The 51,075-nt window shown below is 60.3% G+C and overlaps 1 protein-coding gene across 2 annotated transcripts; it reads right to left on the bottom strand.

Annotated features, from left to right (window-relative positions):
- Window positions 1–13,593: 13,593 nt before the first annotated feature.
- On the bottom strand, window positions 13,594–44,860 carry NFAM1 (NFAT activating protein with ITAM motif 1). 2 transcript variants are annotated; one of them, XM_045835007.1, is made up of 6 exons: window positions 44,679–44,860; window positions 30,518–30,847; window positions 29,182–29,294; window positions 25,835–25,960; window positions 15,448–15,534; window positions 13,594–14,085 (listed from the first exon to the last, which is right to left on the bottom strand). In XM_045835007.1, the coding sequence occupies exons 1-6, from the start codon at window positions 44,776–44,778 to the stop codon at window positions 14,026–14,028; spliced, it is 816 nt and encodes a 271-aa protein (XP_045690963.1). In that variant the 5' UTR covers window positions 44,779–44,860; the 3' UTR covers window positions 13,594–14,025. The 2 variants fall into 2 exon arrangements, with proteins under 2 accessions (XP_045690963.1, XP_045690964.1); XM_045835008.1 differs by lacking the exon at window positions 44,679–44,860 and adding an exon at window positions 35,358–35,485.
- Between the last annotated feature and the right edge of the window lie 6,215 nt (window positions 44,861–51,075).

Below are 51,075 nucleotides of genomic sequence, written 5' to 3'. Positions count from 1 at the left end.
CTGACCTGGCTGAGCAGCTACTGTCTTTCAGGGGGAAATCCTATTCCTTCTTTATTTGTTTTTGCCTACCTTCTACCCAGAAGAGATTTAGGCCTTGTCCTCCGGCATTTACAATCAATGGGGGAGGGGAGGAGAAAAACGCTGGTCCAATAACAACATAGAAAATGTGCATGGCGGGAGCAGGCTATGACCGAGAGCCCATCAAAGGGAAGCATCAGATCTGGGGGGGTGGGGGGATCCAGAGAAAGTTTCCTGGGGCCCAAAGGGTGAGAAGGCATTAATCCCTCTGACTCACTGTCACCTCTACAGAGAAGCCCTCCCCGATGCCCACCCACCGCTGCCTCCCATTCCCAGATCCCATTCCCTTCCCGATCCGTTCATCATCCCTGCCCTGTTCCGGAAGTCGCACGAGGGCAGAGACTGGGTCTGTCTCGTTCACCATTAAAGTTGCAGTGCCTGGGACATAGGAGATGTGTAATGACTACTTGCTGATCCAAAAAAATGAACACGTGCAAAGGACCTGCGGTAGGAGGGTCACAGAGACTAGGAGAGTGTGGGCGTAAGAACGGGCAAAAGACAAGGAGAGTACTGGGGGATGGGACTGAGCCACCCCCAACCACCGGGGACATGTAAGTATCTCCTCCCGCCTCGAAGCTCCCTTCTGCCCTTCCCCTGCATGAGAGACCGAGGCTGGGTGTCTTTCTCCTACAGGAGCAGAGTGTCCTACAGATACCACTTGTCATGTCATGTAGATCTGCCCCCAGCACAGCACACCTGGGGACCAGGTAGGTGGGCAGTAGAATCACCTGCCCAATAGTCTCCCTCTCCATCACTGCCTTCCCTCCTCCATTCGTCCCCTTGCCTGGCACTGTGGGACCACCTGGAGCCACGAGAGGCAGTGGGAGGCAGACCCAGGGGTCACAACCCAGGGCCTCCCTACGCCCCACCCCCAGGTCCCGTCTGCACCGCCCCCCCCCACCCCACTACCACATGTGGCACCCTTTCTCCCTACTGAGGCTCGGACCAGACCCGGTGTGCCATCCCCTCAGCGGATGACCAGCGTGTGGTGTGTCGGGACACCAAGCTGGCATCTGTGCCTCCGATTCCCCACAGGGGACGGGGAGAATTCCGCAGATCGGAGCTGGCAGGGCGGGTGCTGGGTGCACCCGTCTGGAAGGCTCAGAGTCAGTCTCCTCGGGTTTTCCTCTCGGTCTCGGTTCTCCAGCAGCCGAGGCCGGGGTTTGGGACTCCTCCCCGCCGTCCCGCGCCACCCGCCGGGGGAGGAGGCTGAGACGCCACGCTGCGGTGCGGCGGGTCCCGGCGCGCCCCCAGTGCGCCCCCTGTGCGGCGCCTCGAGCTGCGCCCGGACCCTGCCCCGCGCCGCGGGGCTGCGCGCGCTCCAGCAAACTTTCCGCGTCTGCCGCCCGCCCGCCCGCCCGCCCGCCCGCCCGCCCGCGCCCACACCTGCCCGCCCGCGCTCCAGCGCCCGCGCGGGTCCGCACAGCCTCGCCGGCCCCCGGGGCGCGGGTCTCCGCCCCCTCCCCCGCCGCGGACTGCCAACGTCCGCCGCAGGGGTCAGTCTGGGCTCCCTCGGGGTCCCCGGATCCCCTGCCTCCTCCGGACCGCCCGCGCTCGTCCACGCCGCCTGGCCGCCCCCGGGCCCCGGAGGACGCCCGGCTCGGGGCCGCGTGCACACCGCCTCAGAGATGCCTCAGCACCGAAGCGCGTCCGCACCGCTCGAGGCTCACGAGAGCCTCCAGAGCGCGGACCCGGGCGCGGACCCCGCGACAGCCGCTCGGTGTGCGCGGAGAGGGGGTGGCCGGTCCTCTCGCGGCGCCCCTGGCCGGGGCGAAGCCGGCCGGGGCTGCTTACCTTGCCCGCTCCCTCACGCTCCGGTCCCGGCGGTGCGGTCCCTTTCATACATTTTGCAATATTGTCGATGGAGAAAGAAAATGTTATAAATCCTCTCTCGGCCACGTGGCTGTCCCCCAACCTCCCCCTTTTCCTCTTTTTTCGGCCGTTAGGACAATACTCGGCCCCAGCGGCCGGCCGCCGGTCCGGGGGCACCAGGCAGGCGCGGCTGGCCGAGGCGGGGCGTGCTCCGGGGCGGGGCCGAGGGCGGGGTCGGGCGGGGCGCTCGCGCTCCGGCCGCCCTCCCGCGGGAGGCCGCGGCCCGCGACGAGCGCTCCTGTTCCGGCTCCTGATTGGTCGGCTGACCGGCGATGCTGACGCCTGATTGGCTGAGTGGAAGAGGGGGCTCGGGCAGTGGGGGCGGAGGGTGACGGGTTTCATTCTTTGCCTTTTCTTTCTTGTCCCCGCCGTTGCTCTTTTGGGCCCTCCTGACATCTGCAGACTTTTCCTCTTTGCTTCCGTGCATCCCATATAACACTTAACCATCCCAGTGTAACTGTTTATTTTTTTCCTTTTCTACCAAGTAGGTAGCACCTTGAGATTGGGATACCGGGTTTGCGCTGCTTATCCCTGTATCCTTAGGGTCTGGCACACAGTAGGTGCTCAAGACGTGTTTGCTGATTGAATTAATGGAAAATGTACGTGCAGGTTTCTCAGAGTTATCTTTACAGCTAACATCCCTAGAAGATGGTATTCTTCTTCAAGAGTGGGGAGACCGAGATGCAGAGAAGGCTGTCGCCTGGGAGTGAACGGTGAAACTGAAAACGGGACGTGCTTGCGTCACTGGGCTTCAGATCTCCGCTCCACAGCGATGCCCTGTGGAGTGTCAGAGCCTCAGTCACCCACATATCAAAAGAGAGTGTTGGATTAGAGCAAAGGAAGTGTTAGAAGATGAGTTATGTCAATGAACGTACTATACTTAGCTCTGTGCCCGGGTACAGTATGTTAGGAATGAGACAGCCCTAGCCTCCATGTTAAAATACTGGAACCCTGGGCCCTGTCCCTTCCTAGGACCCCCTCCTCTCTAAACCCCTGGGGGGGTTAGAAGCCCTCTGCTCAAACCAGGCTGCCTTGCCGACCTCTGGGGGTGTGGGGGCGTGTGGGAGGGGCCGCAGAAGCTACCATTAAGCAAACCGACTTGAGCAGGTATGCTATTCTGGAGGGAGGGCAACCCCAGGGAACCCCTCTGGCGGATCCTTTCAACCGTGAGGTAGTCTCTGATAAGGGATAGGGGAGAGGGCTTCTTCTGACAAAGGAGGGTGCAGGAGTTGTTCCTAAAGTCGGGGGTGGGGCGGGTTAACCGACTGCAAAAATGTCATCCCAGATCCTGGGCGGCCAGATTCGGGCATGCAGAAGAGATAAGCTGGTGGCACAGTGCGTTTTCCCTGCGTATCTGTTGTCACGTGACCTCTTATAAAGACACCAGTCACCGGATGTAGGGCCTACCCTAATTTAATAGGACCTCATCTTGATTACATTTACAAAAACCCCGTTTCTCAATCAGGTTACATTCGCAGATACGGATGGTTAGGACGCCAACATATGTCTTTGGGGAACACGCTATAACCCACCACAAAGCTCAGTCAGGGAAGAACGTTCGGGTCAGAGCAGAACAACCGGAGCAGAGGCCGGGAGGCTGCCCCGAGTAGATCACCCTCCTCGTACCTGGCAGCTGCCTAAACCACCAGGAGGGAGCTGGCCCTCTGTACATCAGTCCTTCTCGGGTCTCCCCTTCTGGCAGATCCAGCCCGATCTGGGGCTCTGAGGAGAGCCTAGCCTGCCTGCCCCTCCTCCCTCCCCCCTTCCCCGCCTGGTCCCCACCCCCACCCAAATTCTGCATGCAAGATGGACAAGGACAATAAAAGCTGTTTCACAAGCAGGTGGTGATTAATCGCCAAGTTAATTAAAGAGGCAGTAATTACACTCAGATTTCAGAGAAAGGAGAGATGTCTCAGGCAGGGGTGGGGTGGTCAGCCTAAGTCTCCCTGAAGAGGTGGGGCCGGAAGACAGAAAGGATTCGAAAAAGGCAAGGAATAAAAAAAAAAAAGCCAACAAGTAACATATTTTTAAAAAGTGGGTGCTTCAACCGTAGCAATAATGTTTTATTTGTCAGAATCGGGCGGTGAGTTTAGATGTTTCTGCTTGTCTCTGTACTTTCCATGTCTTTGAAATATTTATTAGCAAAAAAAATGGCAAGAGGAAGGTTAAGTATTTCCAAACTCCAGTTCGGGATTTTATAAATGGCCTCAAATACCTCAAAATATGCCTCGCTTTACACAATGGAGAGGACCTTCAGAACTGTTTGTTCGTCAGATCCCGTTTGCCCACCCAGTGCATTCTGACATCAGCGACGCTCTGTCTTCATTTCTGATTGATTTTCGCTGGCAGAGGCACAGAATTCTTTGCTTTAAGTGTCAGGCTTTCTCTGTCAAGTAGTTAATGATCTATAAAGCACTTAAAACATACTGGAGGAGATGCTATTTGGAGGCACCCTGTGGTGTACCCTCTCCCATTGTCAGTAATCACCACTCATTTATTTGCTCTTATTGGTTTGGAATTTGCTATCAGATTTCCCTAAAGTGCAGCCCACCAGGAAAGACTCAGTTCCATATGGGTCCAGATGGGTGCTGGGGTTGGGAGCTCTGCTTACCCCTCAATACACCTTCTCTAACTTCCTCATGCATCCTGCAGTTGTGGGCACGATGACCTTCCCATCTGCCTGCAGCCTCAACCTGTCTCCTGAGTCCTGACCCATTCTCTTGTCTCTGGGACACCTCCCCCTGGTTGCCACCTGGATTTCTCCTTACTTTGCAGCTCCACTTCCGTGCTTCTGGTTGTGTTTGCTGAAATCAGCCTCTGTCCATTGGGTGGGGGCACGGACACCCCTTCACCCTCATGCCTTAAGGCCAGCAAGCCAGCAGGTCTTGCTGTCCTCCCTCTGAAATGGCTCTAAAGTCTGGTCCCCTGCCCCAACCTCCACCTCCTTGGCATCAGTCTCAGCCCCTGGAGCTTTTGTCTATCTCAGCAGCCTCCAAATTGGAACAGGCCACCCTCCCCGAGCCACTCCCTCGAGTTGTCTCCTGCAGAACAGTGTAAGGGCTTTTGCTCCCGCTCCCCAACCTCCGTGTGCTCCTCAGACTTCAGCTGGGTGTCCAAGGCCCCTTCACAGCCTGGGGCTGGTGACACCTCTGCAAGCGCCTCACCTTTCCTGCCGTCTCACTCCGTCTGTCTTCGGGCCTTTGTTCATAATATGTTCTACCTGGAAGGCCCCTACTTCCAGGAAACCTTCCCTGGATTGCTCAGGCAGAGTTACTGCCCCTTTGGTGCTCCCAAGGACCTCCCCACAAGGCATGTTCCCTGGACTCCTGTGTCTGCCTGCCTAGTCACTCATCCAGGGACATTTCTTGACTGTCCACTGGGAGAGGAGCTGGATTCAGCTCCTCTCTAGACATCAGCACTGGATTCAGACAGGCCCAGGTTCAAAACTGGCTTTGTCCCTCATTAGCTGAGTGACCTTGGGCACTCACTACCTCTGTCTAAGCCTCACTTTCCTCCTCCGCCATGCCCCAGGGCTGGGATCTGCCTCAGCTGGAGAGTGACACTAGCCTGGCAAGGTCGGTGCTGAGGATGAGAGAAGAGGCCCAAGGTCGGGCGAGCGCAGAGGCCGAGGCGGTGGCAGCCTCCAAGGTCAGGGCTGTGGGAGGCATCCACACAGAGCCCAGAGCGGGCCGAGCCACGGACCACGGGGGCAGAGGGCTTCTCAAGGGCAGACCGACCTGGGAGGCTGCATAGACTGTTCCAAGAGCGAAAGCATGTTTGTTTTCTAGGGTTTCTGTAACCAATGACCACAGACCTGGTGGCTTAAAACAGCTCATATTTGCTCTCTTACAGCTCTGGAAGCCAGAATTCCAACATCAGTCTCGCTGGGTGGAAACCGAAGTGTCAGCAGGGCCACACTCCATCCAGAGGCTGTTGTGCTGTCCGTTCCAGCTCCCAGAGCTGCATTCCTTGGCTCACAGTCTCTCCCTCCGCGTTCAAAGCCAGCAGCGTATCATCTTCAAATCTTTCTCTGACTCCAGGTCACAGTGCCTTCTGCCTTGTGTTATCTCCCTCCTCCATTAAGGACACTGGCAACAGTAACAATCCAGGATAATCTCCTCATCTCAAGATCCTTAATCACACTGGCAAAGCCTTTCACCGGTTCCAGGGATTAGGCTGTGGCCGTCTTGCCGAGGGCGGGGGTCATTATTCAGCCGACCGCAGAAGGCAACTCGCTGATCCTGAGCTCTGACGTCACTTCTGGGGCGTGAATCTCAGCCGCACCGTCTGCCAGCTGCACGACCTTGGGCACCTTGCTGTATCTCTCTGATCCTCAGTTTCCTCATCTGTGAAATGGGAACAGTGTCCAGTTGCAGATAAGAACTCAGCAAGCATTTAACTATTAGGCAGAGGGAGCTGCAGGTGCCCGAGCCTGGAGGCTGAGCGAGGCCCCAGGAAGGCTTTTCTGTAGGAGGGAAGGAGGAAGGGCAGGAAAGGGGACAGGGCAGGGCGAGCTGGGGCCGAAGGGTAGAGGGCGGAGCTGGACCGGGTCCCGGGGAAGTGTGTGCGTGTGCGTGTGCTCTGACCTGGGAGTAATGAACAGGGGCACAGAAAGTGTTTAAACAGGACAGTTTTTGTTTTCTCTTATTGAAATGTAATTCACATATCATAAAATTCACCCTTTTAACGTGCGCGGTTCAGCGGTTTTTAGCATATTCATAAGGCTGTGCACCATTTAGCACTGCCGAACTCCAGAGCATTTTCATCAGGAAACCCCATACCCGTCAGCAGGTGCTGCTCCTCCCGGCAGGCGGGCAGCTCCGGGACCCAGCGTCCTCCCGCTCTCCATGGTCTCCAGCTCCAGACTGGAACCCAGAAAGAAACAGCAGAGTCACCCAGCACTGAGACGTGGGGCAGGAGCGCCACAGAGGGGCCCGGGACCCAGTGTCAGCCTCTCCGCCCCTCCCAGCTCCTCACTCCCTGAGAGGAAGCAGGGGGTGGGGTGGGGCGAGGATGCCGAGGGGCGGAAGCTCCAGCTCGCTATACACACCACAGTTACCATTGTCTTATCTGGACCGAATCACTTGGCTCCAGAGTCTTCCTCTCCCCGCCCCACCCCGCCCCGGGACCTGCGCAGACTTGTCCTAACAGATGTGAGGTCGGCAGCTCTCCTGGCTCCACCCTCCCCACACAGGGCACCTCAGGGCTCCCTGCAAAGGAGGCAGTGCCTGTACCGGCTGCTGGAGGAAGGTGGGGAGCATTTGAGGTTCCTACTGGGTGTCAGAGAGGAATAGGAAAGCTTTTAAAGGCCCCCGCAGCTCTGAGCCTCCCCCACCGATCCAGCCGCTCTCGGGGTGGCTGTGTCTTGGCTGGGACATGAGGGACCCGCAGGGGACTTCTCCATTGCTCCCTGCACTGCCCACTGGGCTTAGCTCTGCCGGTTGCTTGGAGAGTCCCAGGCCCCGCACGGCCGGGGCTGCCTGGCCTAGCCTAGAGGCAGCTGAGACAGGAGGGGAGGCCATCTGGTGAGGCAAGGGACAGCAGTCAGGACATCGCCGAGCCGGCTGAGGCATCCCCTGGCAGTGACAGGGGCTTCTGGGATCAATTAGCAGAACCACCCTAACAGGGCTCCAGGCCCCTGACGCCGGCTCCACGGGCACGTGTCATCGATCGCAGCCTCCGACAGCCTCGCTCCGCAGGCAGGAGGAGGTGAGGCGAGGGCTGCCGCTGGCCTTTCTCCAGCGCCCGGGCCGCCCACAGCCCCCAGCCCCCGCACAGGGCCGGCCCCTTCCCGGCAGGTGGGAGGGGCTGGTCTTCCAGAACCTGTGCCGTCATCCCTCGCCTCTCCAGGTGCTGTGGGGGCAGCAACGCGTCTGTCTCCCTTTTCACATGTATAAAATGGGTCACGTACTAATTAGAGATCACTTCCTGGAAATTGGGGGAAAAAAAAAATCATGCTCTCTCTCTCTCTCTCTCTCTCTCATCAAGCGCTGGCACCAAATCGCCAGCCGAAGAAAAGATTTCACCTATTCTTTAAACAAATGGCTCCAGAGCCCCTGTGATGAGTCAGGCGGAAAATGAGACAAGCTCCCCACCTCCACCTCACCCCCACGCTCTGGAAGCCCAGAGCCTGCCGGAGAGATGAATTGACTCCATGAAAGGAGGTCAGAGCAATGAATGAACTATTTAGTGGAGAGGGGGTTTTAGGGAAGGCTTCCTGGAAGAGGTGGCATTTGAACAGAATGCCTGTTCAGGTTCAGAGGTAAGGAGTTTGGCCCTTGGGGAAACGGCAGTCACAGACAGGAGCACGGATGGGCCTTAGGGTGACTGTGGGTCACAGGAGCTGGCCAGAAACGAGGCTGGTGGACTCCACGAGGACAGGACCATCTGTCTCTCATCCTGGCCCCAGTAAAAGTGCTGGCACGTAGCTGGAACTAAGAGGCTGCAAGACCCCTGAGTGCAGGAATGAAGGACAAGACCCCCATCCTGTGGACGGAGGAAGGGTGTGAGACAGGGGTCCAACCTCCTTCTTTGTATGAGGATGGCCCTGTCTCCCACCGCGACTTGCTGAAAAGACTTTCCCCCTGTTGAAATACCTTGGCCCCTTTGTTGAAATGATTTGACCGTAAATGTAAGGTGCTGTGGGGTTTGGAGAGCGGAGTGAGTCAGATGTGCGCTATCAAAAGACCAATCTGGCGGCAGAGACCCAGAAGGGCTGGAAGAGGGAGGGGTTGCGGGGAGATTAAATGGGTGGGCTCAAAGGAGGAAGGAGTGGGGACTGGGGAGGAAACCAGGTCAGCTTGGGACCCACGGAGGGGCCCGGGGTACAGGGCTGTGCCCTGAGCCGAGGCAATGAGGTCAGCCAGAACGGTCCCCCGGCCTGTGGCACTCACTGGGGCATCGGGGCGGGTGGGCAAAGGGGTTGACAGAGAAAAAGCCTTTGCTCCTCAGTCCCCGAAGTGCCACAAAGTGGTAAAAATTAAACCCTCTCCAGACACAGCCATTGCAAGTAGGTTTTCAGGTAGCGAGAGGATTGTAAGCGGGGAACAATGCCCATTACAGCAGCATTATCCCAGATTATAAAGCTTCCAAGAGCAGGCTCACACCTCCAGGCGTGCTGTGCCTGAGATTTCCCGGGGACGCTTGGGATCCAGACGTCTAGGCTGCCTGATGCGAGGCCCCGCCGTGGGTGTGGGGGGTGCCAGGCACCAGTCTGGACCCACCATCCCTACTGCCTTGTCTCTGTTTGCCCGAAGAGAGAGACTCCTGTCGGGGGGTGGGGGGCAGCAGCGGGGGGCAGCAGGCCACCCCAGACTCCCGCAGCTCTGACAAACAGGGTGTGAGCGATGGGAGGCCGACGGGCCATCTCTGAAGGAAACCTGTCCCTTCGTGGGCTTCCTCAGCCTAAGACTCTTTCTGTCCCCCTCCCCACAGCAGAGCCCCCCTCCCCTGACCTACGGAGGCAACAGGACCACACACAAACACAGTCGTAGCCAGCCCAGCGATGCCCCTTCCGGGCCATAGGACCTTTAGCCAGGTAGTTAGCTTCTCTGGACCATGGTTTCTGCTTTGGTTAAATGGGGAGGCAAGCCCCTCGTTTCAGGATTAAAGGAGATACTGCAGGTAAATGGCCCGAGGGCTGGAACCAGTACAACCGCCGCGTGTGCGGACTCAGCAGTGCCGGGGGGAGTAGTTCATGTCCACACCCTGACCGGTTTGCAGGTATGTCCAAGATGTCCCCTGCGGCCCTTTCGGCGGTGTGGGACAATGGCGAGCGACAGAAAGGCCACTCTAGAAGCCTGATTACAGGAGGGTCCGCTGGCCCTGCGGAGTCCTTTGCCGTGGGCGAGGCTGGCAGCTGGGAGTGGCTGTCCCAGGCAGACCCCCACCACGGGGGGCCGATGAACAAAGCAAGCGCAGGTAACACCTGCAGGAGGGTGCCGTTTAAGATTTTCAGAACCCCACACAAAGACTACGTATCTTACACGTTCGTATGTACGCATATAGGTATGCAGATGCATAAAAACAGCCCGGAAGAAAACACTCAAAGGACTCAGGGGTCAGCCCTGGGGCAAGGGGTCAGGATGGAGGATTCCAGGTGGCAAGAGCACCTCACCCATGTAGATAGACATTAAAAAATACGTCCACAGCCGGGTGCACAGAGCGGGGCCTGACCCAGCTCGGAGGCCGTGGTGGGAACTGCAGGGCAGAGGGGCCTGGGAAGGGAGGGGTCTCCGTGCCTCATGCCATTGTCCCCAGTTCTTGGAGTCTGGACTCAGAAATGACAAGGGACATCCCCTGGCATCCAAGAGGGACACAGAGAGACGCCACTCCATCAGCCCGGCTGGGCTGAGGCCATGGCCCACCTCTGCTGGCGGAGCGTTCTGCCAAGAAAAGTATTGAACTACATAAAAATCCATCCTGGAAACCCCAGAGGCATCCTTAGAATGGAGCGTGGCCTTTAAATTAGAATGGTAAAAAAAAAAAAAAAAAAGGAAAATACAGGGCAAATTTGCCTGTAACTTGATTTCAGGTTAGTGAGGGCTGGTGGCCAAAAGCCGTGGCTGTGCCTGGCAGGGCACCCCCGCCCCAGCCAAGGTCCCGTGACGGTAGCTGTGAAGGTGGGGTTCCCCGTGCCACGGACACGTGTTCCCATGGAAACTCTGCTTTGCAGAATCCTCTGGAAATTGTCACACAGGAGGGGCCGCCGCTTCCCACACCCACTTTGCAGTTCAGTTTGCAGGGCTGGTTTTCTCCAGCAAGGGCTGAGAGGAGCAAGAGCCGGGGGGGGGGTGGGGGTTGGAGCCTGCACCCATGGGCAGGGGTAGGTGGGCCATTTCGGAGCTGCTGCCTTGCAGAGGCCAGGGCGTCAGGGGCACTTGAAATGTTTCACATGCCCCAAGGCTCTGCAGAGGGCGGCAGGGTTTGACCTAGGAGGAGAGACGGTGGGAAATTCGGGTCAGAGCAAGGGCAGGCCAGGCCTGGGGGCAGGGTCCAGACGGGAGGGAGCAGCACCCGAGGTCTGGCCCTCAGGGCAGCCTGGGGCTACCCCTAGCCTTCCAGGTCCTGCGTGCGCCCTCAGGATGGCTGCTGTCATCTGCCCTTAGGCTCCCCTTCTCCTGAGTGTCACCTGTCCCCCACAGGTCCCCTTCCCTAGGGCACTGTCCCAGCTGCTCTCTTTCTCCAGCACCCCCTGAGGCCACACACACACACACCTCCTGCTTGCCTCCCCTCCCCCCAAGCTGCTCCCCGCAGGGGCAGCCGCAGAGCCTGGGTCCCCACCCACCAGGAGGCCTGCCCCTCATTTAGCAGACCCTCCACACTGCGTCCTGGCAGCCTGCTTTCCCTGAAGGATTAGCGGGGAAGGGACAGTGCCCCAGGCACAGCTGCTGAGCCTCTGCCAGTGGGGAGCCCCCCTGCACCCCATCCTCTCTGAGCAACACTGAGCAGTCTTGATTGTCACTGAAACTCAGGCCCAAGTGGACATGGCTGCTGAGAGGGGGAACCGGGGAGGCCAGCAGCCACCCAGCCCCCAAACGGCCCCCAAGCGTGGTCCCCCTCTCCCTCTCCTCCACCCACTCAGTTACCCGAAAGCCTGCCGGGCTGCCTGCAAGGAGCTCTCTGTCCTCTCCTCCCCACTCACTGCCTGCCACCTGCAGCCCTGTGGGAACCTGCCACCCCTCACCCCTGCCTCCGCCCACCTCCACAGGCTCTCGGTCCTGGGGGCGGCGGGTAACAGCACTCGGTCTTCTTGGCTCCACGGCTGAAGTCCTAGAACAATCGTGCCCCACCCACCCTGGGTCAAAGCCCCTCCCAGGGTCCCACCCTCCCCCCTCCTCCTCCTCCTCCTCCTTTTCTTCCTCCTCCTCCTCCTCCCTGCCTTTCTTCTAGCTCACAGCAAAACCTCCTGGCTACACAGCCTTGCCCTGAACTGGGCTCCGCCACCACGCTGGCAATGTCTGCGTCCACAAGTGGGTGACCAGTCAGTCCCTGAGGACCCCATAAGCCCCAGGGAGGACTTGAGTGGGATTTTGTTCCGAGTGAAGTGGGGAGTGTGGGAGGTTTTGGGTTTTGAGTGCAGGGAGGGACAGGACCCAGTGGAGAAGGGAGTGTGGGGGCAGGGAAGCCGTGCTGGGGCCTGGGCCAGGGCTGGAGGGTGTGGTAATCCCGCCAGGCCCCCCTTCTCCACTCCCGGGGCCAGCTGGAGAAGGCCGATTCCCAGCCGGAGGGTCTGGGGTCCCGGCCCGGCCAAGTGGGCTCCTCCTGGGCTCGCTGGCTCTGGGTTTCTTGCGGAGGCTGCTGCTCCCTGAGCCGTAGTCTCCCCTCTCCAACCCCCCACCCCCGCCCTGGCCGCTGACTCAGGCTGCTGGAGTCGGAAACCTGGACAGTCCTGCTCAAGGCAGCTTCGCCTCCCTAAACAGGCACGCAGTTCATTCAACTCCAGCCTCCTGGGGCGCAGGGGCCTCTCCACTGAACCCTGTCATCTGGCTCGGAGCCCTCCTTGCTGGGTGCCTGCAGGCCAGGCCCAGACCCAGGCTGGGAGGCTGGGGACTCCCCTGTGGGCCCGGGGAGGCCCAGCATCACCCTATTTGAGGGGCAGGGCTTCTCCCGAAAATCAGTCTACGTCCCCCCTCCACCCCAGCTTTTCTCTCCCCGAGGTGAGGGCCTGTGCTGTGCGGAGCCAGCGGCCGGCCCAGTGCTGTTAGGGGCCAGGCTGGGGCTGCACTTTGGGCCCCTGCCCTTCCCACGCACATTTGGGGTTTGTGTGCGCGGGCTCCTCAGGGACCTCTGGGCAGCAGGGGGTGGGGAGGGAGGCCCGACTTGCCCAGTTTACAAATGAGAAAACAATGGAAGGCCAAGGGAGATGCGGGGTGGAGCCCCATAGCCTGGGCGACCTGGACTCTTAGCTCCTGGCTTCCTGTGAGGTGGGTTACCACCCGCAGCGAGGGGCCGCTGCAGGTGAAACGAGGGGTGCAGTGAACCCTCAGAATAGCGACGTGACACAGGGCCAGGCCGGAGGGGCCTGAGCTTCTGCGATATGAAGGGACCCCTCCGCCTACCCAGCGGAGGCCTCAGGCACCAAGCCACGTAGCTAGACCTTGATGGAAGCAGGTGGTCCTCGATCCCCAGGGGACCTGGGCCGGGCATAGCTCCAGTAAAGACGGAGGAGGAGGCTCAAGTCGAGATGGGCCAGAAAGAGGGGCCTGGGGGGGACCAAGGCCTGGGGTAGAAGGAGAAGCAGCTGAGGCCCAAGGGTGGAGAAGGCTTGAGAAACGGGGGTGACGAAGCAGTCGGTGCAGTGCACGCAGGCAGACGGGAGACAACCTCGGGGTTTCCCGAGGTGGGGGGCAGGGAGCTTTAGGTTGCGCAGCTCCTGGTTGGCCAGCGCCTCTCCCTCCCCCGTTCAGAAGGGTCTGGATCCCCTTCCTCACCAGCGGGCACTGGATCTTCGCTGCTCCAGCCCCCCAGGCCCCCAGCCTCTCAGCTACCTCCTCCGCCTCCCGCTCCGTCCCCAAGGCCAGCACGGCCTCTGCAGGACTGTCCTCACCCACGCCCCATACTTCCAGTTCCAGCACCTCCCCTTCACCTTATGCGGCCGCCTGGTGCCTTTGGCCTAGTGCAGCAGGGGCAGGGAGGGCGGGGGACGTTTGCAGAGTTGCTCCTTTATTCATCCGCTTTGCGTGCACACAGCACAGACGAGGGTCCCTCGCCAGGGCCCTCCCGAGGAGCTCCCAGGGGCCCAGTGGGCCGCGGTGCAGGCCGGTGCCAGGAGAGCCTGAGGGTGTCGAGGGGGCGAGGAGGGCTCTGGGAACAGGCAGCGTCCGTGAGAGCCCTTGAGACTGAGGAAGGGCCCTCCTCGCAGAGGGAACAAGCTGGACCAAGGCCTAGAGATGGCGAACACTCGGTGGGCCTGCCTGGGCCGGGGGCGGGCCGAGGCAGGAAGGGCCTGGGGTGTGGGGGAGAGTGAAGGGGTGCTCCAGGGCCTCACTCCCGGTCCAGACCAAGTCCTTGGGAGGGAGGGGCTGCGCCCGAGCCCCTGATCCAGGGCGAGACCTACGGGCAGGTGGAGCCGTCCTAGAGGTTTTCATAGACCAGGTTAAATTCATCGTCGTTCTCGAACCTATGTGGATTTTCCTGGGGGAAACAGAGAAATTACAAGTAACAGGGAAAAGAACAAACTTGCACTAATCCCATTTTCGTCAGAGGCAAACAAACTGATGGCCTCCTGCGCACCTGTGACAGGGACGCCAGCCCCTGCCCCCAAGCCCCCCTGGCCAGCCCGTTCTCTCTCTCGGCCCCACCACGCCCCTGCTCGCTGCCCCACGGGCCTCGCCTTTCCCGCGCCTCCCTGCACGCACGCTCTTTCTTCTGTCTGGGTGGTCCTTCGACCCCACTTCTTCCCCCAAAACTTCCTACTCACCTGCGGGGCTTGCTCAGCATCCCCAGCAATCCCCCTCTCGGGCCCCCTGCTCTGTGCTTCCCCAGAGCCTACCTCTCAGACAGGCCACAAGTGTGTCCGTGTACTTGTTGAGTCGGTGACCCTGTTCCTGCAGCCCCGAGGCTACTGGAGGGCAGGGGCGTGTCTTACCATCCCGGCCAGCACCCCGGGGCCCAGCACAGGGTGGGCACTGCCTGGGATGGCCCGGGCACATGGGTGTCCTGGGATGGCCCGGGCACATGGGTGTCCCGGGATGGGGAAGGCCTGCCTCCTGTCAGGGCCCAGCTCAGGGCAGAGTATGGAAAGGGCTCTGAGAATAGGAGATTCACCCCACAGCGCCAGCCTGGGCCCCCGGGGCGGGGGAGGCCAGGCACCAGCCCCCTCACTTCCCGATGGCTCTTCTAGGGTACCCATGAGCTCCTGTATCCGCTTAACAGCCCGTTGTGCTTTATGGGGTCCAGCTCTCAGATGTTACTTGACTTGGAACTCGTTTGAATTCAGGGGCACTTGGTTTTGCAGCCAAGTGTCATGCATCCACTTTACAGATGAGCAAACAGAGGTTTAAAAGAGAATCGCGATGAAGTGAAATGCCGTGGCCGCCAGCACAGTGATAAGGGAGCCCTGACCAGGCCGGCCCGGGCCGGCACCAGCCCGGACTCCAGCTCCCGACCTGAGCTGACATCGGCCTGGGGGCAGCTGGAAGCCTCACACCCCCGGCCTGATTGGCCACTGCAGACACCATGTGGGTGCCTGGTGGGTCCCACCGCAACATTCGATCCTCATGGTAAACCCATATGAGCTGCCGGGCTCCTCCATTCACAGACAGGAGACTCGGGCACAGAGGGCAGCTGCTTGGCCAGGGCTACCCAGCGGCTAAAGGGCAGAGCGCAGGTTCCCATCCTCTAGTGCTGTCGCCGCTAGGCCGGCAGTCTCAGGACAGTGCTCCGAGCCTCAGCTGGTGCTCACGCCTGTGGTCTGGTTTGCCCCCTTGCACAGACGAGGAGAGGGTCTGATGGAGTTAAGGGGGAGCCGGGCTGGCTGCCCTGTGCCCTGCATACCTGTGAGACCAGGCTCCTGCTGGAGGGTGTTCTGCTGGCCCCGGGCTGCATGCAGGCGTAGATTTCAGTCTCCCGGCGCTGCAGGGCCTGCAAGAGATGGCGTGAGGGTCAGAGCGGGGTGGACAGAGGGGCAGGGCCTGGCCCTGGCAGCCTGCGGGAGCTCAGAAGATGGGCAGACCCTGCGGGCCATGGTCTGCGAGGGGACGCCACGCCACGTCTGGTCACACTGCCGCACCTGTTGTACCTGCCATTCCCTCTCTTGGAGCCACCTCACCCCTTCGCGCTGGCACAGGGTGACTGCTCTCTGTGCCCCCTGCCACCTCCCTCCCACCCCCTCAAGGCTCCAGCCCGCAGACCCCAGCCGTGGTACCGTGGCAGTCGCCGCAATGGCACGCCCTCCGCCATCCAGCCTTACTCCCCTCGCTCAAACCCCCATCCCTCTGAGGGTCCCACCCACCCGTCCACACCTCGAGATCTCCCTTGACGCCCCCACTCCAGCTGGCACTCACAGGTGACCTGGGCACCCAGGGGGGTCACCCTTCTCTCCCATCCAGCTGTACCTGGTTTGTCCCTTGGTCTCTGAACGCATGGTTGTGCATGGCACACTTCGAGAACACCGCTACATGGCCCGTGATGAGGGACCCCTCCCTCACCTGGGCGTGTGTTTCGGGGCCATACCCATTCTTGGCCCAACTGTGAGCAGCCTGGCCAGAGCGCCTCAGGGTGGTGGAAAGACCCGGGGCTTTGAAATCGGACAAGACTAAGTTCAACTCCTGGCTCTGCCCCTCAGTTTCCTCATCTGTAAAATGGGAATAATCCTATCTATCCTGCAGGCTCGATGCATGATTCAATGAGATATTGTGCGTGACGGGCCCAGCACAGGGTCTGGAAAATAGCAGGTGCTTCACAACTGCAGAGTCATCGTCAGGGAAATGGTCATGAAAGAGGCCGGACACCTCCCTCCCCCTTCTGTGGTCACAGCCTGGGCCCCGTGTGGGACCGTCAGGGATGCTGTCGGGGACTGTCAGAGCAGAGCCACCAACAGCCTAAGCGAGAGGCAGGAACTTTTCCTTCCCACGTGTGCATGTCATAGGGATGCCAGCTGGTTGCCAAGGAGGTGGTTTCCCTGGCAACAGGCAAGCAGGGGTTGCCGAGGCAGGCTGGAGAGACAGGTGGTGCTCTGAGGCGAGGAGGGGGGGACGCCGAGGGGAGGAGGGAGGCGCCGAGAGGCAGCGGGGCATGAAAACCCGTGTAATAAACCATTTGGCTCTGGGGAGTCCCTCACTTCAAGGGCATCACTCACAGTGAGAGCAAGGTGGCCCTGGGGACCAGTTCGAGGGGCCTCGGAGTCGGACAGAGGGTGGGTGGGTCTCGGCAGAGGGGCTTCCAAGCTGCCCCCTGGTAGGGAAGGGTGCAGGGCTGCCCCGAGGAGCAGCCCCAGTTCTGGTGGAAGGCAGCTGCCCAGGCCTGCTCCGACCCATCGGGTTGTCACGCTTGCCCAAAGCGCCGGCCATCGCCCACAAGCCTGGCGCACAGAAGCCCTGTGCCCCTACCCTCTGTCCACCCAGGCCCGGGTCTCCACGGATCTGACCGCCCCTCCAGCCGGACACTTCTGGTCACAGAGAGGAAGGAGGAACAGCCGCCTGCCGACACCCCTGCAGCAGAGCGGGTCCCGGCTCCTGCGGGCGGCTGCCTCTCCCTAGTGTCCGGCTCACGTGGGCTGCCTGCCGCACATTACTCCGGAGAGCCCCAGAGATGTCTCGGGTCCCACCGCCCCTCTGTGGGGGAGCCGAGACTGGAACCCAGGCCTTTTGCCCCCAGCTCCTTGTGTTCCCATGAGGCCAGGGGCTTTCTGAGCCAGACAAAGGCGCCCTGCCCCAGGACCCCGCGGGCCGCTGGCCCACACCGGCAGGTGGTCGTGCCCAGGGCAGGAGCAGCTGCAGGGGCTGAGGGCGGGGAGGCCTACAGAGGTGCTGTCAATTAGCAGCTGAGCAGCGAAGCCTCTGACAGGTCCTGACCTGCTGGCGGCATTTGCATTCAGGGTGAGACCCGCATCACCAGGCTGTGAAACACAGGGCAACCTCAGAGGCTCTGAACCAGGCCCTGCCGGCATTTCTAGGTGGTGAGGAGGCTGGCCTCCTTCGGGGTGGGCCTGCTGGGATTGGCCCGCCCAGGCCTCTGCAGGGGCGGGGCTGGGCCGGAGCTGAGCGGGGCCTGGGGCTGTGCCTTGAGGGGGCTGGACTAGACTGCACAGTGGCGATCCTGGGGTGCGCTGCACTGCGCAGGGCTGTGCTGTCCTGTTAGGGAGATCGGGCCATGGAGGGGGCGGGGAGGTTGCAGTTTTAAAAAGGGAGGTCAGGAAGCCCCTCACTGCAAAGGGGCCATCTGAGCAGAGAGCTGGGGACTGAGGGAGCGGCCCCAGGGACAGTCACAGAAAGGACACGCTAGAGCAGAGGGCACAGCCAACATTGAGGCCCTGTGGCGGGGGGCCATGCCTGGGACGTTTGGGGAGCAGCAGGGAGGCCAGTGTGACTGGAGCAAGTGAGTGACGGGGAATGACAGTGGGGGGACATGTGAACAGAGCTCTGGGAGGCCACGGTCAGGGCTGTGACGCTGACTCTGAGCCGGACAGGAACCTCTGAAGGGTGAGGAGACAGGCGACCGTGTTGCTCAGACCCGCCCCTCCCCGGATCAGCACTGACCGGAGGCCCCCGGGCCGCTGGGCTCTGAAACCCGCCGCTACTTGCAACGGAGGCCACGCGCCCGACGGGCTGCTCCCGGCAGGTGGTGAGCACTAAGGACACCTGCCCTGGGGGACCCAGGGCTCCTGTACCTTGGAGCTCCCAGTGGCCTCCCGAACCCTCCCGAGGCAGCAGGGTGCTCACTGCTTCCTCTGTGCCTCCCTCCCCCGCCCCCTCACTCAGGACCAGCCCTGCATCGGCCCCATGGCTCCCCTGGCCTGCCCCAGTCTCTGTCCCAGGTGGTTTCTCTGCTGGAACTACCGCGCACGTAACCCCAGCGGCTGTCTGCTCCTCGGGGGACCCAGACACGCCCGGGGCTCGGCTCGGAGCAGAGCGGCCGCGATCCGTCTGCGGTTGGACGGATCCCTCCGCTGCTGCGGGGTCGGGGACACACTGGGAGGCAGGGAGCGTAACAGGCCGGCTGGTTCGACACTAACTGCAAGACGCCAGGCAACAAATGGTGGGGGCCCCCTGGGGGGGTGAGAGGGGTCAGGTTCCAGATGTGCTTGGAAACAAGATGTGCTGATGGACCAGACACGAGCAACAACTTCCATGTTGTTAGCCTGAGCGACCGGAAGCGCGGAGCAATCATTCACCGCGCGGAGGGGACCGTGGGGGGAGGCGCTCCGGCGGGTGGTAAAGAATCGGTTTGGCCGGAGAGAGAAGCAGACGGAACACCCAAATGGAGTCGACTCCAGTGATCAGAGATGTCTGGGCTGGAGACACAAATCTGGGGGGCTGCTGGAGCCTGGATGGTCTCAAAACCTTGAGGCTGAACGAGAGCACCCAGGGAAGGGGGTGAGGGTCAAAAAGAAAGGGTCCCAGAACCGGACCCCAGTGTTTACAGGCCAGGGGTCCAGGGGTCCCTAAGGAGGAGACTGACGAGGTACGTTTGTGAGTCGGGGGGGGGGGTGGGCATCCGGACAGAGTGGAATGTTCCAGAAGCAAGTGAAGAAAGTGTGTCAAGGAGGAGGGAGCTCTCAGTGGAGTCCGACACCGCTTACGCTTCAGGGCCAGTGACCGGCCGGGAGCTGCCCGGTGGGCGTCGCGGTGCGGAGGTCGGTGCCGCCCTCGAGAAGGGAAGAGCGGCCGAAAGCCGGCAGCGGGCCAGGAAGGAGAGGCAGAAACCGCGCCGACAGTTCTAAGACGTTCTGGAGAAAGTGCAGAGTTGCTGGAGGGGCATGTGGCTCAAACAAGGAATTTGAGGTGGAAGAAACCATAGCATGTCCGCAAGCTGTAAGTGTAGTATTATATCATTAGCCCTATTGTACAGGTGATGGAGCCAAGGTTCGGAAAGTTTCAGTGGCAGAACTCGTGAGCAGAACAACCGGGTTTGAACCCCAGACTGTCTGGCCCACTCCAAATCCATGCTGTTTTGTAGGTAAATTAAAGTGTTTTTTTCTTTTATTGATTCTAGAGAGAGAGGAAGGGAGGGAGAAAGAAAGGGAGCAAAACATCAATGTGAGAGAGAAGCATCGATCAGTTGCCTCTTACATGCACCCAGACTGGGGACCGAACCCGCAACCCAGGCCTGTGCCCTGATGGGGAACCGAACCAGTGACCTTTTGGTTTATAGGATCATGCCCAACCCACTGAGCCACATCAGCCAGAGATAATAGGTAAACTGAAATAAAAAAAAAAGTCAGAGAACTATAGCGTTTTATCCCCATGTCTTAATATATCCTAAGCATTTCCCTGCATGAATAAAAAGCAAAATTTGACGTAATTAAAAGGAGAATACACAAATCTACCATTACATGGGCAGATTTTAACTCACTTCTCTTAACATTTGTTAGATAAAAAAACAAATAAGGGCATGGGGTGTTTTAACAACATCAATCGGGCCTAATCGACATAAGCGAACACTCACGCTGCCACGCACGGTGCACAAAGCCAGTTCTTCCCACCGGCACGCAGAGCGTGAGCTCATCCATCAAGCAAATCTCCGAAGACTTCAGAGGGTTAAAAGCATACAGACTATATTCTCTGATCACAGAGGAATTAGTGAGAAATAAAAAAACAGGATAATAACTAGAAAATAATTAAACATTTGAAAATTAAGCAAAGCACTTTCAAATAACCCATGGGGTTAGGAGGAAATCTCAATGAAAAATTTAAGCTGAAAGATAATTAAAAATACAACATGTCAAAACTTGTGGGATACAGCTAAAGCCATACATAAAGGGAAGTTCATAGCTTTAACTGCATAAATTAAAAAAGGAGAAAGATTGAAAATCAATAATCTAAGTATCCATCCATAGAGAGTAGCGGAAAGAATATTCAAAAATCTTTCCCTAGAGGTTGGGGACAAGACAAAGATGCCTGCTGTCCTCACTCCTATTCCCCATCATATCAGAGGTCTTGGGCACAGCAATAAAGCAAGAAAAAATAAAATAAAAGGTATGAGAATTAGAAAGAAAGAAATAAAACTTCCATTTTCATAGATGACATAGCTGTGTTCATACATAATCCAAAGGAATTTATAGAGAAACTATTAGAATTAATGGATGAATTCAGCCCGGTCACTCTATATATAGAAAGTCAATATACAAAAATCAATCTTGACTTCCAGTCAAGATGGCGGCGTAGGAAGACATGGCTCCCCTCCCTCCTCGCACAACCCCAACAAAGTTACAACTAATATAGAACCACCATTGCTCAGAACCGACAGAAATCAAGTTGAATGGAAGTCTCGCAACTACGAAATGAAAGAAACCACATCCCTCCAGACGGGTAGGAGAAGAGCAGACACAGAATAGGCTGGTCCATTACCCACGTGTGGTGGCTAAAAACTCAGAAGGGGTATCTCAAGAGCAAGGAGTCCCAGACCCACACTGGGCCTTCCAACCCAGGGTTCCAGTGCCAGGGAAATTAGTCCCCACAACTTCTGGCTGCAAAAACCATTGAGGATTAAGTCAGTGGAAGAAATTTCTGGAACCCCAAGCAGTTCCTCTTAAAGAACCCACACACGGACTCACCTACTCAGACTCACTCCCTCTGGGCTCTGGTGCCAGGGTGGCAGCTTGGGAGGCCCCAGTGGCGTGCAGGCAGAGGCTGAGGTCTCTGGCATCAAGAGGAACAGAGGCCATTGTCCCTTTTCTGGGTCCTCCTCCCACAGATACAGCAGACTGGTACTGCATCTAAGATTGCGTCAACCTGGCTAACACTGTTTCATACACCTTGGAGATCCCCAGAGACTCTGCCCTACCCAACTTACTGGCCCACCCAAGGTGCTTTTCTATATGAATGGTTGGTCTCGACTCATGCCGCACAACTTCCTAAGTCCTTTCACACAAGCAGCAGCCGGCCTCAGTGAGCCCCAGGACCAGAACTAGCAGCCTAGATTCACAGCTTGGCTTCATCTCAGAAATCTCCAAGCCTAACACAAGTAGCAGCCATCTCAGATTGCGTTATAGCTCAAGCAGAGTGGCTCTGGGCAAAACACAGGTGGGGACTGACCTTGGCCTGCATCACCGGGAAACCCCAAGGCCAGTGCACCCAGTGGACAGCAACAGACCACATCAGAGCCCCACCACCTGCCCCTGCACAGCTGATCCTCCACGGAGGGTAGAGGTTGGTGGTCAGTGGTCTCAGCCAGTCCTTGCAACTGACTGGCCTGGGTAAATCCCTTCCATTGATTTGTCAAAAGCAACCAAGGCTCAACTACAAGAGGAAGATCTGCACAGCCCACACAAAGGGTACACCTCGGGTACCCAGCTTGGGTGATCAGGGAGGCTGTGCCACTGGACCCTACTATGTTAGGCCACACTATCAAGATATGGAGTCAAAGCAGCTCTACCTGACACATAGAAACAACCACAGGGAGGCTGCCAAAATGTGGAGACAAAGAAACATGGCCCAAATGAAAGAACAGATCAAAACTCCAGAAAAAGAGCCACATGAAGTGGAGATAAGCAATCTAGCAGATGCAGAGTTCAAAACACTGGTTATAAGGATGCTCAGGGGACTTAGGGAGGACCTCAGCAGCATAAAAGAATCAGTCAGAAATGAAGGACACACTAATTGAAATAAAGAACAATTTACAAGGAAACAACAGTAGAGTGGATGAAGCCAAGAATCAAATCAATGATACGGAACCCAAGGAAGCAAAAAACAACCACTCGAAACAACAAGAAGAAAAGAATGTCCCCCCAAAATGAAGATAGTGTCAGCAGCCTGTGGGGCAACTTTAAGCAATCCCACATTTGCTTCATAGGGGTGCCAGAGGGAGAAGTGGAAGAGCAAGAAGTTAGAAATCTATTTGAAAAACTAATGAAAGAAAACTTCCCTAATTTGGTGAAGGAAATAGACATGCAAGTCCAGGAGAGCCCCCACCAAGGTGGACTGAAAGAGGCCCACCCCAAGACACATCATAATTAAAATGCCAAAGGTTAAAGATAAAGAGGTGGGAGGGAGGGTGTTGACAGGTGAGGTGATTAAGAAGTACAAACTGACAGTCACTGAATAGCCATGGGGATGTAAAGTACAGCATAGGAAAGGGAGTAGCCAAAGAACTTATATGCATGACCTGTGAACATGAACAATGGTGGGGGGATTGCTTGAGGGAGTGGAGGGTGCTGGGTGGAAGGGAGCAAAAATCAGGACAACTGGAATGGCATAATCAATAAAATTTTAAGAAGTCTGCCCTGGTTGGTGTGGCTCAGTGGACTGAGTGCTGGCCTGCAAACCAAAGGGTCGCCAGTTTGATTCCCAGTCAGGGCACATGCCTGGGTTTTGGGCCAGGTCCCCTGTAGGGCATGCATACACATGAGACAACCACACATTAATGTTTCTCTCTCTCTCTTTCTGCCTCCCTTCTTCTCTCTACAAATAAATAAATAAATCTTTAAAAAATTAAAAATAAAAATCTTTTAAAAAATCAATCAGTCCTGACTGGTGTGGCTCAGTGGACTGAGTGCTGGCCAGGAGCTGATGGGTCTCTGGTTCCATTCCCAGTCAGTGCACATGCCTGGGTTGCAGGCCAGGTCCCCAGTGAGGGGCACATGAGAGTCAACCACACATTGATATTTCTATCCCTCTCTTTCTCCCTCCCTTCCCCTCTGTCTGAAAGTAAATAAATAAAATAAAGTCTTTAAAAAATCAATCATATTTCTACATACCAGCAATAGACAATTGGAAAATTAAATGGAGCCCTGGCCAGTGTGGCTTAGCTGGTTGGAGCATCCTCCTATAAACCGAAAGGTTGTGGGTTCGATTTCTGGTCAGGGCACATGCCTACGTTGTGTGTTCAATCCCTGGTCTAGGAGCCTACAGAAGGCAAACAATCGATGTTTCTTTGTTAGAGAGAGAAACATCACACTCTCAGATTCTCTGAGGGTGAGAGAGAGAGAGACACTGATGTTTCTCTCTCTCTCTGTCTCTCTCTTTCCCTCTTCATCTCCCTGATTCCCTCTCTCCCTCCCTCCCTATCCCCTTCCTCTCTTTTTAAAAGCAAAAAAAGAAAAAATGTTCTCAGATAAGGATTTTAAAACAAAGGTTTTTTTATTTTATTTTCTAAAAATTTTTAAGCTTTCTTTTTTTAAAGTTGTTTTTTTGTTGTTTTTGTTTTTTTAGAGAGAAGGGAAGGGAGGGAGAAAGAAAGGGAGAGAAACATCAGTGTGTGGTTGCCTCTCACATGGCCCCCACTGGGGACCTGGCCTGCAGCCCAGACATGTGCTCTGACTGGGAATCGAACTGGTGACCCTTTGGTTTGCAGCCCACACTCAATCCACTGAGCTCTACCAGCCAGGGCTTTTAAAAAAGATTTTTTAAAGAAATGGAAATGAGGACAACACTTATATCCTAAAACCTTTTGAGGATTAATGAGATAATACTTAAAAGCCCTATCATGGTGTCTAGCACATAGTAGGTATTCAACAAATGGCTCCGGACAATATCACCCTGGTGGTTAATGTCATTCTCATCTGCTCAGGTCCAGTCCCAGCTGGTAGGGACCGGTCTCACGGGACAGCAAAGTCTGCGGGCTCCCTTCACATCTTCCTTCTGGTCTCCAGCCTCTCCAAGCCGCCCTGCAACCCCGGGGGGCGGGGGGCCGCTCTCCCCACGCCCCAGAGACTTCCGACTGAGCCCCCTCGGAGTCTCAACACAGGCGAGAAAGGTGTTCCATGCCAAAGTGGGTCTCTGTCATCAAAAACAAGCTTGTAGGAGAATATTTACTCATGTGCAAAGATGTTCCTGAGATAGTGTAACGTGAAAAAAATAGCTATATCACTCCAGTACAAAAAAAAGTATGTGTGAATGTATGTAGGGGTCTCTCTATGTGTTTTTGTTAAAGGCCTAGAAGGTATAGAAGTCAATGTCGCTAGTATTTATCCTGGAAGGGGATAGAATTAGGATAATGGTTATCTTTTTCTCTCTGATATATATATATGAGAGAGAGCTAATGTGTGCGTGCGTGAGTGCGTGCGTGCGTGTGTGTGTGTGTGTAGAGAGAGCAAAGTGTTTTATTTAACAGCTGACACCAGAAGTCCTCATGGGAAAACACCGTGATGAGTCTCGGGGAGGGGAGAGAGAATGTGGGGTTGCCTGGAGCCACGTGGGAGGCCGGGGCGGGTGGGAATTCCCCGGGTGGAGGGCCCGCAGACCCCGAGTGAGCTGGCATCCTTCTGTTCCATTCGGAGCTGTCAGCACGGCCCCGTGGGGACGTCCCTTGGCCTTGTCCCCATCTGCCCCCATCCCTAGAAAACAGCCACGCTCTGAATGCCCTCTGCGCGGGGTTTTGTAGAGACCGAGAGAGGGCCCAGGTCTCATGTGTGAGTCAGGGCGGAGGGGACAGGATCCCAGGGTCGGAGGCAGCCCCAGAACACACTCCTGGGGAGCCTACAGGGCTCTGCACCCCCCAGATGTGGGGCTAGGGGCCCAACCTGGCAGCTCTGGTTCTCACGGAGACCCCAGCTGGCATGGGTGGCATTTATTCCTCGCTTTCTCTGCAATGAGCAAGGTTACTCGTGTAAAATAGATGTAACTGAGCGAGGATGCTCATCGCCTTCCCAGCCGCCGGGCAGACTGGCTGCGTGCAGACTGGCTGCGTGCAGACCGGCAGGCAGCTGGGTTGGGTGGGCACACCCGGCTGGGCACGGACGGGGCTGAGCCTCTCTGCCCCAGATAATGATGGAAAACGCAAGGGCACGTGGAAAAGCGCCCCCACCTGTATCTCCTCTTGACCGATCGTAAGGACATGAAACAATGTCCGTATGTGACGAGGAGGGGGTGTGGGAAGAATTAAAAGTCGTTGACGAGCGAAGGGCTTGGGACAGCGCCTGACCTTTTCCTCTTTTTGTGATTCTTGTTGCCGCGACGGCGTGTGTGCAATAAAAACAGGAAGGATTTGGTGAGCCGGCCCACGGCACCATCTGGTTGGATGAAGGACTTGTCTTTCTTCCTGATCAACCCAGGCCTGCTATCCCTCCTTCCAGAAGTGGAGGGGGGGCCAAGGGGGGGACCCGGGGTAGTTCGCATAATCTCACTCCACTTCCCTAGAGAGCCCAGCAGGTGGGACTTCGTGTCCCCAGTTTACAGATGAGGAACTGAAGTCTCGGAGAGGTCACAGCCAGTGCACGACCAAGCCAGGGAACCAGACCTCACGTGAGGCCCGAGAGGCAGGGGCGCGAGGCCCCAGGACTCACCGTGTAGAGGGACTCGGCGGCGGCCGGAGGCTGCTCTGCTGTGGCGGTGCTTGCAGCCGGGCCCGGAGCCAGGGCTGGAGACGGGCCCTTCCGGGCTGGGCGTTTGTGTGAACGCTTCATCTGTTTCTGCGAGGGAGCAGCAAGTCAGACGTCAGGGCTGCGGACGAGGGACGCCCCAGCCTCCCTGCCTGCACTGGCCCACCGGGGGAAAGCACGGCAGGCTGTCGTGAGGCCACACAGAAAGTGACCACTCAGCACCTTTCCCCCAACCTCTCCAGGGAATGGTGCCAAACGCCTCCAAGATCTGCGTCTGACCGCTTCTCCTCCGGGAAAACCCAGCGCTGATAAAGACCCCACGAGGCACTGCCCACGGACCCAAGGCCGGACTCAGGGAGGCGGGGGCTGCAGGGCAGTGCCCGTGTGACCGGGTCACCAGCTACTGCGCAACTGCTGGGGGCGGCGCTGAGTCAGCGCCGGAGGGACCCGGTGTGCAGGCCCGCCCTGCCCTCCCTGGCTCTGCCCTCCCTGGCTCTGCGGCCTCCCGAAAGCCCCCTGCCCCTCGCAGGGCCTCCGCCGCTTCATCAGGAACCCTCCTCCGCAAAATTGTTGCAAGAATTCAGGGAAGGAAGCAAGGAAGAGCTTAGGTGGCCCTCAGCCGCACTCTCGTCGGGTCCCCTTGGTAGCCTCGTTGCGCGAAGAGATGGACACCGTCCCTGCCCTCCCGGAGCTCGGGACCCAGGGGGGAGTTGGACAAGGACCTGGAGCTTTTACTGAAGTGTGGGACACTCACTGACCCGCGGGGACAGAGCCTCCGGCACCTGGGGAGAGCATGGGCACCTCGGCTGGGAGGAAGGGGTGTTTGAGACCTGAGGGCGGAGAAGTTTGTTTGGTCAGAGAGGGAGGAGAGGCAGAGGGAGGAGCATGTGCCAACTCCCAAAGGTTCTGAGGAACTTCCAGATGGTCAGCACGGCCAGAGAGAGAGAGAGGTGGACCTGCGGGGTGGGGGGGGGGGGGCGGTCAGCACCGCTGTGCAGGGGCGCGTGAAGGGAACACGAGCAGCGGAACGTCAGGGGCTTTAGAGGGGGGCGGGGCAGAGTCACAAGCTGGGGTCGGAAAAAGCTCCGGCTGGCTGCTGCCTGCAGCACTAATGGCAGCCCCGGGAGGTGGGAAGCCGGAGGGCGCAGAGAAAGAGTGGGAGGCGGCACCGCCGGGTCCTTCCGAGGAGGAGGAGGAGGCCCGGGGAGGCCGTCCGAGCGCGCCCCCTCGGCGCAGGCACCACACTGCCAAGAGTGGAACAACAGCCTCATCTCTGGGTAGAAGCTAATTAAAAACCCTGGCTGCCTGCCAATCCCCAGCCCATTTACTCGGGATTAGCTCTCGAGAGCTACTTCACTCTCAGGCGGAAGCCGGCGCCACCCCCGGTCGCAGCAGCAGAACGGTGCTGCTCGGGCGGCTCGGGAAGGTGGAGCCTCACTGGGTGCGGGGAGGGGCTCTGAACACTCCACCTGCCTCGTCTCACGTCCCCCAATAAACCTGCAAAGCAAGTCCTCGTATTATCTCTGCTCCACACAGGAGGATGAGCAGGCTCAGAGACGGCCAGCCACTTGCCTGAGGCCACAGAGCCAGGAAGTGGCAGAGGTAGGATTTGAACCCAGGTCTGTCTGATTCACCTGACAGGACCTGGAGTCTCCGCTGTGTTCTTTTATTTGGCGGTGTAGGTCTCACAGACAGAGACAGGTACCCGCACCCACGTCACACTTTACAGTTTGCAAAGAACTGTGGGACCGGTTCTTATTTCCATTTAACCCACATCATAGCCTGAGGAGGGGGGCATGGAATTCCCACTTAAAAGATGGGGAAACTGAGGCCGGCCCACCTAGTCAATGACTGCCCTTGATCAAACCCAGATGCCCTGCTCTCAAACCTGGTGCCCCTCCCCTGACCACCTGCTTTGAAGTATCTGTCACGGGCAGAGGCCTTGGCTCCCCTCCAGACAGCTGGGGGGCTGGTGCCTCTCCCCTGGACATTGCCGAGGCTGGCGGGTGTGAGTCGTGGGCAGGGGCTGCCCTGGACTCCATGGTCAGCAGGAGCCCGGACTGGCCTCACGGCACTCCTACTGAGACTAGTGGGGCCGCCAGCGTGGTAAGCGCCATGGCGGGGTCGTGGGAGGGAGCCCCGAGTCTGCCAGGGGACGGGGCCGGACTTCCCAGAGCTTGCACCATCTCCTGAAGATGGGGGAGGGGTCTGGGAAAGTGTCCCCGGCTGCAGGAACAGCACACAGAGTAGCCCGGGGACAGGACTGTGGGACCTGTCAGGGACACGCAGAAGGACAGGCTGCCAGACAGAAAGTGGTCGGATGGACACAAAATCGGGGGCGGGGGCTGCAAGGGCAGGGCCACAAAAGGCGGGATGCCACCGTTCCGTTACTCAGAGAGCTGCCAGGGCAGGGAGTCGGTCAGACTGCGTCAGGTTCGCGTTTTCTGAGGCTCCCCCCGCTGCCGCAGGTGTGGGCGGGCTGAGAGTTGGGAGGGACAGCGAGGGGAGGGCGAGAGAGCTCCAGCAGTGGCAGGCCTTCCAGTGGGGGACGGGGAGGCTGGGCCGGGGCCAGGGTCCCAGGGAACACGGAGGGAGCCTTCCTGGAAGAATCAGGCCGGTGTGTTTTGTTACAGGTGCAGGGACACTCCGCCCCTTGGAGCCCTGTCCCTGGCCAACACCGTTCCCTTCTAATGGTGATTCTCAAATGAACACGCCAGTCCGTGTGGCCACCGCGGCCCAGGAAAGCAGCGGGGGCTCCGTGTCCTCCCCTGTGAAATGGGGGTGACGCCGTCGTCCTGCGTCCTGCTTTGGAGGGGGCCGCCTCTGGCTCCTCTCCACTCGTGCTTCCACGAGCACACACTAAGCGTCAGTCCCTGCCCCCAAGGGCTCACTCTCTGGTCGGGGGACAGCACTACACACCTAAGCAAGAGCGTGGGGAGCACAGTGAGAAAGTGGGGAGACCCAGATTCCAGGTAAGTGGTGGATGCAGCCTGGGGCCGGGGGCGGGGTGGGAGGGGCCGGTGGCCAGGGAGAAGGGGCTAGATCCTGGACAGCAAAGGCTGAAGAGCTGTGGTTCCTTGCAACTCATAGTGAGCGGTTGGTAGCTCAGGCCCAGCCACGGGTAGGGTGAGGGAGGGGCCTGGTGCAAGGAGCCACAGGGAACCCCTATCCCAGGACCCCTCTGCAGAACGCTCCAGGATGTACACCGTGCGGGACAAGCAGGCAGCCCCTCGGTCCTCGGGAGCCCGCCCAGTGGACAGTGAGGGGTGGCGGGGCAGCGCAGCTGTGCCCGCGTGTGCGTGCCTCCCTACCTTCTTCCAGAGCAGCAGAGCCGTGCACAGGATGCTCAGGACACTCAGCAGGCCGATGAGGCAAAAGAGCAGGACATTCTGGGGGGCCCTTGAGGGCTCTCGGTAGCCTGTGTCTAGGAGGAGGGCGGGGAAGGAGTGGCACCTGTGACACCCCACACTGCCAACCCGCAGGACCCTGATCCCTAGCCTCCTTTTCCCAGAATCCCCCGCACCTCCCCCAAGAACCCCCAGACTCCCACCTCTCCTGAGGTGCACACTCTCCCACTCGCCCTGGCTGAGGCCCTTCCAGTGTTTGCCGCCCAGTCCTGGCTCAGGCAAGGCCCACCTCCCAGGCCTCCCAAGTGCCCTGCCACAGTGAGCGGGCTCCACGGCAGGCTGCCTGCAGAACCCTGGGCAAGTCATTTCCTCTCCTGGGGCCCCCTCTTCTCCGCCCGTGAAACAGTGATCGTGTGGGCGGGCAGGGTGAGGCTGCAGAGGACACTTCGTTCTGGACCCGGCAGGTGCCCGGCCTGCACACACGGGGGCCCTGGGGGGGTGTGGAGGGCACAGCCCAGCCCCTCCCTGGAGCCGTCCATCCTTTCCTCCCTCCGCCCTGCTCTCCATCCATCCGGCTGGCAAAAATTTGCAGCATGCTGACCACGAGCTAGGCATGTCGCTGTCTGTTATTTATCCAGTGCACCCTGTTACCAGGTTCCAGCCTCGTGTGCAGGGCCCGATTCACCCCCACACCAGCCTGTGACAGGCAGGGTGTTGCCATGAAGACCAGGCCCAAGGCCCCACCCTGGCAAGCTACAGGACTGGGGTCCACTCCCAGGACTTGGGTCTCTGAAGCCCCGGCCCCTCCCAACAGGAGTTGGAGAGGCAGGTCAGAGAGAGAATCACGGCTCCGGGGACAAGCTGTTCTTAATTTGTTGGTGTCATCGCTCCTTTGAGAATGTGATGAAAGCTAGGAATCTGTCCCCAAAAAGATGCACATGAGCCACGGGCTCACTCACAGGCCGCCGCCATCCTGAGCGCGCATGCCCCGTTCCACACTCGCTCAACGCCCGCCTTGTGCCCACAGGACACTGAGACCAAGGGACCAAGTGATACCTCTTAGGCCGCCTGCCGGAGGAGTCCAGAGAAGATCTACACCCCAGGCCTCTGCCCTTCCCACGCTAAGGCAGGTGCCTTGGCGTACCTGCGCAGCCCAGGGTCCCCCCAGGACGCTCTGTTCTGATTTGTCAAAGCTGAAAGGTGAGGGCAGACACCCCCCTCCCCCTTTAGATCCTGTGCCCCAAACCCTGCGGCATGGGCCTCTGGGCCCTCCGCCCTGGAAGAGCCACGGAGGCCTCACCTCTGACCAGGATGAAGGTGCCGTTGCCTTTCCCAGTGAGCTTCTGCCAGCGGACGGAGCAGTAGTAGGTGCCGGTGGCCGAGGCATCGCGCAGCTTGGGGGAGATGCTGCACTGCTGGGTGAGCGTCTGGTTCTCCTTGCCCTTGGTGGGGAGGCAGCCGGTGTTCCGGTGCCAATGCTGACGGCCCTGGCGGTCCACGTGATAGTAGGAGACAGTGAAGTTTTTGAACTGGGGGGTGTACGGGTAGGTGATACGGCAGTTGAAGGAAACAGACTTGTTGGCCAGCGTGACCACGATGGGGGGGCCCGTGTGGGTCACCGACTGCCCCCCTGCAGAAGAAGGAAAAGGAGACCGTGCTCACTCTCCAGGCCCTCCGCTTTCCCAGGGGGCTGCACGGCTCTCCCCCCACCCCCAGCCCCCCGCCCCCTGCCCTCCCGCTGTGCGGGCGTTGCGCCCGGCGCTTGACACGCGTGACTCGCCATCTCCCAACACGCCAAGGCCGAGTGCGCGAGAGCTCCGCTCCGCAGAGGAGCGGGGCCTGGCGGTCAGGGAGGGCAGGCTGCTGGCTGTCAGCCTCTCAGGGGTGGGTCTGCAGCCCTGCCTGGGGCTGGAGGACCCCAGGCCCCACGCACTCCCACCAGCCTCCTTCCCACCGGCGGTCGAGAAGCCCGGCTGGCTGGATGCTGGTGCAGGCCAGAGACGGCTCAGGCTCAAAGCCGGGGAGGATGAAAGGAACGAGGAGGGAGGCAGGCGAGCGGCAGGAAGCCGCACTTCCCGGCAGCAGACTCCCGGGGGGAGGCAGGCCTGCCCGGGGCTGTCCCAGCCTGAAGGGGGAGGCGTGCCGGGCCTCGGGAGATGGAAAGCTTTGCCGGCACCTGAGCTCCGAGAAGAACTTGTCAAATTTTTATAGACTATAACGGTTAGCGGTGGCCCCAAGAGCGGTTTTCTGACAACTCAGTGGTGGTCCGCACATGGCCGTTGAGCCTTGACCATGGTGTTCGGTGACGGTCACCAAGGCCATTTTGTGGGAGCTGCCTCCTCCCCACCCCCCCACCCACCACCCGTCTTCACCAGAGGCCTCTGGGAAGACAGTTCGGAAGCCCTCAGGGCAGCAGCCTGCCCACCCGGCCAGGCCTGAGGCCCTCCTGCCACCCCCGCCCCCCCGCCACCTCCTGAGACGCTGGTCAGCTTCTGGGCTGGGTCAGCGGACGGTCCCCTGCCCCCCACAGCCAGACCTCAGCTGCACAAGCCCCTCAGCCTCAGCGGGCCTCATCCCCCCGGCACCCTCCCTCTCCAGCAGCCAAACAGCAGACAGTTCTAAATTGAGGTCGGCAGCGAGCAGCCAAGAACATGCTGGCCAGGTTGTTAATCGGGAGAAGATCGTGCTTTTGAGACGCTCGGAGGGAGCAGGGAGATTTATTTTGTGGGGGGAAAGCGAGGTGTGGGCCTCCTGCCTGTGGTGCGGGGCTGGCGCCAGGCCAGGCCGGTCCCTGCTCAGGTCTCTGCCGCTCAGCCCTGAACGGGATCCCAAGGGGAGGGAAGGCAGGCCCTCTGGAAGACGGGGGACCGGGGACTGGGACAGAGCTGGCCCTGCACACCAGTTCGTCCCTCGAAGCTCTGACAACGCTGATATTCGGACTTTCTTATTGGGCAACTAGAAAGATACCCCCTCCCCCAGAGAACTGCAGTCACTGACGGTTCCAGAGTCAACTGGCACGTCTGGGTGTCACAGCAGGTCGGCCCTGTCGTATGTCGGCTCGGGGCTCCCCTCTGGCAGGCGGGGCAGGCGGGGATGTCACAGCGCACTTTCTACCCCTGGGCTGCGCGGCAGGGCGGCGGTTGCTGTTGTGGAACGGCAAGAGCAGACCCGTCGTGCACAAGGACCTGGGACTCGGGGCTGAGGTTTGTCCCAGATGCGGCACGGCAGGCGGGGGTCCCCGGAGGGCCGTGAAGGACAAGTGGCAAGAGGGTGAAATGGACGTCGCTTGCCCTGCCCAGATGCCATCCGTCTGTCCGTCCTGCACAGACAGTGTGCTCCCTTCTGCTGTCAGCACTGCCCAGGACCCCACCTCCTCACAGGGCCAGCTTCTATGGCGTCCCCAGACCCGACTGGGGAATCACTGGGGAACCAACTTTTTTTTAATCCTCAGGAGATTAAAGTGGATCTTCAATCCACTTGAAGATTTTTTTTCTACTGCTTTTAGAGAAAGAGGAAGGGAGGAGGGAGAGGGAGAGAGAGACTGGTTACCTTCTCATACGCACCCCCAACCAGGGATTGAACCCACAACCTTGGCATGTGACCTGACCAGGAATTGAACCCACAACATTCAGATGTATGGGATGACACTCCAACCAACCGAGCCACACGGGCCAGGGCATTGCCAGCTTTTAGCTGCACCTTCCCAACTGGTTCTCACAGTGGCCCCTCGAGGCAGCCAGTGCAGACAGCAGGCAAGTGTCACCTCTAGGGGTGCGGAGGCTGGAGCTGAACCCCAATCACCAGGAAGGCGGCCATGCCGAGGCCGGCTCGGGGCCCTGCCCACCTCCGCCAGAGCCTCCCGCTCCTCCTCTCTGAGCATCTGAGAGGCCACTGCAGGCCAGGGGAGGCTGCATATGCTGTCAGCGCTGCGTGGCCACCTTCCCGTGTGTCCTGGCGGGAAGACATTCGTCCAAGTGTCTTAAAAACGTCTCCGTACTTGAGGCATCCTTCTGGAGAGTGATGGAATCTGCGAGTGCAATTAAGCTGATCTTTCCAATTCTGGGGGACGCCGTAAAGACGGATGACTGCCGCTCTGCAGTCTTCCGGGATTCATTATCTCAAGGTCAGAGGATCGGGATCATGAAACGCACGGCCCGGCTCGGGTCTGCCGGAGAGAGGACAACCCAGGCCTCGGGTGAGACTGCTGTCTCCAAAAGGTGAAGCGACGAGGCCCGTCTCTGTGGCTCGATGACAGCGGCCAATCAGGGGACGGCAGGCCGAAAACAGGGGGGGGAGGGGCCGTGGCTCCCGGCAAAAGGTGGTGGGGCTTGGGCCTGGGGAATGCAGCTAACTGCCTCCCCTGCTCCTTCTTCTTACTGAGCACCAGCACCCCGGGCCTGCACCCCGGCAGCCCAGTCCCCACCCCTGTCCTGGACCCGTGCCTCCATGAGGCCCCTTCTGGGGTGCAGGCTGCTCCAGCTGGCTGTGCAGCATCGCCCAGTTACAGCTCGGTGCTACAGACAGGTTCATGGTCGCGTGCAGCTACCGTACGTGCTCCTCCAACAAACATGCAAGGGTACTGGTGAGGTCCCGAGCCCCACCCCAGGCCAGGAGGGGCTCCCTGTCCTGGCAGTGCCCCCAGTCCGACAGGGAAGCAGAGGGAGCCTGGGGTGGGAGGGAGGGCCGGTGGGGAGGTGGGGGAGGGGTGCGCTGCTGTCCTGGGGTCTGGAGGTCATTAGTGAGCTGAAAGCAGGAACACATGCATACGGTAGGCTAGAAACGGCCCGAGGACGGGGGCAAGAGCATGCATAGAAAACATACTCAGGCTGAGCACCACCTGCCCTGTGTCAACTCAACACCACGGCGATCCCATGAGGCAATGACTGCAACCTTATTTTGCAGACAAAAAAACACAAAAAACTAAAAACCCAGGGCATCTTAGAGGCCCAAAGCTACAGAGTTCCTAAGTGGTGGAGCTGGGATTTGAACTCAGGTTGTCTGTGCTAAGGAAGAAAAGCCAGCGTCTGGGCCAGGCAGTGGAGTCAGGCACAGGGCTAAGGGTGCTCGTGGTGGCACGAAGCACGGTGGACGTCGGGTGCCGAAGAGAGCCCTGGCGGAAGTAGCACACTGGCACAGTCCGAGGCCGTCGAGTGGCTGCAGGGCGGGGAGCCCGAACGGAAAGGGGGTTGGGGGAGAGCCACAGGGCACCCTGCCTGCCCCGCAGGGCCTGCTTCTCACCACAGGCCCAGGGGGCTTCAGGGGGACCCCACAGAGCTTGAGATGTGTCCCCCAAGGGCCACTGGGGTGGCACAGTGTGTAGGCCCACCTTGTGCCCCGTGACTGCTGCACTGTGATCAATCAGTTGTTCAGGCAAAGGGACTGTCCCTGTGGGACGAGCTGGGCCAGGGCACGGTGAGCTGGCCTTGGAGTCCTTCAGGGCTCCACTCACGGGCTGCCGAGGGGGGCCCTGGCCCAGAGGGGTGGGCTGGAGGAAACTCGGATTCCTGGACTGTGGAGCAGGGGAGCCAGAGGAGCCCCATCAGCGTGCCCCAGTGAGGCCACTGCGTGGGACAAAAGGGCGCGAGGGAGTCCACTCCCGGCCCTGCGTGCACGGGGCCACCTGTCCGCAGCACCTGCCCGGCAGGCTTCCTCTGCCCCCGCCCACTCCTCCCCACCCCAGCTGGCTATGGAGCATCCGTCCCTCTTTGGCGTGAATCAACTCCTGGATGGGAGAAGTGTGAGCCCGTGGTGAGTGTGGGTGGTGCAGAGCACCCCTGATGGGTGAGGTCCCCGGGGGTGGGCCAGCCAGAGACAGGACTGGAATACAGTTGCAGCCTGCTGTCTGAGAGGGCCCGGTCCCCAGGGCCACCACCCCAGCCCAGCCCCAACTGAGAACCCGGTTACTTATCAGGCATCGCCATGTGCTCCCCTCCCAACCCCCACATAACCGCCACGCACAGATGGTCCGACGGGGCGGCACGGGCTGCTTCTCAGGAGATGGTGTCTCCCAGGGACGTCATGTCCTCCATCCCTCACTTCTCAAAGCCCCGGGGGTGGCTGGGAAGCTGGGGCCTGGCCAGAAAGGGGGACAGCGGTGCCTAGAGAAGCCCAGGCCTGAGTTTGGGTCCTGGCTTTCTCACCTAAAGCTGCGCAACCTCGGACATGTGGCTTTCCTTCTCTGAAGTTCAGCCTCTCCCCTGCAACGGGGGGCACCAACAATGCCGAGCTCATAGGGTTGCCGCAGGGTTCACGGGGGCCAAGAACGTGCACAGGCTGCCGTGGGGCCAGCCTGCTTTACCAGGCACAAGTGGAGAGCGAGGAAGTCACGGGAGTCCCGAGGCCTTCCACGGACAGGTCCACGTGCAGGGCCCGCCCAGCAGGCGTGGCCTCCAGAGCCCGCACCGCAGCAGCTTCCTCCCACTCTTGCCCCATCCTGCTGTCTGTCTGTCTGTCCGTTGCCTTGTTGGGAAAGACTTTGTCCATCACCCGATGAGCGCCTGACTCCCCCCTCACTTTTCCGGTTCTTCTTTTGAACCTGTGACCACTGGAGCTGCCGGTTGCGAGCAGACAGCTGCAGAACACACCCCGCTCCTCCCCAGCCGGAGCCTGCTGGCTGCTCCTGGGGATCCGCAAGCCACCCTGCTGACCCCGCCTGAGGAGGTCACCCACCAGAGGAGGCCCCGGAAGGAGTCGGAAATCAATTCATGAGGTCGAGACAGCAGTTGACAAACACACGCAGAGTGCTCTGTGCGGAGGAAAGGCACCGCTTGTGGCCTTCTGGTTTCAGCCACAGTCACACAGCGAGGTGCACATGGGGTCACGCTCCATGCACGTCCTTTGACTTTGAGCCACCGTGAAAAAACCCTGCAAGTCCCTGGCCCAGGGGATCCAGGCCATGTGTCCAGGCCCTGCACAGCTCGGCTCAGCCGCCCTGGGCCTCAGCTCACGGCCCCGCCACCGCCAGGCCCGCCAGGCTCCTAGGCCTTTGCCTGCGCTGCTCCTGCTGTTCAGAATGTCCCGCCCCTTCCTGTCAGGGTCCCCCTCTCTGTTTGCAGGACCTGCTCCCCTCCTCCCTGAGCCATCCCTGGGTGCACGGCTCCGCGCCCCCTCCCTGCCTCCGGCCCAGCGCAGACTCTCAGGCAGCCCTGTTAAGCCACGTGATGACAGGCGCAAACGTCCCTGGGCACACTCCCCTTTTGCAGATGGGACAACCGAGACTCAGGAAGTAAAAAGCTTTGCCCAAACAGCACAGTTGTCCATGGTAGAGACAGGATTTTGAGCTGGTCCCTTTGGGTCCTTAACCCCATATACTTAATCACTATATGCTACAATTTTAAAATCTCAAAGCAAGCAAAGGAAAAAAACTTATCCAAGGAAAGAACTGTACTCTTTCAAAGAGAGCTAAACCTTCAGAGGCCATTTTTCTAGACTTGGGTCATCTAATACGCTGACACGTCAGGCAGCTGGTAGGAGTCCGGGGACAATGGTACTCAGAACTGACCCTGCAGCATCGAGGTGGCGGCCACTGTAGCCCAGCTCACGCAGAGCCTGAGGCTCCCAGGGCAGAAGCTCAGGGGCCCAGGCCCCCTGCACAGACTGGTTCTGGGCGGGGCCTGCCGCGTATCCAAAGCCTGCTGCAAGCCTCCCTGGCTACCGCCACCACAAGGACATCCCCTCCCCAGCCCCCGCCCCGACCCAGCACAATCCCCATCCCGCCCCTCCCCGCTCACCCTGTCAGCGGCAAGGACCCCCTGGCTGCTCCTTTCCCCACCGCCCTTCGCTGGGCCAGCCCTTGGCCCCTGCTCTGCCTCTGCCCAGAACTCAACCCCTTCCTCTGCGCTGAGCGCCGGCCTGTGGGGAGAGCCTGGACGTGCTGATCAAAGGTGTCCATTCCGACCAAGGTCGATTTTAAAGGAAAACACTTTGATTCCCCAGCTAGAGAAGAAAGCAGCTCCCGCCGCCTTTATTTTAGGCCTGGAGTTCTGTCCTCCGATTTATCCCCGGCATCCTTGGGAGCCGCGCCTCTCTTTAAAGGCCCATCGGAAGGGCCGCTGGGAAGGGGCGGAGGCGGCCGCTGGTTTTCTCCCAGAGCGCCGGCCCTTCGCCTGAGCGCGGGTGCCAGCACGCCACGGAGCAACGGCGAGTCCTCCGGGACGCACGCGCCTCCAGCACGTCGGGGTGTGGCCACGTGGCTGACTAGGGAGAAGCGCGGGGGGGGCGTTGGAAGGAGACCCTCCAACAGAGCGCGAGGAGGGCGGAGCCGTTAGCGCTGGTGGGGGGGGGGGGGACACACCGGCGTCTACTGGCTGTCACATCCTCCCACGCTTCCGACTGAGTCCGGGAGCCGCACCCAGGTGTGCCTGCCTGGGGCCGTTTCCGCCCGAGCGCGCCTCCACACTCTTGACGACCTCGGGGGCGCAGCGGCCGTGCGCAGACACAGACAAAAGCGCAGAGTGTCAAATGTGTGGTCCCAGAAATGCTACAGCTTCATGGGCGTTCATTGGTATTTTTATAGCAGTCACTTCCCTCTTGGCGGGGTTGGTGAGGAAAGTTGCTCAAACTTGGGAGCTCATTCGAGGGTGTGGGCTGTGGTGGCCGCAGGGGACTCTGTTTCTCAACTTACAACCTCCTCTACCCTCACAGCAGGGTGTCAGCATGGGGGGGAGGGGAGGCCAAGGCCGATGAGTGTGGTGGGTGTTCCGCCCCCTGTCTTTGAAGGGGGGTGGGTGAAGTGGAGAGAGGGGAATAGACCCGCAGGGTGCCCCAGCCATGTCTGTGCCTCTAGAATCCCAGCAGGAAGGACCAGACTGAGTGACAGCAGGAAAGTGCTAGGACAAGTGTCACAGGTTTGATTCCCAGTCAGGGCACATGCCTGGGTTGCAGGCCATGACCCCCAGCAACCCGCACATTGATGTTTATCTCTCTCTCTCTCTCTCTCCCTTTCCTCTCTAAAAATAAATAAATAAAATCTAAAAAAAAAAGAATTAAAAAAAAAAGAGAAAGTGCTGGGACAAAGGGAGTTTCGGGGCTGCAGACGCCGGGGCAGGGGCCCCAACCAGCTGAGAGGTGACCCCCAGACTGGGCCATTGCTTGTTGTTTAAATGATAATTCTTCAGGTCCCCTCGACCATTATTAAAGCAAAACATGCTCCCTGCAGAAATCCCAGACGCCGCAGAGAAGGATCAAGGAGGCCTCGGGACTGGCCTGGCCCCTGGCGTCGCGGCGGGAACCTGTGCCCCTGCCTCTGGTCTCTCCGCCGAGCCAGGCTTCGAAGGGGCAGTAGGAGGCAGCCACGTGCCTGTGGAGGTGGCGGGGGCAGGGAGGGGGTCTAAGCACAAGACAGCTCTTGGGCGAAATTTCTAGAAGTCTTGTAACAAGGCACCGAGTGGGAAGACTCAGGAGCCTGGCGGAGCTGAAAGAAAGGGTTTGGGCGGGGAGGGCCCCCGGAGGGCCCAGCGCCCCCCTGCAGACCTGGAGGGGGGGCCCTGTGGGCTCCTCAACCGGGAAGCGACACCCTCCTGTTTCCTGCAGAAGGAAGACAAGGGAAATCCTGTAGACTCCCAACAGTCTCCCCCGCTGCCCGAAACCTCGCATTAGTGATTCGTTCTGTGGGATTCGGTCCCCCTCCCCCCTCCAGCCTCCTTTTAAAATATAAATGCTTCTGGCTGTCGATACACTCACTCCTTCCAGGGGGCACCTGCACCAGATCACTTTTATCCTGACTTTTCTTAAATCTCTGCCTCCCCAAAGATCCCGCACCCTCGGGGCACAGCACCACTCCTTGCCCTCCATCCTCCCCCCCCCGCCCCCCCCCCCACCGACTGGCGGCTCCAATTAACCGACCTCGCCTCCTGTCCAGTCTCCTCCCCGCCCCGCCCCTCCCACCGCAGCAGGAGGTCAGCAAAGACTCAGGTCACTAAGCTGGGGCTCCTACTGTTTCTGGCCTTGAACTTGACCCTGCAGACACCTTCCTCTTTGACCTTTCCTCTCTGCCCCCACCAAGGCCCACACCTTCTCTCTTGGCCTTTCTCTGGCTTTTCTTACACAGCCCAGTCCTTAAGGTCGCATACTGGTCCCTTGGCTTTGTCCGCACCCTCACCTGCCCCAGGTGAGCCCAGACGTGCCCCCCTGGTCTCTGAGCTCCTGCGCGCTCATGTTCACAGGTGAACACTGTGGGGGAGGCCGGGATGGCCTTTGGGTTTGCCAGTGGGCGAGTGGGCAGAGAAAGCAGCAGAGTTTGACCTTGACGGACTGGCAGGACAGGTGGAAGTGACCAGGTGGGCACGTGAGAGGACACCTTCCAGGCCAAGTGGGCAGCAGGAGCCTCAGGGGCAGGCAGCCATCCAGCCTGGCTCAGAAGGGGGGTGTGGGAGTGGGGGGCAGCAGCCTGCGAGGAAGGGGGGTCTTATCCACACACACAGTCACGAGAGCCCAGCTGATGGGGCCACTCCGTCGGCAGCTGTGCGGCACGGACCCCCTGGGGGGGTCCCCCTGGTATGTGCAGGTTGTCTTCGGGGCCCGTAGCTCTTTAGGGCAAGGTCTGCGAGGGCAGGGGCTGATCCGAAGGGCGTGCGCATTTTAAATGTTCATGTGTGTTGCCGGGTCCTGCAGAAATGGGCCCTTGGACGCTACGGCGAGCACCGTGGGGAGCACCCTCCTTGCCCTCGGGCTGGGACTGTGCCCACTCAGTGTCCCCTTCCCCCGGCCCTTCGGCAGCAAGCTAGGGCCTGGCCCAGAGCCTCCGAGGGGCTCCAGCTCCGCCCCCACCCCTCCACCACAGCCCACACAGTCCCGGGGAAGGACGGGTGCAGATTCCTGCCAGGCCCACCGTGCACCACCTCGTTCCCACGGTCAGGTCCCCGCCAGCCCACCCCGAGGAGTCTCAGAGGGTTCTAGACATGCTGTCCTGGGCTGCTGGCTGGAGACCCACAGAGGAGGGCACTACATACCATGACAGGGGGCCCGGGACTCAGTCAGCGGTCAGGTCACTTGGCCAAAGCCCCCTCAGCCCCACACCCAGGCCCCCCGCAGACTGTCCTCGCCAGGGGGCCGGGAGCGTCCCCTGCCGGTCTCACATCAGCCCCCTCCCCTCCCCCGCTCCAGGCTCACCCGGCCGCCCCTTGCCTTCCTCTGTCTTGGGCCCCCATCCCGGCATCCGACCCCCACAGCCGACTGCAGCGAGTTCCCGCCCAGACCCCCGAGAACAAGGAGGCGGACGGAGGCCAGGGCCGGAGGGGAGGCGTGGGAGGCGGACCCTGTTTCCAGGCCCCTGTCTCCCCAGGCCTTCCCCGCCACCCTGTCCTTCACCAGACAGGAGAGTCCGTGCCTACGGCTCAGGGGGACCGGGAGGCTCACACCCGTGCGACCCCGGGACCCCCGGGCACCTGTCCTGTGGCATCACAGTCTCCACCGTGCTCAGAGCCACCGCCGGGCTATCTGTAGCCGAGGCACTGAATTGTCCTGTTACTGCTGAAGTTTCCTGGGCACCCCCAGTGCCAGCACCACACTGGACCCTGCTGCCCTCTGGAAGCCCCCAGCTCCCCCTCCCCCGCAGGGAGGCGGACAGCCAGCCAGCCAGCCCGCAGAGCAGCAGCCGTACTGGGGACACGTGCCCTGGTGACCCCGAACCCATGCGAGCCCGCAGACCACACGCGGGCCCCGCAGCCCCGGACGGGAAGCACCTGAAACGCCGAGCAGAACCAGACAGATCGCAGCGCATTCATCCGGCGGCACTTCCCACAGCAGGCGCCGACAAACGCGTTCTGCAGCGGGCCAGACAGCAGATACTTTACGCTTCGCGGGCCATATGGTCTCCATCGCGAAGACTCGACTCCGCCGACGCAGGGCATCGGCGGCCATAGATGATCTATGAGCGAGATGCGTGGCTCTGTTCCAATAAAACTTTATTTATGGACGCGGAAATGCGAGTACTGTACAATGTTCATGTGTCATGAAACATTCCTTTTCGGGGTGTTTTTTTTCTCCCCGGCCATTAAAATAATCTAAACACCATTCATAACTTGCAGGCCATACAAAGAGGCTGCGGGCTGGACTCAGCCTGAGGGCTGTGGTTTGCGACCCCTGGCCTTTAGCAATGAAAATAAACTTCAGGCACCCCATCCGCTGGATGTAGCTTCAAAAAGACCACACAGCCATGAGTGAAAGAAGCAGGTCACAAAAGAAGAGACACAGTATCATCCTGACAACACACACAGGGGTCAAAGACAGAGAAGGCTCTGAGGGGAGTGGGGTGCGGTGGGGGGCGGGCAGGGGCTCGGAGGCACGGGAGGGAATGTCCTCTTCCCTGACCTGGCGGAGCAGCCACATGGGACTTCGTTTTATAAAGTGTACTGTTCTTTCCTGCATGTGTATTATATGCCACAACCTCAAAAGAGAGTGCAGTGACAGTAGGACCTATGGGAACAGCATTTATAACCCGCCTGGAATTACACCCCGGTGCAGGTGTGGTGTCCCACTGCTCCGTGGGGACCCGCTGCTCTGAGGTCAAACTGTCCTCTCAGGGTCTCTCGTGGGCCCCGCCTTCCCAGCCCTGATCCCTGCTGGGCCTGCCACCCACCCACCTGCTCTCTCTCCTCCCCATCTTGCTCCCTTGCCCCCCCAACACTCTTCCCTGCCCCACCTCCAGTGGTGAGGTACTTCTCTTTGCCTGCCTCCAAAACTCTGAATGGGATTAGACAAAGAGGAGAAGCAGAGGCCAGAGCTGTGAGAAGGGGGCAGGAGGCTCCTGACCACCTTTGAACATCAAAGGGGGCCACAGCACGTGAGTCCAGAGCGCAGGGGAACAGGGAGGCAACCCCCACCCGGAACTCCCGCCTCTGGTCAGGGGTCACGTTCTCCAGGCAAACCTCTCGGTTTCCAACAGGCTGAGAGTGAGAATTGGGGCCTGTTCACTGCTAGGGCCCCCCAGGGCCTGGAACAGGTACTCCTCAATGGATATTTGAGAAATGACACAGCCCAGGGTTCTGCAAAGGCCAGGAAGAGAAAGGGGACTGACATTTGCTGAGGACATGGAGGCTCAGAAAGGTTAAGTAACTTGCCTGAGCTCACACAGCAGTCCACGGAAGAAGGCAGGACTGGCACCTGGTCTGTCTGGCCCCAAAGCCCTCGGGGGTGACTGAGGCCTGGCGGAAGCAAGGCTAGAGCAGGTGTGCAGGCTCAGGTGTTTCACCCCTGGGAGAGCAGTTGCCCGTGAGACCTCAGGTGGCTGCCAGGCCCTCTGAGAAAAGCTGAGTTTGCAGAGGGCTCAGGAGAGCCGAGGAGAGCGGGCTTGAGTCCTGGTTGACAGTAGGAGGTCCCGAGATGCCCTCCAGGGTGTGCTGGAGACCACTGAAAAGGTGGGCGTGACCCCTAGGAGCCTGTGGGCTCACCCGGATGTCACTGGCTCTCACGTTTCAGCTGGCTCTGCGGGGCTGGCAGGCGCTGCCTCCCTGAGCCCTAACCATGTGCCCCAGCACCCAGGCCGGGGTGTGCTAGCGGGCAGGCTCCACTGCCGCACTCGTTCAACAGATGAGGCACTCGACGAGGCACAGCGGCATGGAGAACCCGCCCGGGTCTCCGGGGGGGCTGCAGAACAGACTCAAACCCGGGCTGATCGCCCCTGGCCTGCCCTCGCCCTTGCATCTCACTCACGGCCGTGTAGGCGGCCCAGGCAGATGGCTAAAGGTGCTAAAGGCACTAAAGGCCCGGGGAGGTGTAGGCGATGCGGGAGGGGCGGAATTCCTCCTGTGAAGCTCAGAGACCAGGAGGAGGGGTCCTAGACCCACAGAGATGGGGCTGCAGGGGCAGGACCAGGAGGAACGGGGTGCTGTCTGCTGCTCCAAGGGGTTCCCGGGGCCAGCCACAAGGATCACTTCACCTCTTGCGAAAGGGCAGAGTTTCTCTTTTCACAGCGCTTGCTGCAATACTGGGGGAAATCTGTTGTTTGTTTGCACTCAGGACGGTTACAAAACCGCCACTCACGTCAGCACCTGCGGAGCCTCTTCCAGTGTCCAGGATGTGGCGGGTCCCTTCTGGGGACGAGGGACCACATAACGAGAAGTAATGGGAACTGGGGGAAATTAAGTTCAAAATGACTAAGAGTGAGTGCAAACGCATCGTCCCCTCGGGCCATCTTTGCGCTGGCCCGTCTCTCAGGGGTGGGAGGGGGTGCGAGGTGACCGGATTCAAGGACAGATGCCACCAGGGGCCCAGGTTTCCAGGCCTGCTGTAGGTACCACGCACTTGGCTCTTGCCTGGTGGGGGTGGGGAGGAAGGGGGGAGATTTTTCCTTGAGGAACCGTTCTTTGCAAAGAAAGCCGAGAGGAGCCCCAGGGCCCACTGCCAGTAGTCCTAGCTCTGGGCTCAGGCTGACCCGGGTCTGAACCTGACCTCTACACAGCCGAGAAGCCTCAGACACTGCTACCTGGCCTCCACAAGCCTCCATTTCCTGTCCCTCAATGGTCCTGGTGGGAAAAGCACCCCACGGGTGCCTCAAGGGGCGCTGGGTGTGCGTGAAGCCGGGGCGAGTGTGACGCTGCTCCAAGATTCATGACAATAACAGCTGTTACTGTTCGCGGCACAAACGAGAGGCGGAGGGTGGAGCGGAGCGGGGCGGCTCCTGGAAGCCTCATCCGCGTCTGGGTGAAGAGCGGGGGCTGCCTGAGCCTGCACCACGGGGGTTGGGGGGCCGGGGGGGCCTGGTAGGTGCTGCCCAGGAAGAGACTGAGCAGAGGGACCCAGTGCAGGCAGCCCTGGGGGTCCCCTGGCCTGGATAAACTCACCCCAAGGCCACCCGCCCCGGGCCCTGGCTTGACTCTGGGCCTCCAGCTTCCAAGGAGCCTGGGACCAGGAAGGTGGCACAGCGCTGGTCCCCCAAAAGGCCTAGCTCCCATCGTAAAATAACCGCGTAGCCTCTGGTTGTCCTCCAGGAAGTGGGTGGTGCCGTCCTTCCTGGGAACAGTGACAATTCTGTGCTCCAGGCGACAGTGCTTCTGGCGGCCAGCGGCTGGCCCCCCTCCTCCCCCCGGCTAGCCCCGGCAACAACACCGAGGCGGCTCTGCCACTCGGCAGGTTCAACACCTTGCTTCTACCTTAGATTCCTTGGGGGTGAGCTGTCCCTTCCCCATTGACCCCTGCCCTGACCCCGGTGCCCCCTGGCCGCAGCAGTGCCCACCCACCTGGTTTAAGGGCCGGGAGGTCAGGCAGTGCTGGGAGGGAGGTGCACAACACAGCATCGAAGGGGGAACACCACCCCCGCCTCTCCCAAAGCCACCTTGGCGAGGCATTAGCTCAACATCCCCTGGTCCCGAAGGCTTCCCCTGTGAAGTCTGCAGTGTTCAAACGCGACCAGCAAATCCCCCCAGACCAGCCGGGAATTAGCCGCCGGGGCGGGCGGGGCGGCGGGCGGATGCCAGCGGCTCTGATGTGCAGCGCCAGGGGCGCGGGAGAAGGGGGCCGCATACCTGCGGGCCGCGGGGTCCAGGGGCACAGCAGCAAGCCCAGGAGCCAGGGGGCTGCGAGGGGGCCCGGTGGGGCCCAGGGCCGCCGAGGCCGGCTCTCCATGGGGCCTCCTGGTCAGTGTCTCTGCTTCCTCTTCGGTTCCCGGGAGGGGACAGCTGCCGGTAGCCACAGTTCCCCTTCCCATCCCCGCTAAGCTCCTCCCTGGCCACCCTGCTTCCTCAAGGCCTCCCGGGCCTGCTCCTCCCAGGGACCCGGCTCACGCAGCGGGAGCTGTCCCAGGCAGGTGGTGCCAGGCGAGGCTCTGGGGCTCTCCCTTCTTCTGCAGAAGAGCTGGGCGGGGCTTAGGCCTCCCGAGCCACCAGGTGCGTGGGCTCCTCCCCTCCTGACCCCCTTCCAGCTGGTGGCGCTGGTGATGGAGGGCGCACAGATTTCCACAAGTAACTCCAGGGCTCGGTTTGGCCGCTCCCTCCTGAAACGGCTAAAACATGCCCAGGTTCACGCAAACTTCCCCTCGGGAGTAGCCCAGGCGTCCCCTGATGATGTGCTCATGAAAGAGCAGGTCTGGCCTGGCTGCTGTGGCTCCGTGGACTGAGCCCCGGCCTGCGAACCAAAGGGACCCCGGTTCAATTCCCAGTCAGCGCACATGCCTGGGTTGTGGGCCAGGTCACCTGTTGGGGGTGTGCAAGAGACAGCCGATCAGTGTGTGTCTCACACATTTCCCCCCTCTCTCTCTCCCCCTTCCCCTCTCTCTAAAAACAAATAAATAAAAGAGCAGGGTTTGGGATGGGGGCTGCCACCAAGCGGGAGGATACAGGAAGAGGCAGGTGAGTGATGGAGGACGGCCACACGCTCCCAGCCCCACACGGTGCCCCCACACGGTGCCACAGCTGGTCATTAACCCAGCTGGGGCCACCGTGGGTCCCCACAGAGGCCCAGCAGATGGGCCTGAAATGTCTTTCCTACCGGCGGCTTCCCTAAACCTAAGCACGCCCTCCCCCCACCAGGAGACACAGGAATTTCTTCCCCCTCCTGGCCCCGCACAACAGCCCCACCCGCACATGCAGCAGGCACGGACACAGGGGCAGTAATTGTGTGCAGACCAGGAGCCTTTCGCCCTTGGCGTTCTGGAGCCTATCGAGCGGATGAGCTGGATGGGGGACGGGCCAGGGCTGCCTAGGTGTCTGGAGGGCAGGGGGAAGGGGCCCTGGGGGGGGGGGGCGAGGAGCACAGCGTGCTGGCACTCAGAGGGAGCAGGGCCAGAGGTGGCCGAGTTTCAGGTGCTGGCACTGCACCTCCCTCCTCCGTTGACCAAGATAAATGTTATTCTCCCCACTGTGCAAAGGAGCAAACTACGCCCCCGAGAGGCCAATCAACTGGCCCAAGATCAGGACAGGTGTGCGGGGGCAGCATGTCACGCCCGGCTGTGTGGGGCCCCAGCCTTCCCCCACCTCCCGCTGCAGCCCCCAACGATGGCATGCCAGGGCCCAGGTTCCCTCCTCCTCCGAGCAGGCTTCTCCCCTCCCCAGGCTGCTCTGCCCAAGGACGAGGAAACCTGGAAGACCGCCCCCACCCCCACCAGCAGTGCTGGGCGGACAGCGCGGGCAGGGGGGGGTGGCCTGCCAGGTGAGGAAGGCGCGTACACGCAAGGCCGTTCCCAGCAGCCGGGGGCCGGAGGGGACCCCAGCGGTATCGACTGTTGATCCATCACGATGATACATGAGCGCACGTGTCGCAGCGAGACACAGATAATCTGCTTCACGCCGTCTCGGAGCTCCTGGGGGGAGCAGGTTGTCGGCGCACCGCGATGCCATGGTGATAGACGGCCCGTTAATGCCTCTGCGCGCAGAGGGAGCGGTTGAAAGGCTTCGGTCTGTGCCTCCAGGAGTCTCTTTACGACTTGGCATCGGGAGGCGGCCGAGTGCCAGGCTGCCTCAGAACGCGGACCTGGGCACCAGCTCCACTCCTGCCTGTCACCCGGATGCTGTCTGTCCGCCCCCCCCCACCGACCCCTGCACACAGCCCTCAGCCCCCTCACAGCGCAGCTGCTCTGCGGTCTGCAGCCCTGGAGCCTGGGGGCTTGGCCACTGCTGGGCCCCCTCCCACCTGGGGCCCCTCGCCTGCCTGGTGCCTCCTGTTTGTTGGCCTCCCCTCCAACAAGAGCCCAGGGCCCGCACCTAGTATATGCTCAATAAACTCCGCTGCATGAATGGATGGGTGAATGGGCGTCAGGGGATCAAGTGCCTTCCTCCCAGGCCTGCAGTGAAGGCAGGTGCCCGGCATCAAACCTGGCACACAGTAGATGCCCAACTGGCTTCAGAAGGCTGGGCAGGCACCTGGGCTGGACAGCACAGATGTGACCGGGAAAGAAGAAACGGGCACAGGGAAGGGAGGTGGGGCCTCCGGTCACTGAGGAGTTTCTGAGCCCCCGAGCGCCATGCAGCCGCAGCCTCGAGAAGAGGCAGGAGCGGGCCTGGGGCAGGAGCCAGTGAGCCCAGGCTGTGCCGTCAGGGCCTCAGGACCCAGGGCGGCAGGAACCACAGCGCATCCAGAAACCTCATCTTCATCAGAACGTTCCATCTCCTCTCACCCAAGCGGGGGCGGGGCAGCGAACTCGCCAGACCTGGATCCTCGGGCATTCCTTCGCCACGCCCTTGGCTGAGCCGCCAATGAGCCGGCGGGAGGCGGGGCAGAGGACGTGGGCTCTGCTGGCGGAGGGAAGTGGGCCGCTGCCCGGGACCCTGGGGTGGGGGGGGGGGCGGCGCATTTCGGCGCTCCGTTCCCGTCCAGGCACCTGTCAATCAAGTCCATTTACTCCTCAGTGCAACCCCGAGTGGGGGGGTACGGTAATCACTTTTTACAGAAGAGGGCGCTGCAGCACAGGAAGGTTAAAATGAAACTGCCCAAGGTCCCACGGCTGAGAATTGTGTCCAGGGAAAGTGACTGAGGGTGGCCCCAGCCTCTTTGCTCCTAACCACTGCTGCAGCCCATCCCAGTGGCAGGGGTATATACAGAGCAGACAGGAGGGCTTCCTGGAGGAAGCGGCAGCCCTGAAGGAGGAGGAAACGGGGGAGTCCTGAGGGGCCGTGTCCACTTAAAGACTAAAGCTTTCCAAACCGAACCAAAACAGCTGGCCTCTGTTTTCAGTTTAGTTCCGCATACACTTATTAAGTGCCTACTGTGTGCCAGGCCGTGGAAATGCAAAACGTAAGTCCTAGTTTTGCTCTTGAGGCACTCCCTGTTCAGAGAGGAAAACAGACCCCCACGCACACCCCGGCAGGATTTCCAGCCGCCCCAGGGCAGCAGCGGTGAGTGCAGGAGTGTGCGGCCGGCCGGCCCGGCCACAGTTTGGTTCCGACATGTTTTCTCCCGGGCTGCCCTGCGGGCAGCAGGCGCACAGGAAGCAGAAGTGCCTGGGAAGGGGACCACTCTCCGCCCCCGCCCACACCCCCCGCCACGGGAAGTCACTTCCTCCCAGCCCACAGGCTCCAGCGCCAGGAGGAACTCGCCCGATGGAGGGGCCCCTCCCAGCGACCCTGGTGTCTGGGACCCACAGCGCCCCACTCCTCCGATCCTCGGGGTCCCCGCTGCCCAGGGCCCTGGGACACCTTGGTCGCCTCCCTTGTTCCCTTCCATCCTGGTCCTCAAGCTCCCCCGCATCAGAGAGGCCAGTGTGCAGGGCGGTCTCCCTCCCCGCCTACCGATACCCAGCTTGGCCTTCAGGGTCCCCCTTTCTGCATCACAGAGCAGTGGGCCCCTGCCGCACTGGGGGGCTCTGACCACCAGGCCCAGGGGCGCGATTCAGCCCCTGAGAACCGGCTGTGCCTCAGCTGAAGGACACCCGTCTGGTCATGAGCCGGGCTGGCCCACAGTGGTCCAGCCTCCTTGCTCAGAAGGGAGTGAGCTCTCTGTTAGCCGAGGTGTGCAAACCCACCTGGAGGCCGTCCACCCTGCACGCTGCCTGGGCTGCGTGGCTGACCCGGCCCGTCCCCAGAGCCCCTTCTCAGCCCGAGCTGCTCTGTGTCTCCACCTGTTTGTAAGTATTTGTTTCATACCAGACGCCCTTCCGAAGGCTTTCTCATGTGTGGACCACTTCAGTCCTCACAGAAACCTCGGGGGTAGGAGTTGCTGCCCCCGTTTTACAGATGCAGAAACTGAAGTTCAGAGAGTGCAAGCCACCTGCCCAAGGCCACACAGCGAGGAAGCAGCGGAGCAAGGATGTGAGCTCCCATGACTGCGTTTTTAATCAGCGTTCCCTGCAGTTCTCTCGACTCGCCCAGCGGGGCTGGCGTTATGTGCCTCGCCGGACAGATGTAGTGATGGCGGAAAACAGGGTAGGCAGCCTGCGTGGGGCCAGGCGGGGACCAGAGGCGCACCCGGGACCAGAGGGCAGGGCTCCCTGTTGGCCGTGTCCCCAGGGTTAGACCAGACTCTCCTTGTGAACTCGGTTGGGAAGAGCCAGTGAGACCTAGCGCCCCCACGCTCCTCAGCCCCTGCCGGCCACGCCGCTCACAGTGCCGGCGCTCTGCAGAAACAAAGGCGGCGTCATTCTGCAGCCTCGGTTCCGGTTCACTCTGTGCCAAGGCCCTCCTAGGGTCAGGCCCTTGGCACAACGGTGGCCCCAAGAGACGAGCACTGCCCAGGAGGCCCATCCCTGGAGGTCCCTGGTGGCGGGCACGAGGGTCTGGGAGGCCCTGCACTAACCCTGCCACCCCCGTCCCCTCCTGCCACCTCGGACAGCCCCTGTTGTCCTGTGTCAACGGCACCACCTGGTGGCTTATTGGGACACACTCACCTGAGATACCTTCCTCTCCTTGTCCCTTCAGCCTGTAGGGGTGTCGGCTGCCCAGCAAGGCCAGGTCCCGGCTTGAGAGGCAACGGATAAGTGGTGGTGGGCGGGAGGAGGGGGGTGCCGCAGGGTCAGGGCAGGCAGGACCAGCAGCGTGCTGGGGGCTGTGGGAACAGAGAGCAGGACGTGCCAGAGGTGGGACCCCAACACGCCTCTCTAAGGCGCTTCCTGGGCGCCCACTGGAGCCCCCTTCAGAGCACGCCTACTCTGTTCTAACGAGCTGCAGCAGCTGGGAACCCTTTATAAACTCTCCTTGGGGACTATTCCCCAGGCAGAGCCAGTGCCCAGCCACCAGGCCCACCGGTCTCTCGGCCACGCAGTGACAACCGCTCTGGGCGGGGCTCCCCGTAGTGAATTCAGCCAACGAGGGAACCGGCCTCCCGGGACGCTGATTCAACCCTTGTTGCCCCACACGGAGCTTTGTTCTATGGGGCAGACGGCCGCAGCACCCTGTGGGCAGAGGAGTGTGTGGCCGCCACTGATGATGCAGATTCTGGGCCCCGCCCCAGAGATCCGGCCCCAGGACACTCTGGGAGGCCAAGGGATCTGTATGTTAGCAGACCCTGGTCCTCCAGCTGAGAAACTGCCCACCTGAGGCAGACTCCCTGGGGGCTGGGCGGGTGACTGGCAGCTGTGCCACCAGCCAGGAAGAGCCCATCAAAGAGACTTGGTCCTCCCTCCGCTTCCTCCTCCCTCCCTCCCGCCTGGGAAGGCGAGCATGGTGTCCTGGGACCCTAGAGCAAGGCCCCCCCAGCTTGCACCTCTCCCCTAAGCCACTGGGGAGAGTTTCCCCACCTGCACTATGAAAGCGGCGAACACCCGCCTGGTACGAGGGGTTCGATGACCAGCTGGAGTCACAGAGATGACAGCGTTTTGCAAAGAATAAAGTGCTGGTTGGAAGTCGCCGTTCTGCCATAAACCTTCACTGAGGGTCTCTTTCCGAGGGGCTTGGGGGGGTGTTGCAGAGAACGGTGGGGGTCCAGCAGGAGGAGATGGAGCAGGTGCAGACCCCGAGGGTGTGTGGTTATCCACAGACGAAGGAATCTGTGGAGGGGGCGAGGGGGGACACTCGGGGAGGGAGGGAGGTGGGGTGGGGAGGGAGGCTCCCCAGCCACTGCGGAGTCCAGTCTCGGAGCTGGTCCCCATTAGGGCTCCAGAGGTGGGGTGCAGGGGGCTGGGTGGCGGCAGGGTATTCTCCTGGGGACTCACCCCCCCAGCATGGCCTGCCTCCCCAGGAAAGCTTGCTCACTTCTCCTTGCCTCCCGTTCTCCTCTCTGCCCAGAAGGTTCTCTTCCCACTGTCCTGCGGCCGGGCCATCTCCCTCAACTCTGTGGGCCACAGACAACACAGAACCCGGGCCAGCACCTCTCATTTCCGCAGGGGTCCTCAAGTCCCTCCAGTGACCCACAGGGAACTTTGAGTCACTTGTTCCTTCATTCAGCAAACCTCCCCAGGGCATTGCTCGGGGCCAGGCCCCGTCCCGGGTGCATCCCCCATCTAGGGCAGAGCTTGACGCCCACACATCTAAGTCACAACCCAGCGGGGACCCAGCA

This window comes from Phyllostomus hastatus, unplaced genomic scaffold (genome assembly GCF_019186645.2).
Source record: "Phyllostomus hastatus isolate PE091 unplaced genomic scaffold, TTU_PhHast_1.1 phas_contig_198, whole genome shotgun sequence".
Lineage (NCBI taxonomy): Eukaryota > Metazoa > Chordata > Mammalia > Chiroptera > Phyllostomidae > Phyllostomus > Phyllostomus hastatus.
The sequence above is the reverse complement of the archived record's forward strand: the minus strand, read 5'-3'. Positions and strand labels throughout refer to the sequence as shown.

What these genes read in the sequence shown, in the direction of transcription:
- NFAM1 (XM_045835007.1), bottom strand. Translation starts at nt 44,778, where the DNA reads ATGGAGAGCCGGCCTCGGCGGCCCTGGGCCCCACCGGGCCCCCTCGCA. An exon ending in CTGGACCCCGCGGCCCGCAG is followed by an intron (nt 30,848 to 44,678) that starts GTATGCGGCCCC and finishes CTTCTTCTGCAG; the next exon opens with GGGGGCAGTCGGTGACCCAC. An exon ending in GCAGGAGCCTGGTCTCACAG is followed by an intron (nt 14,086 to 15,447) that starts GTATGCAGGGCA and finishes TGTTTCCCCCAG; the next exon opens with GAAAATCCACATAGGTTCGA.